Here is a 72,089-nt window from a genome sequence, read left to right as displayed (position 1 = left end):
GGTGGTGTGGGCACCGGGGAACACAGGGAATGAACACGGATCTTGGCCGTGGTCCTGAACACTGGTACCTGGGGCCGCTCCTGGGCGAGTGCAGACCTCGTGCCCAAGGGAGGCTGTCCCCGTGATGGGAGCGTGCAGCCCACACTGACCACCACAGGCCGTGGCATTGATGGGAAGGCCCCAGAGCAGGAGACGTGAGCACAAACCATCGCTCGGCCTTGGCCCACGCACTCAGCACTCCACTTCCATCACTGAGGTGGGCGGCCAAATCCATCCCTAAATCTTAATGCCAGACCCGCCACATGACTTTGGCCATCGGTCAAGTTTCTCTGTCCCTCGGCATCAGGACAGAGAAAGCCCCTCTGTACCACAATGAGCTATCCGTCTGCATGAACCGATGGATTCCCATGAGGCTGTGTACTTCAGGTCTGTGTAAGTCAAGCTAACGTGAGTTGAGCCATCAGGAATCCCTTAGCTTTGGGAATTGGGGTGAAATCAGATTTCTGAGTCTGCAAGGTTTCAGGGGACAGTTCCACTATGGGGGTGAATCGGATTCGGAAACCCCCCCTTCAGGCCCCAGACGGCCGTCCAGTATTACAACCGTTAATAAGCATCACAATAGCTGAAAGGCGTAGTATCCAAAATTAACTGAATAACTGGTCTGAATTGTTTTTAAGGAACATGTCAGTACGAGGATGTGCCCTTCCGAGCCCGGCCTGTGTCTCTTCCCATCATGTGGTCCCAGGTGCACGCACGCGGTTGACGATAGCAGGGTCTCCTTCTTGGAGAAAGCTGGAGAGTCTTCTGCCGTGTGCAGGCACCAGGACTCTTTGAACCTTGCACCCGGCAGTCGGTGCACACCTGTGTGACGACTCCTCTTCACGGCTGTGAAAACCCGCTGCAGTGAACGTGGCGGTGAAAATGACTGGCAGACTCTGGTTTTCATTTTTTTTTTGGATAAATACCCAGACGTGGGCTCCCTGGGTCATACAGTGATTGCATTTTTTATTTATTTTATTTTATTTTATTTTATTTTATTTTATTTTATTTTATTTTATTTTATTTATCTTCTCCACCCTCTTGCCATCACGTGCTATTTTTTTAGATAAATATATTGTACCTATTAATAGGGGTGAGGTGGGATCTCATTGTGGTTTTGGTGTGTATTTCCCTGGTGATGAAGGGTCATGAGCTCTGTATGTCTTTCTTCTCTGCAAACCCCACGTGATTGTGCTCATAGGCAGTTTCTAAGATAGCCAAACTTGGGGTTGCCTGGGTGGCTCCGTCGGTGAAGCATCTGACTCTTGATTTCGGCTCAGGTTGTGATCTCATGGTCGTGAGATCAAGCCCCGCGTGGGACTCATGCACTCAGTCTGGCCTCTGCTTGAGATGCTCTCTCTCCCTCTAAAGAATGACTAAAAGAAAACACAATAAAAGAGTCAAATTTGTAGAATCCCAGTGGAGTGGTGTTTGCGAGGAGCTGGGTGGAGGAGGAAACGCGGAGATGCTCATTCGTGAGAATGGAGTTTCCATTCCACGAGAAGAGTAACTTGCAGATGTCTGAGGAGCAACGGGGTGCCCTCGCGATTTCTAAAGAGGGTAGATCTCCCATTACGTGTCCTCCCCACCCTGCACCATGCCACTGAATGACTTTTGAAATGAATCCATGAAAATCCCAATGTCATGAAAAGCAAAGAGAAATGCAAGGTTCCGGCAGAATGAAGGAGAACAAAGGGACCGGCCGATGGGACGCGCCATCCCGGAGGGGGTGCTAGCCATGGGGGCGGAAATGTCAGAAACAACATTATCGGGACCACCGGGACCACGAGTAACATTTCAAGGAGGCCTGTGGCATTCTGTCCACGTTGAATTTCGCAGTTTGGAAATTCTGATTGATGATGTCATTGGGAAACCTTGGTCTTAGTAGAACACCTGCTGACGTGTTAGCCGGAAAAAGAGGTGATGGGTGCCATTTACCTTCGAAGACTTGAAAGGAAAAAAAATGCTTTGACAGCTTTTTCTCAACTTCCCCCCCCTTTTCCTTCCCGTTTTATTGAGATACGATCGGCAGGCGACTGTGAGTTTGCAATGCACAACATGATAAGCTGGTACGTTTGTAGGGGGCAAAATGGGGACCACAGGGAGGTTGCCCAACACATTCATCACCTCCCATAATTACCTGTGTCTCGTTTTTATTTTATTTTTTTTTTAAAGATTTTATTTATTTATTTGACAGAGATAGAGACAGCCCACGAGAGAGGGAACACAAGCAGGGGGAATGGGAGAGGAAGAAGCAGGCTCCCAGCGGAGGAGCCTGATGTGGGGCTCGATTCCATAACGCCGGGATCACGCCCTGAGCCGAAGGCAGGCGCTTAACCGCTGTGCCACCCAGGCGCCCCTGTGTCTCGTTTTTAAATTTTGTGCTGAGAAGGTTTCAGATCTAGCATCATCTTGGCAACTTTGAGGCTCACAACCTCAAAGGCAGCTTTGCCGACGACAGTCCCCATGCCCGGACTCGTTCCTTCTGTCGCTGGAAGCGTGTGGCCCTGACCCACGTCTCTGCATTTCTGCATCTCCAGCGTCAAGAGACCACATGGCCACTGTCTGCTTGTGTGAGTTTGACCGTTTTAGATCCCAAGCAAAAGTGAGCTCGTGCAGAATTGGACTTATCTCACGGAATATTATACCCTCTAGTTCTATCCACGGTGTTGCAAATGGCAAGGTTTCCTCCTTTTTGATGGCTGAGTAATATTCCATCGTCTATATGGACCACATCTTATCCATTCATCTGTCAATGGACATCTGGGCTTCTTCCATAGTTTGGCTATTGTGGACAATGCTGCTATGAACATTGGGGTGCATGTGCCCCTTCTTTTCATTACATCTGTATCTTTGGGTTAAATACCCAGTAATGCAATTGCTGGGTCATAGCTTATCTTTATTTTCAACTTTTTGAGGAACCTCCATACTGTTCTCCAGAGCGGCTGCACCAGTTTGCATTCCCACCAACAGTGTAAGAGGGTTCCCCTTTCTCCACATCCTCCCCAACACCTGTTGTTTCCTGACTTGTTAATTTTAAGCATTCTAACAGCAAGGTGGTATCTCATGATGGTCTTGATTTCTGTTTCCCTGATGCCCAGTGATGTGGAGCATTTTTCCACATGTCTGTTGGCCATTTGTACGTCGTCTTTGGAAAAAATGTCTATTCACATCTTCTGCCCATTTCTCAGTTGACTTATTCATATTTTTAGTATTCAGTTGTATAAGTTCTTTATATACTTTGGCTACTAACCCCAGATCAGATATACGGTTTGCAACTATTTTCTGCTTTCTGTAAACAAACCTGTTTTTTTTTTATTATCCCTCCTTAAGCGTGCTTTTTTGACATTTTTCCTAATCCCCCCCACTGTGTATAGTATATGTTTATATAATATATACAGAATTGTGGCATATACTTAAAAAGGGTGAAATATTTTTGCTTCTCAGTGATTCCCCCCTTTGGGGGCTGAAAGGCATTATACACACACTTACACACATTAATATGACAAAATACACACTTGTTGGTTAATCTGAGTAATGTGTGTGACCTCTTATATTATTCTTGCAACGTTTCTGAAAGTTAGACATTATCTCAAAATAAAAGGTATTTTTTTAAGCTCACCACCTGCTTCATTTTTCAGAACTTGTCTCTGACTGTCGACTGGGGATTCCCCCAAAGTTGACTTTTTCAATAATCCCAAATCACTTCCAATGATATGGGGCTGGGCTGGGAGATGGTCCACAATGATCCTTTAATTTTTTTTAGGTTTTATTTATTTAAGTAATGTGTATGTGCAACATGGGCCTCGGCCTCGTGACCCCAAGATCAGGAGTCGGATGCTCTCCAGACTGAGCCAACGAGGCATCCCCACTATGACATTTTAAAATGAGAAGGGTGTCCTGCAGAATAGCGTCATCCCTGATCTAAGCCCAAGGGTCTGTGCATGGGGACCCTCCACTCTTGCTGGTTCCCCAGGGGCATCAGAAATCAGAAACACCCTTCCTACCTCGACATCCATGAGAGACCCCAGGAACTTGCCCTGACCTGAAACCAGGTCTTCCCAGAGTTGCATCCGGGCTGTCGGTCTTCAGAGAAGAAGGTGGGAAGGGTGCGTTTACCCTCATGGGGGTTTTCCCTGTGGTTGTTTGCACTCAGCTCCCTAACCCGCTGAACCCGCCTGCATCTGCCCACCCCGGGGGGGCTGACACAGCTCCATCCAGGGGAAGACCCTTGGGGCTGAAAACGGGGACCTTTGCCTACTGATTGCTTCAGTACCGCCAAGGATTCAAGGGTTCACATTCTCCTTGGGGGACACAAAAGCCTGCCACGCTGGACCATGAAGGAATGTGGGGACGTGTCCCTGGCCCCAGAATGTGCGTCTTTGGCGTATTGATTATTTCAAGCTATGGGCACTTGAAAACCAGCAGGTGCAGGACAGACTTTCTCTTTGAAGTTGCCTGCCTCCTGTTCCCCCAAAAGGGAGCCGATTGTCACCAATGCCCTCAAGGGACATCATCACCCACAAAGATAGACTCTGGTCATAGCAGTGGACACGGACATGGACCCCACAGCCAGACAGACTCTGTCACACACCATCACACTTCCCATCCGTTCTTCCAAGGAGACAAGTCATCATCCCTAAAACCTCCTGTTCTCCCCCAGAATGCCCACATGCCTTCCCCTTCCCCTGCGAAGAGGCTGTTGAAATTCTCAAATCTCTCTGCTTTTTTAGCAATCCCATTTTCCCCTGTGTTGTCATCGTGACCACACATACATCTGTTCACTTTCCATCCTATAAATCTGCCCCTATCTGTTGATTGCACAGACCCACTTGTGGAATCAAGTAGGACTGAAAAAAAGTCTTTCCTGCCGTATAACCATAGACGGACCCATCCAGTGAATCTCAAGAAACCTAAAAGGTCTACAACCCAATAAAGGATCTTCTCTGAAAGCAGTCAAATGATACCAGAAATCACTAAGAAACAGGAAACCAGAAATTCCAATATGTGTGGACATCTGAAAACACACATTTAAATTCGGAAGATAAAGAAATCACAATAGAAAACACAATTTTTTAAACTGTGTCTTAATTAAAGGACAAGAACGGTTACCTTTCAAAAGCTGTGGGTTTCGGGAAAGAACAAAGACAAAAAAGGCCACTAAAGTTTGATTCTTCCAGGAAGCTGGCAAAATTGACAAACTCTGCTGAAGTCCCTGGAGACAAAAAACAAACAAAAAATAGAAGGAAGAAGTTGGCCATATCAGAAACGTACACGGGGCAAGAACTAGAAAGTTGGGAGCAGTAGACTAGAAGCAGGAAAATAATAGTGACGAGCCGATCAGTAATCACTTATCTAGAAAATCCCGAAATAATCTGAAGATCCATTGACGACCGAGGGAGTGTATCAGGCAAGATCCGAGTATAGAATCGATATACAAAATATCGATTATTCTAGGCACTTGCAAAAAAAAGAAAAAAGAAACAAGAAACAAGGAAAAATAAAATGTTACAGAAGAGATCCCATTTAGGATAGGGTAAAATTAAGAACCTAAGAAACAACTTCCAAGGGAAGATGGGAAGGACCTTCTAAGGGGGAAAAGTTCAAAACCCTGACCTAGCATCATGTCATAGACGCCATGTGGGCTTGGCAGGTGAATGAAGATGTTAAGTGTTTTAAAGACCCATCCGACGCCAGTCAGAAATCCTACTGAGAAATCCTACTGACTTTTCTGGGGTATTTGACAAGCCAGGAAAGCAAAGTGTAAAGGACAAACTCGGGATTAGGGAAATGCAGGGGGACACAGTCTGGACTGGGGCCCCAGAGCCCTGAGAGTCAGGGCCAGTTGCCTGCGTTGTGCACATTTTGACAGGAGGGGGCGCAGGGGTGACAAGGAAACACGTGGCCTTTGAAGAAAACGCCGCTGCCCTGCACCCCTGCGTCCCACCCCACCCTGATTTGGGGGGCGGGTCTCCCCGGGGGATTGTAAGTCTCGGGCGGGCTCGGAGGCTGGGCCACCCCATTTGCAGAAACCCGTAGGGCAGAGTGGGGACACCGCCTTGCAGAAGGGAAGGGACATTTTCTTACCCGAGAATGTAACAGATCCGAAATCTAAGGGAAATCAGATCCCGAGTCCTGCCTGGTAGGAGTTTTTCCAGGCATCACAGGGAAGTGGGGGGAAAACTCCAGTTCTTGCATGAATTTGCCCCAAACCACTCTTGATGTCTGTTGTCTTTCTAAAGTAGTTCTCGCTCTTAAGGTGAGAATCTTACCAGAGAATCCTCTGTGGGGTTTCTGTTTTTAACGTTACCCCATCATTTTGTCCCTGGCAGAAAGAAATATGTTTCCTTCTGTGCGGGATGATTCCACATAATTTTAGCACATCTGTCATAAATATATATATTTTATCGTTATCCGAGCATTTGGTTATTGGCAGAACTCTCTTTTTATCTGGGGGATGATGGGGCTTAGTTGTAGCACGTCTGTCCCATATAAATATAGTTTTATATACATTTATACATTTTGAATGTTCTCTGTGCTGTTATTGGCAGAATTCTTTTTTTATCAGGGGGAATGATTCAGTGGGGTTTTAGCGTAACTGGACCATATGTATTTTTTTAATGCTATCAGATCATTTTGTGATTCGCAGAATTATCTTTTTTGGGGTGGGGGATAATTCTGCATAGTTTCAGCACACCTGTCCCATATCTATATTTTTAACGTTATCTTGTGCCATGTATATGTTTTAATATTATCCGATCATTTTGTTATTGGCAGAATTTGTTTTTTTTTTTTAATTTGGGGAGCAAATTGGCAAAGTTTGAGCACAACTGTCCTATATATATACTTTTTTTTAAATGTTATCTGATCTTTTTGTTATTGATAGAATTAGCTTTTTTTTCATTTGGGGGACAATTTGACACTTTTAGCACTCTGTCCTATATATATTCTATATATATACATATATACATATATGTATTAATGTTATCTGATCATTTTGGTTTTGGCAAAATTGTCTTTTTTTTATTTAGGGGATGATTTGGGATAGTTTTACCATAATTGTCATATATATATATATACACACACAGATTTTTTAAGGTTATCCAATCATTTTGTTATTGGCAGAATTACCTTTTTTTTTTATTTGGGGGACAATTTGGCATAGTTTTTGCACCTGTCCCATATATGTGTGTGTGTGTGTATATATATATATATATAATATATATATATTTTTTTATGTTATCCGATCATTTTGTCATTGATAGAATTAGTTTTTTTTTTATTTGGGGGACAATTTGACAGTTTTAGCACAACTGTCCCATATATACATATATATATATATTTTTTTTAATGTTATCCGATCATTTTGGTTTTGGCAGAATTGTCTTTTTTTTTTAATTATGGGATGATTTGGCAAAGTTTTAGCATAATTGTCATATATATCATATATATATATATTTTAAGGTTATCCAATCATTTTGTTATTGGCAGTATTCTCTTTTTTTTATTTGAGGGACAGGTTGGCATAGTTTTAGCATAACTGTCCCATATATATCTTTTTAATGCTATCGAATCATTTTGTTACGGGCAGACTTACCTTTCTTTATTTGGGGCATGATTCGGCATAGTCTTGGTACACCTGTTCCCTGTGCCTTTGAGCAAAATCAGCTTATTTGGTATGGGATCCTAGGTCCCCTCTGTCCCCCCCAGGCAGGAGGTCAGGACGCCCCTCCCCCTCCTCTGGCTCCGGGGGTCACCCGACCCTGCCTTCCTGCATTCCACGGAGAGGTGTGTGCTTGGGGCTTTTCAAAAGAAACCCCAAACACGTTTCCCGGGTACCATGCAGAAGTCACACATTCCGCACCCTACGGCTGGCTTCACTTTTGTCCCCCTTCCTGTGTCTTTGTGCCCCATGGGGACCCGGAGCTGGTGTCAAGATTATTTTGAGCCAAAGGCGTTTGAGAATCGACAGAGGCAGAAAGAAGCCTTCTCTGGGGGTTTCCCTCATGCAAAACAAAGCTGCAACTCCTGGGAAGCAAATCTCCATAAATTCCTCTTGTGGCCGGCTCCTTGCCCCGGAAGGCAGAAAGCAGTAAAACCCACCCAAACCCCTTGTCCAGGGCAGTTTACGGCCCTGCAGGAGATGCCGAGACCCCTCATATCTGCTGTTTGTTCACAGAAAACCCATTGATGGTTTATTCCCCCCAGCTCTGGAGACCAGATGTCTGAAATCCAAGTGGGGCAGGACCACTGAGATCCAGGCGGGGCAGGGCTACTGAGATTCAGGTGGGGCAGGGCTTTGCTCCCTCCAGAGGCTCCAGGGGAGGATCCTTCCTCCTCTTCTAGCTTCTGGGGCTCCAGGCATCCCTGGGCTGGTGGCCACGTACCTCGCATCTCTGCCTCTGTCTTCACGTGGCTTCTCCTCTGTGTGTGTCTCCTCTTCTGTCTCTTATAAGGACACCTGTCATTGGATTTAGGGCCACCCTGATCCAGGATGAGCTCATCTCAGTTCCTTCACTTAATCTGCAAAGACCCTATTTCCAGATAATGTCCCCTTCTGAGGTTGTGGGTGGACATTAATGCGGGGGGACCCCGTGAACCCACTACCACCACTGAATTACCCACCTATGCTCATTGTCCTGAAGCAAAGCTAAGCTCGGGAGGTAACTTTGTTTAGTCGAAATGTGCAGGTCCGTGAGGCATGGGACACTTGGTTACAATCCCCAACTATAGGACCCAAAACCATTATAGGAGATGCGTTCTCAAGAACCACATAGTGCTTATGGAAGTGCCTGAAATACGAGAAAGAAAACAAAAATGACAGCATTTTGGAATAGGTGGGAAATCACACTACTCTCACGATGGAGAGGAGAACCCGTCAAAGCATGAGAAGGGGGGTAATTCTGCCAGCATCCCAAATGAGCTGGGGAGTGCATTCTGGGAAGAAACGCAGCCCTGCAGACACCTTGATTCCGGGCGTGCGAACAGCCCCTGAGTTGAACACGCCGCTTGGCAGCGTGCAGCCTGTGCCTGGAAGTGTGAGCAACAAAATGAATGCTGTGCTCTATCTTACACAGCGTAGCTAACTAATGTAATGTCTAACTCTCCATTTACATACATGAAATACACCCATGATGACAAATGGAGAATTATTATACCTTCCAGCAGCGGGGCCGGGAGAGAGAATAGGAAGGCTTCTTTATGACATATGGGATAGGGAATGTTTGCTTCAACGAGACACAGCACATGCACTCTGCAAAGGAAAGGAATCTTGGTCAGCATCATCGTCTCCCCAGATTTGGGGAATTCGGATCCCCAGCAACCCTCTAGAGAGGGTTAGCAAGTTCATAAAAATATCCTCTTAGACGTGAGCAAGTGGAGGGACTTCCGTGCAGGTCATCGGTCAACGCCATTCAGGTTTTATGTTTGAAGGAATCCAGAGAAGTCTGCCCGGCCAGAATTCCTCCTCTGCGGGCTGTCGTCACGTGGTGGTGTCTCCATAGGACACATGCAATCGTCCTAGGCTATGTTTACGACCCTTTCCCTCCAAAGGGTTTCCAACGCAAAGGCATGCACGCAAATGATGCCGACCTTAAAAAGCCCTCAAGGTTTGCTAAGACAGAGTTTCCCAAATCCCCTGTTTCCAGCGTGACCGCCGGTGACCACCCAGATGTGAACTCCAGGCGGGGAGCCAAAGGAAAATTGAAGATTCCCTCTTTACGGACGCCTTGATCTCACCAGCCGCGATGTGCCAAAGACCAAGCAGACAAAAACCAGGCGGCTCGGCAAATCCCAAAATAGGAACCCGCCGGCTCGCTTGTTATAAAATTTAACCGTTTTGCAAGAGTGCGCGCGTGACGGTCTGGGGTTTTTAGAACCTGGATACGGAAGTGCGCGTGTCGAACTGGATTTTGGTTCTAAGAACTTCGTAAAAAGTGATTTTTGACTTAAGACTTGGAGGGTCTCAAGCCATGGAGCTCAGCACCTCTTAAATTCATGTTTTCTTGGCAGGCGTACGGAGATAAAATGTGTAGCCTTTAAATATTCATCTTAGGGGATTTTTTTTAATGGAAGAAAATGTGAGAATGTAGAAAGAAAGCAGCGATGCGAACGAAACGTAGACATCTTTACGATGTATTTTTCCAAATAACCAGAGGCACCTCGCGATGCCTGGCAAATGTCTCGACTTTTTTTTTTTTTTTTTTGGTTTCCCCTATTACAATCCTAATTGCTTCTCCTGTGTAACGTACCCGCCCATCGAAAGCATCTGCCAGTCCTGGTGTCGAGGGTGATAGGAGACACCGATCCCGGCTTCCAAACGTGGCCGGGGACTTTCATTAAAACAAGGGCCAGTTTGTCCGGAGGGATTTCTGAGCGTACGTTTTTATGGCTGAGTTTTGAACGCACAGAAATGCTGAGCGAGGGCAATGCAAGCAAGGCATGTGTATTCTGAAACGGCTTTCTGTGGGTTCTGGGCTTCAGCTAATGAACGGGTTTAATGGGGATAATGGGAGTCGTATTTCTCACGGTTGGAGAAAGATTTGCGCAGATGGGAAGATGGAGAGGGGAATGAACTCAGAGGTGTTGCCCTGGGGTTGGGGTATTATCAGCGTGTGAGTCACCCCGGGGGCGACCGTAGCAAAGCAACATAAACCAGGTGGCCTGAAACCACAGAAATATATCCGGCCACCTCCAGCTCTGCAGACCAGAGTCTGAGATCCAGGCGGGGCAGGGCTGCTGAGATCCAGGCGGGGCAGGACCCCTGAGATCCAGGCGGGGCAGAGACATGCTCCATCCAGAGGCTCTGGGGAGGGTCCTTCCTCCTCTTCCAGCTTCTGGGGCTCCAGGCATCCCTGGGCTGGTGGCCACATCCCTCCCATCTCTGCTTCTTTGCTCACGTGGCTTCTCCTCTGTGTCTGTGTGTCTCCTCTTCTGTCTCTTACAAGGACACGAGTCATTGGATTCAGGGCCACCCTGATCCAGGTTGAGCTCATCTCAGATCCTTCATTAATCACATCTGCAAAGACCCCATTTTCAAATAAGGTCCCATTCTCGGGGATGCATGGACGTGAATTTGGGGGGCCAGCATTCTACCCAGTACACGCTCACATTAAGAACCCCATAAAGACCCGCTCAGCAGTTAAGTGGTGAACTTCCTCCAAAATGTGACTGCGACCGTTGATTCTTGTGTCTTTCTGATACTCTGACGTGTGTGCCTCGAATGTCTCATCACGAGGGTTTTTAACAAGTATTTTTGGGGTCACTGGCTGGATGGCATACTAGTGAAGGGTATGTGGTCTCCGCATAGAAAAAGAGATGCAGAAGCTCCTTCACGGTTTCCTGGTGTGAGTGTAGGGGTTTACGTCTTTGAGGTTGGCAGTGGCCACTGGTGAGCCGGCGTCATTGTCCGGGGCAGCCGACATCGGGGACCGTTGCTGGTTTCCTGGCTGTGAGTGGGTAGAGCCCGCAATCCCACGTTTCTCCCGTCTTTCCGTGCAGTGCAGTGGACAGAAATGGGGGCAGAAGGAGTCAGAAGCAGCCTCCCTTGGGAGACAGAAGCCCAGTGGACAATGGACAGTGTTTCCTCATCTCCCAGGAGGGTCGCAGAGCCCAGCCGAGGCACGGGGCCAGGAGGTCACCCACGCCCTGTGCATGATGTGGCAAGCAACTCTGCACCTGGACGAGCCCTGTGGCTGCAAGCAGGACAGAAGCGAGGCCACGGGGGGCAGGTGTTCCCATAGAAGAACGGCCACCGCAAGAAACAGATGCAACCACAGCCACGTCCTTGGAGGCCAGTGTAGACAGGCACAGAGGAGCCAGATTCCTGCCCACCATCCTGGGATGCCCGAAAACCCCAGCCAGCCAGCTTTGCCACCTCCTCCAGGAAGTCCCACAGGATGTACCCAAAGCAGCCTTAAACAACCCACGCGTCGTCGGGATGGGATGTAATCGTCCTGTAATCTTGTAGTTCTGTCCTCAAGCCAAACAGGTGGAATCCAGATGATGCCGGTGTTCAGATCTCCTGATCCATTCCTCCATCCGCGGAGACTTACGCGGCTTCCATGTCTGCTGCGAATCGGGGTGCCGTGAGCATGGGGGTGCAGGGGTCTTTCTGAATTAGGGATTGTGTGTCCTTTGCATAGATGCCCAGCAGAGGCCTCGTCGGACGGCACGGTGTCTTTTCTTATTATTTCACAAACAACATCGCCTCGTACGTTCCCTCCGTTCTTGTCACCAAAGTGTGGATTTTACGCCCCGGGGCTGCTGGAGCCCCGACATCCAAAGCGAACGGACCTCCTTCCGTCCACATCCAAAGCCGTTAACAGCAGGGGCGAAAACACGAAGGGGGGGAAGCGTCATCATTAGAACAAAGCAGCGCACTGGGGGGCCAACACCAAACGCTAAAAACACATGCAACACCGAAAACCCGCCAGCCCGAGGATACACCGCACGCTATTTCCAAGCCCCCAGCTGGTGACGCAGGATCGCAGGACAATTCCAGAGCCAACGTGGCTCCTGGGTCGCCAGCTTCTCGACCCATCGAACCCACGTGTACGCAACTCTCTGGAAAACCCAACGCTTACCCTGGTGGCGGGACTAGGTTCCGGAGGACGCCGGTCAGCTCCCGGATTTTACGCGTCGCGTGAAGCAGGGAGAGAGGCTGGGCCCACCTGCGACACAGCCCAGAGACACCTGCAGAATCAGGCGCCCTGGGTGGGACGCACACAAGCCTTCCGGGGGCTTCCATGCCCTCCGGAGCGTGAGAGCCCCCCCGCTTTATGCCGTGTGGGCTTTTTGAGGCTTTGCAAGTCTATGTTCTGCTGGGGGGATCAGTGTTGATAATTCTCAAGTCCATAGGGAAATGCAGAGCTTTCTGTGTCTTGCAAATTTGGGCAAACGAGCTGGGACTGGGGATGATTTTGCTTGCATGCCGAGCACCGCAGAGACTCTGTTGCAGGAAAATGTTGCACGTTGCACGGTGCGCCCATTCTGGAGTGTGCATGTTACAGAATAATTGCACACAGGTTACAAAATGCAGAATATCTTTGACACTGGGTACAAGCAATTGGTGCTCCCGTCCATCCCGGGTGGACACGTGGACATCTCGCATTTCATCCCTGTGGTCGTTCCAGGAGAGGCTGTGGGTTTTCGCACCCGAGAAGAAGGCTCAGAGAGGGTCAGACACTGCCGGAGGTCACACAGCACAGCCCGGGGGGGGGGGGGCAGACTGCAAACCACAGGGCTGCTCACATTCCTTAAAGCTCTGGCCATTCTCCAGGCAGGTGGACAGAGGGGCAGCCCTGGCTGGAGAGCAGAGTCTCTCCTTCCGCCTTCAACTTGCCCGTGGGAGGGTCCCCTCTTCCTTTTCAAGTGGCCCCAGGGGGGAACACAGGGTGCACAGCTTTGCAGCCGGGGTGGGGGGCCATCGTCAAGTTTCCACTGTCCTCGATGCCATGGATTACAATAAGCACCGTGTGGGGGCGGGATAGCTCGGGGAGGGGTGGGCCCCCGGAGTGGGGAACGGGATGCAGACAAAGGGGACAGATAGCATCTGTGACTCATGACAGTTCTTTAGAACATCCGCCCGTTTGTGCTACCGGTTCTCAGGCCGCACACGAGACCCCAGGTCAGGCCCGCCCCACACACCTCGAACCACACGCGGAGAGAGCTGCGGGGGTGCATAAGCATGTATGATGCGTGCAAACCTGAGGGCTTGGGGTGCAGGTGGGGGGTCCCTCTTCCCAACGCTTGTCTTTGGGACCCAGCGACGGTGTATAAATCTGGGTTTGGGGAGGCGTTTCAGGGGTTGCAGGGGTTCCCGCTGAAGGGAGAGTCCACGGTTTGTCCCCGGGACGCCCAGTGGCAGAGCTCACCTGGGGAGTTAGTTGGGTGGCGTGTGGGTGAAGCTGGACACTACAGTGAAGGTCCCAACGCCCGAAGCCTGGTTCTCTCCACGACGCTGGGCTCCACAGCCCCCATGGACAACTTGTGGTGGAAAAGAGGCAAGTTCCCCCCAAACCAGAGCCCACTAAAGGGCAGTACACAGGGTCTCCTGGGGCGATGTGCACCTGCAAGGCACACCTGACGATAGACAGATGTCGCTGGGAAAAGTCCAGGCCCAGAGGGAGGTCAGCACTACGAGAATTAATATTCAAGCCTCAGTGCCAGTCCTGACTGGGGCCTGGTGAGTGCCCCCCAAACACGGATGCCCACAAACCAGGGCTTGGGCAGCAGAAACGGATGCCCTCCCAGCTCTGGGGGCTGCCCGGGAGGACCCTTCCTCAGCTCCCCAGGCCTCTGTGGCAGCCACTGTCTGAGCCACCTGTCTGGGGTGGTTTGTTACTGTGGCCACAGGGAACCCATGCAAGGCATTCCCAAAGACGGAGATAGCACTCTACAGATTGTCTCCCCCACCAGACTCCAGCAGCCTCCCTGAAGCTCTTTCTCAGTGAGGCCTGACGTTTGGGCTTCTAGGTTCATCCCTGCATTACCTGGTTTTACCAAGAACCCTCCTCCATCAATTTAACGAGACTCTCAATATCCGGTCACCTGGATACCTGGCCACCTGGATACCTGACAACCTGAATGGAGATCTGCTCACCTTGATATCTGGCCACCTGGAGATCTACTCACCTGGATGGATATCTGCTCACCTGGATATCTGTTCACCTGGATACCTGGCCACCTGGAGATCTGGTCACCTGGATGGAGATCTGCTCACCTGGATGGATATCTGCTCACCTGGAGATCCAATAGGTTTCCTCATCCCCTACCACCCTCTCCATCTGGTCACTTCAATATCTGCTCACCTGCAGATCTGCTCACCTCAATATCTGGTCACCTGTATGTCTGGTTGGGTTCCTCATCTTCCAGCATCCTTAATATCTGGTCACCTGGATACCAGATCACCTGCATACTTTGTCCACTGGATGTCTGATGGGGTTCCTCACCTTCCACCACCCTCAATACCTGGTTACCTGCATACCTGGTCTCCTGGATATCTGCTCACCTGGATATCTAGTCCTGTCAATATCTGGCCACCTGGATATCTGGATGGGTTCCTCACTGCCCTCCACCCCCAGGTAACACCTGATTATCCTGGTCTGCTTTTGGATGGAATCCTGAGATCAGTTTAGCCAGAATCCCCCCACCCCCCAATCCCTCATGCTCCTCCTGATAACTGTCCATCCATGCATGCACCTGCTCCTTGGCTTTGAACCCCACTTGCCCACGCTGTATTCAGAGGTGAGCTGGGTCTCTACCAAGGTTTCCTATCCTCTGTTGCAACGTCCGTGAACAAAATCTTCTTTTACCCCTTTAATTACTATCCCATTCTCTCTCTCTCTCTCTCTCTCTTTTTTCTTTTTTTAACACGTGTCACTGAAACCACACAGCTTACTGTATGGGGGCGCTTAGCACCATGTACGCCTGTGAACAGGGCAGAACTGAGTCCGGGAACTGGAGCAGGGCTTTGCTATAACATGGAGGGGCTGGTGGGGAGCAGGGCTGAGCTGGAGTCTTTGTCTGGAGCCTGGAGGTTCTCGATATCGACCAAGCCATGAGTGCTTGACCACACATCTTTGCGAGCCTGTGTGTGTATGTGTGCATGCAGACCCAGCACTCATGTGCAGAAAGCCCGTATTCTCTTCTACACTCGTGTTCCTTTGAAGGGGGGGGGGGCCCTCCCAACCCAGAAGCCAGGCTTGTCTTCCATGGCAGACGCCACCCCCCACACCCTCTGCCCAGCATTGCACGGTGCAGAATTACTTGCATAAAGCTCATTTTCCCTAATAGAGTAAGTACTGTGAGGGCTGGAGTCACACTTGCTTGGAAGTGGTGTTTGCACCCAGCTCTACCCGCCCGCGGTCCCGGGACCACTGCACGCCAGACTGACACTTGAATGTAGATGGCTGAGAGCCCCCGAATTCCAGGCCAATGTGTGCTAGGGCATTGCCAGCCTGTGAAACACAGGGGGGGTTTCCAGGCAGGCGTACAACCTGCTTTCCTGTGTGATAAAACCAGTTCTCAGCATCACTGGAAAATGCACGGTTCCCCTCCTCTGGTCTGTGTTTCCGCGTACTCCCTTTGCACCTGACCAGGTACTAAATCCATGTGAATAGGTGCTACACGTGGCATCCCGGGGAAGCTATCCCCCGGAGGATGAGCAGAATGTTTTTAATGAATAAGCAAGTAACGCACCTCCTTGTCCAAGACCGTCCTGCTGGTGACAGAGACACACCTCTTGGGTTTCTTGCTTTGGCTGCGCCAGATCTTGGGGGCATCTCTCCGGTGCAAAATGGTGGTAATTATTGGAACGGGAAACAGAGGGTGCATGTGGGTGCACAGGCTCCCTGGCACCTCACCCATGGGTCCCCCTCGTGGTGCACGGTTTGCGTTCCTCAACTTCACCTCTTGTTGTGATTAAATGGGAGCTGTTATGGGTTCAACTGCATCCTCCTAAAATCCGTATGTTGAGGCTTTAACCCAGGACCTTAGAATGAGGCTTTATTTGGAGACTGGGTCTTCAAAGAGGTAAGTAAGGTGAAATGAGGTCAGTAGGGTGGGCTGTGATCCCATAGGACTTGGGTCCTTTTAAGAACAGGGCACAAGGACACAGACACGCAGAGAGAGACAAGCACATGAGGACACAGGGAGAAGACAGGGTGTACACCCAAGGAGAGATGCGTTAAGAGGAACTGGCCTCGGCCCCACCTGGATCTCTGACAATCACCTTCTCTGCCCCACCTGGATCTCGGGCTTTGAGTCCCCAGACCGAGAGATGAATACCTATTGTTTAAGTCTCTCCCGTGTGGGGTATTTCTTATGGCCGCCCTAATGCAGGAGGGGAAGGCCTGACTGGCTGGCACCTGGCTCCAAACTGCAAACCCACCTCCGTAGAGGGCTTTCTGGGACGGGGAGAAGTGTTTTGAAGTTCTATTTCCCCAACACACACACACACACACACACACACACACACACACACACACACACGGGCTCCAAATTTATTCATTGCAGCCGGCCGCAGAGACAGGGAAGGTACACCAGTGCCAGCCCGGAGAACCATGATCTCGAGAATCTAGGAACATCCCGTACTTGAAGCCCAAGGGGATAAAGCTGGTAGTGTTCTCCTCTGTCTACACGAACACCAACAACCCACTTATGTCTTAGTAAAAGTCTTACACCCATTCTTCCTTTTGTCTCTTTATTCCCATCCACAAAATAAAACGTGATATGCACTCAAGGGAAAAATGCTTTGAGTGACCGCACACGACATTCTAACATTCGCTGTCTCTGGGGTAAATGCCACCAGTGTGGACGCCAAGAAGCACGGAGTCTCGTGAAGACAGCGCCCCCGGTGGTTGAAAAGTGGGTGTTTTTCTGTCGCAGAGCAAGAGCTGGGTGGCTGGTTGGCATCTGTAAAGGAAAGGATTCCTTTCCCACCTGGGAGCAGCGAGCTCTGTTTGCTGGGTAGTGTGCCTCCTAACGAAAGAGCAGAGAAACTGCTCGCGAATGCAAATGATGTCAGGGCAGGATGTGGGTGACATGCACGGAGAAAGATGGTTTCAGGGCACCCCGGTCATCGTTCCTTATGATTTATGGGAAAACAGCAGCAACGAGGAGATGGGAGCTGAAAGCAAGAAACACTCCAACACACTGTATCCCATCTACAGTGAATCTGCCTTCAAGCCCTTGAATACCAACGTCCGTGGCACGACAGCTAACCGAGGGTGTGCATTGGTTCGGCATGTGGGGTCTTCAGTGACCGCCCCCCCCAGACACCGGCATCCTTGGTGTTCTCTTTACCATGGTGTTGAATCCCCGAGATGCTCCCCCTCCATCCCATAACGTCCACATAGACCCCAATGTTGGCTTTGAGTTTGCGCCCCCTCATAACGTTATGTATGAGTTGTCACTCATCACAAACGTAAAACCCCCAAGAGAGACCATCTCGCCGCCGTGCATGGGCCGGAAAGGGAGCTGACTGGGGTCCCCGGAGGCCTCTTCCTCCTCTGTCTGTGGGCACAAAGGGCTGGTCGTCACGATGGGCGTCTCGGCTTCGTTCTTGACCAGGTGGACAACTAGGGCGTCTTCCGGGATGCACTCCTGCTCCGCAGCCTCCAGCTTATTCACGTGGGCCACGTTCTGCGTGTCTTTGATCCACTCCTGTGGGGATGAGACATTGCATCGTAAACCCAAGGAAATGCCTCGTGGCGGGTGCCCCCTGGCCAAGCATCCCTGGGACCCAGGCGGCCTCCCTCTGGCGGGCACGCCAATCCCAGGGGAAGAGAAAACGCTTGTGGTCGTGTCTGGCATCTTTGCACGAACCCCATGGTGCTTTTTAGACCTGCCTTTTATTATCGGCCTCGAAGCCTTTTTGCAAAACCTCCATGGCCATCTACACGTGTTAGCGCAAGGAATACGCCTTCTGCGGTGGAGCTTCTCAAGCTCGGTTGTGTTTGCAAGTCGCCTGGAGTCTTGTGGGCGGGGTTATTACTCAGTGGGTCCAAGTGGGCTCCGGAAGCTGCAATTCTAACAAGCCCCCCCCCCACCCCGGGATATTCGCGATGCCAGCGGGAGATGCACCTGGGACAGGGGACTCCACGGGACTCTGTGCCAACAGGGGGAGTGTCCTTGCTCCTGCTCGGGGTCTGCTCTCTCCTGCCCAGCCTCCCCGTCTCCTTCTTCATTTTTTCTGTCCTGAAAACTCTGTTCTTATTCTCTCCCCTCTCCTAGAAAAGGGTCAGGACCCTCCCCGCCACACACAGCACCATAAGGCACTTTGGCCAAAGATTATTTTGAGCGGAAGGCGATTAAAAAAGAAGAACCGTGGGAGGAGCTCTCTGCCTCCCCCCTTTCTGCACAAAACCCTGGGCATAAGTTTCCCTTCACTAAAGATTTCCGTTTGTGAAGGTGTCCTTACAACTGCAGAGACAGCCCTGGCCGCCCCAGAGGGCTTCGGTCTGCGTAACAAACCTCACTCCACAAGCTTTACGGATCATTGTAGCCACCTTCCCACATCGCACCTGCCACCCGGAGGCCCAACCCTCCCTTTTCCTCTGCCCTGTCACTTCTCCAGGCTTTGTCACGCTTTGTTAAAATGGCACAAGTGCCCCTGGATCTAACCACCTCTTTGGGATTTTCACTTTTTTTTGCAAACCCTCCTCCACCCTCGTGTGCGTATGAAATACACTTTTTCTTCTGTTAATCTGTCTTTTTCATCGTTTCGATTTGCAGGCCCTGAACATGGAAACTAAGAGAGTAGGAGAAAAATTTTTCCCCTGTTTTTTTTTTTTTTTTTTCTTTTCTCCCCTACGTCTAAGTAGTTTTGAAATTAAACTTGCTCCTGTGGAAGGTGGAATGGTACACACCCTTCCCAAAATAAAGATATGTCCATCCTAACCCCCAGAACCTACAAATGTATACTTATTTGGAAATAGGAACTTTGCAGATGTGACTAATGAAGGATCCGAGATGAGCTCACCCTGGATCAGGGTGGCCCTAAATCTAATGACAGGGGTCCTTGTAAGAGACAGAAGAGGAGACACACAGACACAGAGGAGAAGCCACGTGAGGACGGAGGCAGAGATGGGAGGGACGTGGCCACCAGCCCAGGGATGCCTGGAGCCCCAGAAGCTGGAAGAGGAGGAAGGACTATCCCCTGGAGCCTCTGGAGGGAGTACGGCTCTGCCCCGCCTGGATCTCAGGGGTCCTGCCCCGCCTGGATCTCAGAGACCCTGCCCCGCCTGGATCTCAGAGACCCTGCCCGTCTGGATCTCAGCAGCCCTGCCCCGCCTGGATCTGAGACTGGTCTCTAGAGGTGGGAGGTGATTAATTTCTGTTGTTTCAAGGCTCTGATTAGTGGCAGCACCAGGAAACTTCTGATGCATTGTCCCGTAAAATCCACGCCACCATCTGCTGAGCTCCTGGGAGTGGGGGCTAGTCCCCTCTCCCTAATTCCCAGCAACTCACAGTCAGCCCTCCGAAAGCATTTATCAAGTGAATGAAATAAGGAGTATCAGCCGTTTAAAAGCGGAAGTTTCGGGTCTGTTTTCAGCTGTGCAGGGGGAACACATTAAGAACACAACTTCCTGGTGAGATGAAAAGGCGATTGGGCTGGAAAATCCCATGAGGGCACAGCTCTCTGGGGCCGACTTAAAGAGAAGCCGCGCTTTGCAACCATCTCTGCACCTTGTCTCTCCCCCCAGGAGAAAACAAAGAAAGCTGTGGTTCTCGGTTCAGAAGAGGCTCACGGGCACGTAAGGAGGAAGCCGGAATAAATGTCGGTTTGAAACACGGTGCGCGGGGAGATATTAGAGTGACAAAGAAATACTGTTGAACGTACACGGGAGGACGGCATTTACCTGGAAGTTACCCTGGTGGGATTCAAAGAGCCCAGGGAAGGTGAATTTGGGATCGGGCACGGTGGGCATGAGGAGCTTCTTAACTCTGAAATGGACATGGAGAGTCTGGTCAGGTGGGCTGGCAACGCCGAGCAGGGCTGTGGACTTTCAAGGGGCTGAGGATGGGGACACAGTCCCCCCTCGGGGATGTAGCACCTGGACAGAACTGTGCCTTCAATGTCAAGGCATGAGCCCCCCCCCCCAACTGCCCAGGCACCGTGTTCCCAGCAGCCACCTGACACCTCCCACTGAGAAAGTATGGGGTTACAGGGACAGAAAACCTTTATGCACAATACGGATGCGTGTCACATACGGACTGTTACTTCTCTTTCTTTAATGCAGTGGCCCCACAAAATTCCTAGGTTGAAGTCCTAACCCTCCCTGAGACTTGTGTTTGGAGAATGGGTTTTTCCAGTGGTAATAAGGAAGGTTACGTGAGTCTTCAGGGAGCGGTCTGATGATGATTAGAATACGCTGCCCCAAAATATGCCCCTTGGACCATTGATTATTTGAGGCTGATGGCTATTAAGATAGAGGACACGAAGAAGGAGCTCTCTGTTCTTCCCCACCTGCCTAAAAACAAGGCATCTGTTTCCCATTTTGCAATGGAAATTTCCATTTGTAAAGGCGCCCCCCTCCCCGCTCGATTACCAGGAAGAGGAGAACAAATTTTATCACTGAGATCTTTCCACACAGACAACCTTTCTCTACTGTTAGTTTTGTCTATACATTTCCTAGTCACCTTCTCAGAATTTACCCCCCTGGAGCTTCAGAACCCCTTTTCCTCTGCCTACCCACTTCTCCATGGTCATTACCCTTTGTTAAAGTGGTATATAAGCTCCGAGACTAACTACCTCTTTGGGTTTTCCCTTCCTGTCTGTGACTCCTCCCTGCACATAAAATTATAACATCAATAAAGAAACATGTGCCTTTTCTCCTGTTAGTCTGTCTTCAGTCACTTTAATTCATAGACCCCCGGGTACTGAACTTAAGAGGTTCTTTTTTTTTTTTTTTTTAAGATTTTTATTTATTTATTTGACAGAGAGAGAGAGACAGCCAGCGAGAGTGAGAACACAAGCAGGGGGAGTGGGAGAAGCAGGCTACCAGCGTAGGAGCCCGACATGGGGCCCGATCCCAGAACTCCAGGATCAGGCCCTGAGCCGAAGGCAGACGTCTAACGACTGAGCCACCCAGGCGCCCCTGAACTTAAGAGGTTCTAATCTACTAAACTCCTAATCCGATAGGACTGTTGTCTTTATAAAAAGAGAGAGCGATTACAGGGATGCATGTGCTCACAGACAGAGGGGACACAGGCAGAAGACAGCGTCTACACACCAAGGACAGAGGCCTCCGGGGAAATCAACCCTGCCCACGCCTGGATCTCAGCCTCCCAGGCTCCATTACTGGGAGAGGATAAATGCCTGTGGTTTGAGCCTCCCCATCTTTGCTCCTTTGTTACGGCCGCCCTAGGACACCAATTCCAATATAGCTGACTTTCCAACCCTCATTGCTCATAGGGCTTCCCTTGAAGACAAGGGCAAGTGTTAGTGTTTTCCAAGAATCGTGCCCCTCAGTTTCCCTTGGGGGTGGTTTCAGCTCTGTAAAACACCACGCCTGTGACCGGTAGACTCTCTTATCTGATTGCCTCATCTCCTCCCTAGCAGAGCAGCGTTTGGCTGGCATCTATTCGAGCTGGTGAAAGAGAGGAGGTGAAACTGGAAAGGTCATGGGCAACGTGCGAGAATTAAGTGAGGCACCTCTATGCTGTATCACACTCCAAGGGGACCCTTTGGAGTTGTCCAGCTCACCCTAGCGCAAACCCAGCCTCAGTGCTCCAGGATGGAGCTCCATCGTTCCTGCTGTCGCTACGGAAACCTCATGCTAAGAAGCAAAGATGGTACCCACTACCCTGGGCATCGGTACTCTCACATGTCATTGACAGCCAGACGCCTGGGCACAACGCAAGTCGGTTCACGTAAATATGGAAATCGCGGTGGTTACGTTGTTGTAAGGAAGGTTAGCAAAGAAAACTATTTAATAGAATATTTTGGAGATGCTGTCTGTGGTCTCAGACAATACTGTGTTGATATATCTGTCACGGGATTTAAAAAACAGACAAGCTTCTACGTACAACTCACTTCACCCAACGAATCAGTTTGATAAGCCTCAATAATATTTGAAAGGTGTTTTAAGCACCTGTCACTCTAACACGGTACACGGACACAGCTCAGCGGGGTCTGTGTTTGAAGCAAGCTAACCCCCTGGTAGGAGTTCACCCTCATAAATGCTACTGTCTCTATGAGAGTATTTCTCAATGAAAGCCCCAGGTATCCTTGCATTTTTGGCATTATTTCCCTCAATTTTCTTGTAAGACACTGTTGGCAAAGTGTGTATTGTGGGGGACGTGATGCTCCCCTCTATAGACCTATCAGGTGATTCTCTTTCTCTTTACTTTGTGGACATATGGAAAGCAAAGCTCTCTCTCCCGTGTGAATGACAAGACTGGCGAGAGTCATCCTTACCTCCATACTTTCCATAAAGACAGAAGAAGAAGGAACACGGTCAGCAAGGCAACCGTGCCAGAAATTAAAATGAACTTCGGGAAAAGCTTTTTCTCCTGGCACGAATCTAAAGCAAAAAAGAATGAGTCCTGTCAGTTTTCAAGATGACAGTCAATCAGTCTCCAGCTCCCCATTTGTCTTCCTTTATCAATGGTAATGTCAGAGCAAATTTTGATTTTGGTGGGAAGTAACCTGGAAAGAGAGATGGTGTCTCTGGACAGGCACACATCACTGCAGGAGGTGGGTAGGTAGACTCAACACACTGCTCTCAGGTACTTGTGTTGCCAAGGGTGTTTGAGGACACTGAGGCTTGTTTTTGGCTATCATCTGTCTGTCTGTGTGTCTATCTATCTATCTATCTATCTATCTATCTATCTATCTATCCATCTATGCAACCATCCATCCATCCATCCATCCATCCATCATCTATCTATCCAACTATCTGTCCATCCATCCATATCTATCTATTCATCCATCCATTCAACCATCCATTATTCTATCTGTCCATCTATATCTATCAGTCTGTCTATCTATCCGTCCATCATATCTATCTATCTATCTATCTATCTATCTATCTATCTATCTATCTATCACCTAGCCATCTATCCACTCACCCACCCATCCATCATATTTATCTATGTATCTATCCATCCATCCACTCATCCATCCATTTATATTTATCTGTTTATCTATCAACTATCATTTATTTACCTATCTATCATTATCTGTGTATCTATGTCATCTATCATCTATTTGTATATCTATAATCTATGCCTGTATCACTGTAACAACATTCATAAATAGTCCTTATTATCATTGCTGCTGTTAATAAAAATGAAAATGAAAATTAGCCCAACAAGGTAGGCAGCCTGGAGAGAGAAACAATTGCTTTCAAATTGATCTCTGAAGGAGGAGGTGAGGTCATTCATTTTTAGGTGCCCCTAATCCTCTCTCCCCCAAAAGGCAGGGTGCTGGCCCATGTGCAGGCGTGGTGCTGCTGTGTGGCAAGCATTACCTCTCAGCTGTCCCCTCTGCTGGTGTGTCACCTCTGACCAGTCACTTGGGTATGTGTCAGGGCCGTAGCTGGACTCCATTGTCTTCACTCTGGCCCGAAAGAAATAACATTTCTCAGCATCCAAGCCATCTGTCGTAATATTGCAGGTTTCTCCCTCCTTGGACTGAAGAAAAAAGCAAACACAGTGATCAGTGACGTGACCTAAACTCTTTATCTTTGTACTAGGGAGTCACATAAGATTCCTACTTTTCAGCATTCACACTCTTGTTGCACTTCCTCTGTCTGCCTAGCACAAAAAAACAGCAAAAACACGCAGCAACAATCTCTACACGCCCCTCCGAGAAGAAACAATCCTTTGTAACAGATACTACCACAGATGCTTTTAAGAATTACTTAGTGAAAACTTACTCCTTAAAAAAAAAAAAAAAAGTAATTTTTTTTTTGTATGAATACAAAAGTAATTCAAGCTTACTTTGGAAAGTTTAGAAAACATACACACATACAAACACACAACAAAAAAACATAAAAACTTTCTTTATTTGAGCTCCATGATATCATCACTGTTAACAACTTGGTATTCTTTCTTTCCTTCCAGGAGTATTCCTAGAATGCAATGGTTTACTGTACACATTGCTTTTATCACTAAATATCTTTTATATCTAAAAATATCTTTTATCACTAAAGCACTAACATGTGACTCCTAAATATTTTATCGTACAAATGTACCATCATTTATTTTATTATCTTCCTATTGTATGGCATATAGGCCTCCAATGCTCTGTGTTTATTTTAGATGATGATTCAATAGATGTCTCTGTGTATAAAACCTCATACACATTTTGAATTCTTTCCTTAGGATCAATTTCTAAAAAGGGACCGAATAGATCAGAACTAGGACAATTGATAAATTCTTAAAGTTTGTTAATGCTCAACCTCCTTGACCAATAACACCTTTTATTATTAGCATGCTCCCCTTAGGTGAACTCCGGTACCCACCTATTGCTTTAATTTGTATTACTTTGATGAGTTTCATCAAATTTCATTTCAGTGATGCATTGTACTAGACCCAGCAATAGGTCAGCTTTTTCTCTTTTCTGAAAGGTCCCCCATCCCCGCTTCGGTTACATACAAGAGGCTTACAATGCTATTCTCATTTTTATCCCTATTGCTGCATTTTATTGCGCTATTCCCAGATTTGGGGGCATGTCACATAGGTAACGCATACACTTATGGTTTGCCTCCTCCTACACAATGTACATCTTGGGATTCCCATCTGATGACAGATCTCCTTGCTATCTCCACAGATGGACCTGGTCCAGACGCTAGTGAACATAATAATAATAAGAGTAATAAGAGTGAGTAGTAGGTGGGAGCCTAGTGGTAAGAGTAGTAAGAGTACCCATAGTAAGAGGGAACGTACTCAATGCCTTTCATGTGTTATCACTTCCATCCCCAGGTTGCCCTAGTTACGTGCCATTATTATGTCCTCTATGCTTGGGATATAGTAGACACTTAATTAGTACATCTTGAATGAATGTTAAAGGAAGTCCCTCCTAACACCTGTACACATGGCAGATATCGACTGTCCTGGGCCGAGATGTTGAGTTATACGCACCCGGCTTTAGCTTCCCCTACTCTTTGGATGGTGCCGTGCGATATGGTGCTTCTGATTGACCTCATTATCCAAGTGTGCAGAGCTCGATGGACACAGGTGTACTTGCAGAATTGTGGGAACACTGAATCCTGGGATTGGCAGGGAGCTCATAGTCCAGGTAGCTTAAGCACTTTTGCCGTGCTAGACTCTACTCTTTAGGAGAGCCCCTTCAAGCCAACTTCAGACTTTCCTTGGGCACCTCCAGGAATGGGCACCTCACTGTACATGATTTGGGTGATGCCATCTGCTCTCTGCAGATTTTGCCCATTGGTTCTGCTTTTGCAAGGAAGTTAATCCCTTGTTCATACGGTGGTCATTTGATTATTGGAAGACAACTGTGAGCCCCTGGGTCATTGATATTCACACAATTTTAACTCATTCCATAGATTGCCCATATACTCAGAACCAGAAAGGGTTCTCATGTGTTCAAAAGGCATACAAAGAGGGGTGTATGGTACAGGGTGTGATGATGGTGGATTTTATTTGTCAACTTGGCCAGATTTGGTGTCCAGTTTTTTAATCATGTGCCAGCCTAGGTGTTACTGTAAAGTTATTTTATAGAAATGATTAATGGTTTTAGTCAGCCAACTTTAGCTCAGTCTATAATGTGGGTGAGCCTTACTCCATCCATTAAAGGCCTTGACAGGACAGAATGGAGTTTCCCAGAGAAGTCTCAAGACCATAATGGAAACCTGTCTGGGTTTCCAGCCTGCTGCCCTCCTGAGACTTGCCTGTCCCTATAATCCCATAAGCAATTCCTTAAAATAAATGTCAACATCTGTCTCTGTGTCTCTCCATGTTTCTCTCAGTTACCACCTGGGGATTCTCGCTTACACTTGCCCTGAGAAGAAGATGCCATCCCGCTCACCTGCCACTCAGTGTCAAACATACTCTTGTACTGGATTTCATAGAGGAGACGCTTGTAGGGCAGATCAGAGCAGGTCACCGTGATGGCTTCCTGATGCCACTGGAAGTTCAAGTCTTTCGGGGAGCTGGGTTTCACTAAGACGGAGAGACAACAAAATGATCACCACCTCTACAAAGACAAAGATTCCACGTGTCTAAAATTATACTGGTCAGCTTGCTTAGACTCATATTCTTCTGCCTGCAGGAATGCTTCCATCAATACTTTATTAGATTGGGGGTGGGGGGATATTGGTCCTTATTACACCTACAGCAAGGGTTTTAACCAGAGCTCCAAGGACCTGCATGTGTGTCGTGAAAGGAACTCTTCAAGGTTGTGTGAAAAATTTCTATGTATCTGTTATGGGATGAGTACTGTCCCCCTAAAGAAAGATATATGTTGAAGTCCTAGCCCCCATATCTCAGAGTATTACTGCATCTGGGATCATTACAGGTATAATTATTAAGAAAAGATGGGTTTTACTGGAGTAGGGTGGATTCTGATCTTATATCATTGGTGTCCTCATAAAAGGAAACACAGGCACATAAACGGAGAAGGACATGTGAAGATAGAAGTATAGACGGCGCTGACGCTTCTCCAAGCTAAGGAACACCAAGAGTTGCTAGCAGCCACCAGAAGCCAAGAGAGAGGCACGGAACAGATCATCCCCCAGACCTCCAGAAGGAACCAGCCCTGCCCACACCTTGATTTCAGATGCCTGGGGTCTTCTTAACTGTGGGAGGGCAAATTTCTCTTGTTTTAAGCCGCGCATTTTGTAGTAATTCATTGCAGTAGCCCCAGCAAACTAAAAGGAAGACAGAACATGGGAAATGTCACATGGGACTCCCTTCTAGAAAGTGAACACTTTTGTGAGTTAAATGGTGTCCACCAACAAGTATGTTCAAGTCCTCATCTCTCGTCCCGTGAATGTGGCTTTATTAGGGAAAAAGGTCTTTGTAGATATAATCAAGATAGGATGAGATCATTGTGGATTAGGGTGGCCCTAAATCCAAGAACAAGTGTCCTTAGACAGAAGAGAAGAGACACAGACACAGGGGAGAAGCCACGTGAAAATGGATGCAGAGACAGGAGGGACACAGCCATGAGACCAGGGATGCCTGGAACCCCAGAAGCTGGAAGAGGCAGGAAGGACCCTCCCTGGAGCCTCTGGAGGGAGCACGGGGCTGCCCCGCCTGGATCTCAGGGGTCCTGCCCTGCCTGGATCTCAGCAGCCCTGCCCCGCCTGGATCTCAGGGGTCCTGCCCCGCCTGGATCTCAGACTCTGGTCTCCAGAGCTGGGAGATGATTAATTTATGTTGTTTCAAACCATCTGGTTTGTGCTCATTTTATTTGAACGGTATTTTTTTAACCCTGGATAGACAGCCAACCTTGAACACTCCTAAGAAAAACCAATGGGGTGGTTTGGAGTGTAAGAGGGTGCTTTTCTCTCTCTCTCTGTTGGAGGGCAGAGTGCCATGCCACATCTTTGCCCAGTGTGTTCAAGATGGATTTTCTAGAAGGCCAGTCTCTTCTAAGTTGGAGTAGGAAAGGAGCACTTGGCGATGAGTTCATTTTGGTACTTACAGTAAGCGCTGATCCACTGGCACTTGGTGAGAAGGAGATGTGTTCCATTTCTGATGGAAAAGCACAGAATTTCATCCTTTTTTGCCTCCAGGAAGCATCCAGCAGTGTGACTTTGCTGAAGAATATAGTTGGAGCATTGGCTACTGGTCTCATCACTGCTTAATCTGTGGTTCAAAAAGAGAACCACTCAGCCATAGTCTTTGAAAAGAACATCTTCACACATCTACTAGCCACTCCTTTGCTCCACATGTCTGCCATGGACTCAGACTGGGGACCCCTTTCACTCGCTTCAAGCACCCTTTCTTACAAGTACAGCAAGAACTGTCCAAACAGAAAAGTATCCCCTCTCTCTAAAGGTTAAGCTCCTTGAATGTCCCCTGTAATGGGTTGAATGGTGGCTTTCCAAAAGGCATGTTCCTGTATTAATCCCTGGAGTGTGTGAATGGGACCTTATTTGGAAATACAGTCTGGACAGATACGATTAAAAGAAAGATACCGAGATAACAGCATCTTGCGTTACAGTGGGTCCTAAATCCAATGACACTGTCCGTATAAGACACACAATGCAAGACACAGACACAGAGGAGAAGCCACGTGAGGACAGAGGCAGAGATGGGAGGGATGTGGCCACCAGTCCAGGGACGCCGGGAGCCCAGAAGCTGGAAGAAGGAGGAAGGACCCTCCCCTGGAGCCTCTGGAGGGAGCACAGCTCTGCCCCGCCTGGATCTCAGTGGTCCTGCCCCCCCTGGATCTCAACAGCCCTGCCCCGCCTGGATCTCAGACTTCTGGTGTCCAGAGCTGGGGGAGGATGTATTTCTGTTGTTCCAAGCTGCTCAGTATTTGTTGCAGGAACCCCAGAAAACGAATACAAGTACAGTTTGACTTGCAGAATAACCAGGCCCCGGATTTGAGGAGGCACTTTGATAAGGATATACCAAGATTGGAGATCTCCCTGAAGCTTCCTACAATATTAAGAAAAAACATGGTGCCCATTTAAGACCCATTTAGGCTCCGTCCTTAAGTCCTCAAATCCAAGCGGTGACTTGATGCTGAAGTGACTTACCTGTGTGACCGCCTAGAAAATGCAGCACTTTTTTTTAGGCTTATTTTCCCAGCCAGTTCACCTGGAAATGTCCCCCTTGGGTACACTTTCCCATTTGTCTCATATGTTATCAAACTGCAAAGACTCAATCACACATCACACATCTCCCATTCACAGAATTGAGACTAAATTAATGGGGAATCCTTTCCTCCCACATTTATACTCATGTCTTCGAGTGTGTAAGACCAAAAAAAAAGGCCATCATAAGGAGACCCATTTTTGGAAGGTGGCTGCTGGTAACGTGGCGTGAAAAGTCTCAGAAGGTTAACCTTTGCCATGGCTGCATAACATGTTTCGAGGGAACAGGGCTCTGGTTCGAGGTATCGGTTGAGACGTTGCAAATGGTTCTGGATGAAAAAATACCTTCTGGATGTCCTGGTAAGAATCTAGGTGGTTTTGAGTGTGACTCAGTCATCACTTGGTTAGGAGTTTTGGGGATCTGTGGTTGCGGTTGTGGTGAGGGCCCAGGCCTAAACAGAATACACACAGTCACACTTGCATGTTCTGATTCTTCACAGCTTCACTATCTGGCCCTCCCAACTGCCAGTGTCTCAGAGCCCAGCGCATGGTGTTCCCGTCTTCGGGGCACTTACTTGTAGAGGAAAGTCAAGTTTGTCCCAGGGTATTTGCTTGCATTCCACGTAACCTGCACAACTTCAAAATTAAAGTTGATGATCTGAGGGTGCAATGCTGCCTCTGGGTAAAAAGAGAGAAACAGAGGACCTTTTGAGGCAATGCTGAAAACGGTTGGAAATTTGTCAAAGGACATCAGCACTTCTGTCATAAGAATAATTGAATGCTTTAAAGGGACAGAGGAAATCAAGATGTTCAGAAAACAAGCCAGGCGTTGATTACGTCAGTAAGACCTGGAGGATATATAACGTTTGCTCAGGACAGAAGCATAAGTCAGCAGCAAGATTACAGCTGCTTTTCTTCTTATGTTTGCAAGAGATAATGACCATTAATTGGTATGACGAGCAGCTATTGAGTATCGACTGTACGTCTGATGACATCAACTTTTGTGGACACATGGGGGGAGCATTAGACACTGTCCCCCATCCACCAAGCTCACTGTCTCACTCAGAACACCACATATGACAACTTGAAAAAAGCTCACAGACAAATGAGTCCTCTGGTCTTTGCTTTTCAAGTGACCGGGGCTTGGGTACTTTTGATTTTCACAGATGTCTGGGTTAGTCATTGTGAAAGTAGTTGATGAGTGTATTGTAGGATTGAGCAACTATGCTGTGATGCTGTGGGTAACAAGAGGCAAGTTTCCAACTGTCAAGAAGGGAGTAACAATTTTGGGAATATGGAAGGCTAGAATGAACCCAGTGGTGTTGGGTTAGAAGTGGAGGTATCAGGATAGGTAGATAGATGATTGATAGATGATAGATAGATAGATGATAGATAGATAGATAGATAGATAGATAGAGAGATAGAGAGATAGATAGATAAGAGATAGATAGATAGATAAGAGATAGATAGATAGATAGATAGATAGATAGATAGATAGATAGATAATAGACATAGATGGATAGGTAGGTAGGTAGATAGATGATGGATGGATGGATGGATGGATGGATGGATGGATGGATCACTGGACATATTTCTAGCACTCAGCAGGCTGTGGGTGAAAGGAAGGTGAACAGATACACGTCCACAAATGCTGAGAAGGAGAGTCTGGAAGTCCCCAGGTCAGGAACTCACACTCCACATTCAGTGCTGGGTTCAGCCCCCCAACCCATTAAACAGGAGGTAAATACAGGTCCTGGCCTTAGCTCTGTTTGCTCAGCTCTCCTGTGGGGTCTCTGGGCTGGATGGTTTGGCCTGCTGAACATTCATGGGGTTACATCCCACTTCATGGTCTGGAATTAACCACGCTCTCTCATCATGGCCTCTCAGCAATCCAAATCCAATCTTGTATTGCCCTTACATATTTCTCAAGACCTCCAACCAATATTTTCATGCAATTGGCCAATGACTATCAACACTGTGAAAATGAACAAAGGCCACCCAAATGAAAACAAGCAGAAGACATTTATCCAAAGCTTGCTGTACCCGGGAGTTGAGGACCATCGCTTGCATTTGGCTGAGACTCAAAGGCAGACAGAGGAGTGAGAGAGCACCATAGTGGGATGGGGGAATGAGGGAGTGGGAGGAGGCTCAGGTTTGTCCTGATGGGGGCTGTTGGCACAGGGGGAGCTGCGGGTGGTTCACTGGCAGCAGGGTGTCCGGCGGGATTGGTTAGATGAAAAAAACATAATTGGTTTTTTGTGGTTGGTTCAGAGTTGGAAGGTGGGATGAAAATTAGGGAAGTTGTCAGGTATTAACTGGAGGGGCAGGTTTCCTGGTCAGGTTGCCACACGTTGTGAATCAGAGTTCTGTTTTCCTAGATTTTTTGGCCATTGTCCATGTGCATATTTTGTCTCTCAGTTTCCTGCATTTTGGCAATCTGACTGCCATTCGTTGAGACCCCAACGAGTCCTCTCTGTGCTGTTCTCAGCTATGTTTAGTCTCTTCTTTTTCCAATCTGGTTGATGCCCCCATGTCACCCATCATGCCCAGCCCTGTGCTCAACACATAGAAAAACATTCAGGAAAGGTGTGCTCAATTGGCAGCAAATAGAGAAGTGGAACTCTTTGTGAATAATCCCATTATGGGACTCTGGTGGGGCGCCTGGGTGGCTCAGTCGGTTGAGCATCGAGCTCTTGGTTTCAGCTCAGGTTGTGACCTTGGGGTTATGAGATCGAGTCCCACGTCAGCCTCTGTGCTCATCCTGGAGTCTGCTTCTTCCTATCCGTCTGCTCCTCTCCTCTCTCTCTCTCTCTCTTTCTCAAATAAATATAATCTTTAAAAAAAAAAAACATAATGGGACTGAGGCTCTATCCCAACTTCTGAAAATAAAAGGTAGATGGAAGGGGCGCCTGGGTGGCACAGCGGTTAAGCGCCTGCCTTCGGCTCAGGGCGTGGTCCCGGCATTGTGGGATCGAGCCCCACATCAGGCTCCTATGCTATGAGCCTGCTTCTTCCTCTCCCATTCCCCCTACTTGTGTTCCCTCTCTTGCTGGCTATCTCTGTCAAATAAATAAATAAAATCTTTAAGAAAAAAAAAGGTAGATTGAAGGATATAAATGTTCTTTGAGTTTTTAAGGAAGACTTTCTAATGCCCAAGGTGTATGGAATACTTCTGTGCTGACCATTGTTCCTGACGGAACTGATCACAAAATAGATGATCTCAACCTCGATCCACTGGTTCCAGAAATAGAGAAAAGAGATGTCGGGAAGGACGTCCTCGCTTCTGGGAATCCCTGACCTTCAGAAGAGGAACTCTTTGGTGAGTACCTTCCAGGCTCTGAAAGGGAGGGAAGGGTACAGCTCAGTCCTCAGCAAACATTATGTTAGATCTTTGGACCTCTGTCTGTGGAAAATGTCTAATGGATAAAGCCAGACACCCCAGGGCACCAGCAGGAAAGGAGAAATGTTCTTGTGGTTCACTACCTCCCCCACATGCTGAGTCAGCTGCAGGGACAAGAGGCACCTTGGTCAGACTTGAAAAGGGGAGAGAAAAGGAAGTCACCATGTTTCTGTTGCTTCTTTGCTAACTGCTCAGAATGGATTCGGACATTCCTCTCGAGTCTAGGTGAGGGACCTGGGGGTTCTCGGTTTTGGGGTTCTCGCCACTGAGGTGTGGGCAAGACTTCTCTGAGATGAAGGAAAGCATGGAAGGTATATCCCGCTGATCCTACAAAATGTTTTCATGTAGCACAGTATTTCTCTTGAAGTGAATTCTTCAGTCGGGCGTGAAGGGAGGGCCAAGATTAGCAAGCCATTCATAAAGACTTGGGTGCGGTTTGCAAAATAGAAAGGGAACTTTTGCTTGCGCATTTGGTCCTCACCCCTGCCCTGCCCTGTACCTTGTAAGGGCAAATCGAAATTTAAAAATAAAACATCTGGGGATCTGGGTGGCTCAGTTGGTTGTGCGCCTGTCTTCCGCTGAGGTCATGATCTCAAGGTCCTAGGATGGAGCCCATAGTTGGGCTCCCAACTCATCAGGGAGCCTGCTTCTCCCTCTGCCCCTCTTCCCCCACTCATGCTCTCACTCTCTCACTCCCTCTCTCTCTCTCAAATAAATCAGTAAAAAATATTTTAAAAAATAAAATACTTACTTCTTCCTATTAAAAATAAAAAGGGTGCCTGGCTGGCTCAGTCTATGGCATGGGACTCTTGACCTTGGGGTGGTGAGTCTGACCGCACACTGGGTCTTGAGATTACTTTAAAAAATTAATAAAAAACCTTTTAAAAAAATAAAATAAGGGTTGCCTGTGTGGAGCAGTCGGTTAAGCGTCTGACTCTTGGTTTTGGCTAGGGCGTGATCTCAGGGTCATGAGATCGAGCCCCACGTCAACTCCACACTGAGCACAGAGTCTGCTTGACATTCTCTCTGCCTCCCTCTCTGCCCCTACAGGTCATGCTTTCTCTCTCTAAAATAAATAAATCTTTAAGAAAATAAATAAAATCATAATAAAATAAAATAAAATAAAATAAAATAAAATAAAATAAAATAAAATAAAATAAAATAAAATAAAAAAGGAAGAGATGTTTCCCCTCCCTTTCTTGGAGAATTTACTTGAGGAAACTTCTAAGATCTTCCTCCATCTCTTTGACATGCGTGCCAATCCTTTTAAAAGTTAATAATCTTTTTCCCCAGATTTAGGACCCAGGAATATCTTTCTCGGGACCCCGAAGCCAACTCTCTGAAATGCAAATACCAAGGAATGTGATGTTCCAGGTCCCAACCTCTGTGTGAGGGTAAGTCTGGCTCCAAGTTATAAAAAAACGTCTTGTCGTAAAGATAGGAGTTGATTTTTCCATTGGATAAAACCAATTAGCTGACACCGACCGTCACCCCAATTACCCGGTGAAATTAGGGAGAACTCCGTGCGACAAACGGCACTGAGGGGTCTCCCACTGGAGGACTGGTTATTGTGAATCCCCAGAATATGCCTGTGGTGGGTGGTGTCCACGAGCTCTAAAAATAAGGTTTCTGTGTTTGCAGATCTCTTGTCTTTGCAGATCTCTTTGGTGCATTATGTGTGATGAGTATTGCATTCTGGTTAAATGCTGATTTAATAATACAGTGGTTTTTCTCGCTCTTCCACCTTTGGATGTGGCTTCTGGGTTAGCAAACGATTTTGTTTCTTGTTAAATTTCCCCAACAGGGTCAGGTGCACCCGCATCTCTCCAGGAACAGGCCTAGCTCCCAGGCTGCGGGTCTATCTGTTATTAGGAATCCTGGTGGCACTGTTTCCCCTAAGCAAAGCCATCTCACTCTTGGGATCTCAGGGTCCCCATCTTTGCATGTCAACTCTTTAACCAAAAGGAACGCAGGGACACGAGAACTGCTCTTCCCCACAGTTGTTGCTCAGAAAGCACGTGCTGATTTTACGAGATAAGATGAATTTATTTGGTCGTGTCGAGAGGCAAAGACATAAAACTGCAAATTGTACCAGAGAACCCATAATGCAGGCAGCCCTAGTAATAGAAGTGGTCTGTATGGAGAGAGAAGGAGGCAGAGAAAGATCCTTGGGACACTGATTACCAGACTTCATCAATAGTTCACTTGTATTCAAAATCCCCACTTTTGCGAAAAGCCCCACAGGCACTACATGGTGGGACCAGGGGATGGGGAGGGCATGGGAGTCAGCGTTTCATGGGGACAGAGTTTCAGTTGGGGAAGATGAGAAGGTTCTAGAAACGGGTGGTAGGGATGGTTGCCCAACCCTGTGAATGTACTTAATGTCACTGACCTACACGCTTAAGAAAGATTAAGATGGAACATTCTATAGATAGTTTATCATGATTTTTTTAAAAACAATAAGCAACTTAATTTTACAAAAAATTGTATCTACCATCACTTTTAAAAAGAATAAGCAACTTAATTTTTAAAAACAAATTGTATCTGACCACGTAATTTTACCATATTTCTTAAAGTCATTGCTCACGGTGTAGACTTGGAACCCTCAGATCACGACCTGAGCCATCAGCGAGAGTGGGATGCTCAACGGGGTGAGCCACCCTGGCGCCCCGGCTCCAGATTCTAAAAAGCCGTGTCTTTGGACAGACACGCCGTGGTCCATCCACAGGACGGCGTGTCATTCAGCCACGAGAAGAAATAAAGAACCCACTTGTCCTAGAACGCGGCTCAAGTATGAGAACACGCGGCCGAGTGGCGGACGCCACAGACAAACGGCCACGTACTGGGATGACACCATGGATAGGAAACGTGCAGAAGAGGGAAATTCACAGACACAGAAAGCAGGTTAGCGGTTGTCGGGGGCTGGGGACGGGATCGGGAGGGGGGAGGGCAGGACTCGCGGGGATCGCGTTTGCTGTGGGGATGATGGAAATGTTCTAAAACTCGTTGCATAGATCTGCGAATCTAGTAAAAAGCATTGACTGCCTTAAATGGATGAATTATTTCCCAATAGAGCTGCTTACAAAAAAAAATAATAAATAAAAGACACAAAAAACAACGACAACGAAATGTCGTGTTTCACCTTCTTGCCCTGCCCTGGCTGGTGTGGACTACTCTCCCTTGACGGAGATCTTTTCCGCCAACACTGATAAGCAGGGTCCCCCCCTCCCGCCACAAAGGTCTTGCAATGGGAACCTGTTGTCACCAGCAGCTCCCCAATGTCAAGGACCCAGCAGATGTTTCCTAAAGTTGCCTTTGATTCCGTAACCCTCCCAGACCTGCACAAAATCTGGAGGCGAGCGCATCGGCACACAGGGGGTCTTCCCCCTGCAGCTGCATGATTGAAGCACCAACAATTTCCTTCCCAGCCGCAAGACCCACATCTCCGTTAACTACACACGGAGACAGACAGAAAAGATGATTTATGACCCACACAAATTTGCTACTGGGACTTTGGCTGTCACCAGGGGACTGTGCACCCAAATAGTGTTGGGTATTTCTGGGGTTAGTACGCAAGGTCCGATCAAAGCAGCAGGTTGCGTGGGGCGGGGGGAAACCACGGAATGCCCAAGCTAGACAGCATTGTGTAAAATCCTCGGTCACTTCCCATTTCTCTGGGGGTTGCACACCTCGAGGTCAAGAACATGGAGACAAGAATAAAGGCGACAGGGACCCGCGGCATGAGTCAGGTGAGAGGGTCTGAATCATTCCTGTCTGTCCTAAATGCCAGGGCACTGAGCTCGAGAAGGGGCGAAGTAAGATCTCCAAAGACAGACAGGTGCTTGATGGGATGGGAAGCCCCATGCCCGCGCCTCCCAGGGGACTTGTCTGCTCGAAGGAAGTTGGCCGAAAATACACCATCGCCGAGCCCTGCCCCATGCCGACAGGGTCCCCGGGTAGCAGAGTGACGTCCGGTGAAGCCGTGCAATAATTCTGGAAAGAGGAGCATTACTAATTGTGTCCTTGAGACTGTCTCTCTCTCTCCCTCTTTCCTTCTCTCTTTACTATGCAGCTGACATGCTGATCCACTCAAATGCAAAGACAGCGACACGGTGGGGTGTCACCCTCCTGGCCCATCCCCACCTGGACCCGTCTGGAATCCAGCTCATGCCTGTCGGTCACATCCTTCCCGGCCACCCAACCCCGTTCGGGCTCCCCTTCTTCCTCTGGTTCTCCACTCCGGCTGGGACCCGGGTTCCCACATCTGCATTACACAGACACACCTCCCTGCTTAGAGATCTCTCCCCCCCATGACGGGGCCGCTGCTGACAACTGGCTGTGCGCACATCCACGAAGACCCTATTTCCAAATAAGTTCCCGTGGGGAGGTTCCAGGGGGTCGGACTTGAAGATCGGAGGGGTCCCGGCTGAACCCACAACAGGAGGGTGCATGACATGTAGGATATAGGGATGGCAATCGCAAGCATCTATGCTCCTGAGATACCCCATGCTTGGTGTGCAAACGCAGGTAGACGTGTGTTCACAGCGGTCCCGGATGTGTCTGGGCCTCTTTGTGTTTGTGGAGGACTTGGACTCAGGACTCCCTCTGAGGCTCGTGCAGACTCAGCAACATGGCAGGTGGGGGTGAAAGCCAGGGTCCTCCCACCTCCTTGGAGCAGAGGCAGCCTGATGCCAAGTCTGTGTCCCTCCCGTCTCGGAAGGAGGCAGCTGCACAGGGAAAACTTCTGCAGCCGCCCAACCCCCCAGACCACGGACCTGGAGATGTGCCCCACAGGAATGCATTCAGGGGCACCAGGAAGGTCAGATAACCTTCGCCTTGCACTCCCCTCCTTGCCTCCCACTCTAACCCAGTGTCTGCTGAGTGTGGGGGGAGCATAGGCCAATTAACAGCAGACACCACCATTGAAAGAAAAAGCAAGCAAACCACAGACACGGTTCACAAACTGAACAAGGCCTGGTGTTTTCTAAGAAGTTACTAGAATGCTCTACGTTGGCTCCTTGAATTTAGACACATAGAAAAAATAAAATAAAACCGAACAAGGTACTAGAAAGGCTTCGAGTGTGTTGGGCACCTCTGTGTGTGCATGGTCCATCCACGCACCTGCTCACAGGTCAGAACCCAGAACTGGTCTACACCGTGCTTTTCTGCATATATCTCCAAGTCTGGGGTGTCAGGGAGGGAGGCAGGGATGTCAGGAAATCACCAGGGTCCCCGGGAGGTACAACACAGGTGCAATCCATCATGGGTCCACCTGGATGGCTGGCACGTGGACGCTGTGCTCTCAGCCTGTGACAAGGGGCTGATGGGTGTGGCACGGAGTTTGGGAATCAATCAGGTTACAGCCAGTGTGGCCCCCGCCTGGGGAGACCCCCACATGCACTCCCCCAGACTCCTGGGGGTGTCTGCTGGAACCCCGATGCGCCATCATGAGACTCTAGCAAATGGGGTGGGGGTCTACGGAGCCTTGCAAACCCCGTAGGCAAGAAGCCAGCTCAGAAACACAAGGGTGAACGTGCAGTGACGCGAGGGGACACTTCACTGACGGGAAGTCCCTGAGCCTCCATCCCTGGCTCCCCTCCGAGCCACCCTCACGCTGGGAAATCCAATCAGACCTCCTCGTGGGGTGCGAGACCTGCCCCACCATCCCGGCTGCAGCTGAGTCTCTCCCATGTTCCCATCTGCCTTCTCTCGCGGGGCCCGTGTTAGCAAAGTATATCCCAGGACCATGCAGCCTGGCAGTCATGTTCTGGAAAGAAAAAAACCCGGGAACAGGCTCCGAGAACACACAGCAAGGTGGGAACTTGGGATCACTTCCAGGAGGCACCACCATGGGCTTCAAGGATGACCCCACAGATGACGGCTCTGAAGCCTACTGCTGGGGCGGAAGGAGGGGACCGACGCCCTCAGCTTTCCCGGAGGGGACACGAGCTCGTCATGGACAGATCCATAGTCACTTAAACAAAACGCCTTTGAGCTCTTGCACGGGACAAACGAGAGTGAAACCACCCAGGGTCTCAACGCAGCAGACGCTGGGCTCCTGTGTTCACTCATTTATTTTTCATGCATTTGAACCGAATGCATTCAAACTCGAACCATCACAAGCCCTGTGCGAACAGGCGAGCTCAGGTTTGCAGAGACTTGGAAATCTGAGCTAACTCTTTGTTACTGTTACAAAAGAGCAAATGAAAAATATTACAGTTGCAAAAGAGAAACAGAGAAACACAGAAACGTAAGAAGGAAGGAAGGAAGGAAGGAAGGAAGGAAGGAAGGAAGGAAGGAAGGAAGGAAGGTTGAAATAAAGAACATTTTATCCACACAAGTGGGCACATCTACTGACATCGCTTACCCGGTGTCGAGTCCTCGGAAACGATCACGTCGGCCAGCAGGAAGAGGGCTGCAGGCGCCCAGGGCAGACACGCCGTCCACATGGTTGCACAGACACACGACAGGGTGAGCAGAAGGGCCGTGCCGTCATGGCTCATGTACAGAGCTTACCCTGGTTTTAAAGAGTGGAACAGAAACAAGGAAATGACAACGGGAAACAGAGTCAATCTTTACTTAAAACGATGACTCTCGTTTAAAAAAAAAAAACCAACCATGACAAAAAAGCAAGCTCACTTTTGCCTACACACTGACGATGAGGAGCTGGGCTGGAAGGCATTCTGGCTGGTCAGGAACTTCGTGGACAAAGCGAGGTCCTGCAGCCACGGTGTGGATGGTCTGCGTGGTGGGTCATCCAGAGGTGAGGACACTGGACACCCCCTCCCATCTGACTCCAGCCAAGTGGGGGTGAGCCTGGCGTCCATAAGGTGCACATTGGGGGACTTTCAGAACTCAAATGAAGGGACGCCTGGGTGGCGCAGTTTAAGCGTCTGCCTTCAGCTCAGGGCGTGATCCCGGCGTTCTGGGATCGAGCCCCACATCAGGCTCCTCTGCTATGAGCCTGCTTCTTCCTCTCCCACTCCCCCTGCTTGTGTTCCCTCTCTCGCTGGCTGTCTCTATCTCTTCAAATAAATAAAAAATTTTAAAAATCTTTTAAAAAAAGAACTCAAATGAAGAATCATCGTTGGCGGGACATTAATGTGGAGGCTGGTTCGTGCGTGTTGATCGAGAGCACAAAGCTGGGGCTGACCACCTGTGGCCAGTCTCCGTCTGCCGCTTCTGCCTTCTAATGCACTCCCGGGAGTGGGTGCCCAGGGCTCTCGGAATAAAAAAAAAAAACAGAGGAGCGCATGGCTGGCTCGGTCCGGGAAGCATGAGACTTGGTCTCGGGGTCATGAGTTCAAGCCCCACGTTGGGGGGCTACAGATTACTTTAAAATTTTTTTCTTACTTTTTTTAATTAAAATTTAAAATTTTTCAAATTAAAAAAAATTTTAATAATACTAACAGTGCTTACTGTAGGCCATAGGTACAACGTACTTTCACAAACACTCACAGAATCTGTGAGCCAAAGGACATAGGCAAAAAAAAAAAACAGGAATAACTTCATTTTGGAGTGAAAACTCTGTTTCTGGGGAGCTTAGCATGAGCTGAGTGGCTTCCAACCACTTACTAAGTACAGGCTGACTCAGGTCTTCCTGGCCCCTGACCAGCAATCCTTATACCCTGACCAGAAGTCCAAACGGGTCTCCGTGGGCAAACATCATGGTGATGGCAGGCTGAAATTCCTGCTGGAAGTTCTAGCGGGGAATCGGATTTCTTGCCCTCCCAGCTGCTAGAAGCTGCCTACATTCCTTGGCTCCTAGACCCACATCCCTCCAACATCTGCATCCAAGGTCACAGCTCTTCCCTGACGCTGACCCTTCTACCTCCCTCACAGAAATGAGGGCCCTGTGCCCACCCAGATAATCCAGATGGATCTTCCCTATCTCCAGATTCTTCATCACATCTGCAAAAACATTTTTGCCTTGTAAGGTAGCATATTCATAGATTCCCAGGGTTTGGATGTGGACATTTTTGGGGGTCATTGTTCTGTTTACCACACGGGGATTAGGATGTGGATACCCTAGTGTGATAGCTGATAGATAGATGATAGATAGATAGATAGATAGATAGATAGATAGATAGATAGATACTAGATAATGGATGGATGGATGGATGGATGGATGGATGGATGGATGGATGGATAGGTAGCTAGCTAGAGGCTGGCTGGATAGATAGAGAGATGATATATGGTTGATTGATAGGTACATAGATAGATAAGAAGGATAAACGGATGGATGGATGGATGGATGGATGGATGGATGGATGGATGGATGGTTGAATGGATGGATAGGTGGGTGGATGGATGAGTGAATGAATGGAAGAATGGATGGATAGACGGATGGATGGATGGATGGATGGATGGATGGATGGATGGATGGATGAATGGATGGATAGGTAGATACATAGGTAGGTAGGTAGATAGATGAGTAGATGGATAGATAGATGGATAGATAGATAGATAGATAGATAGATAGATAGATAGATAGATAGATAATCTGCAATGTAGGGTGTGGAGTAGCATCCCTGGTCTACACCCACCAGATGCTAATAGCACCCTCACCATGTCATGACACCAAAATGTCTCCAGACAAGTGTCCCCTTGGAAGGCGAGTGTCATCCCCTTAACTCCCCTTCACCCACCCAACCTCCTCCTTGCCCTAGGGAAGCTGGTCTTTCTAGCTCTTTTCCAAGGGGGTCTTGCCCTCTGGAAACTTCATTTCAGGATGTTTACAGATAAAAGGGAGAAAAACAGGCAGAGAGCTCAAAAAGAAATGGCAGGACAGGCCAATTTGAGAAGATGGCCAAGTGTCACTCTGGCTCTTCTGTGACTTAGGAAGGGTGATTTGGTGAGATCAGAACTTTATGGAGAGAGAAACATGTGTAGTTCCCAAAAATGGGTTATCACAGCTAATGGGATCTATGACATGAAAGAGTGTTTGTCCTTTGGAGGCACCAAGGAAACACGAGGAGAAATATGGAATACGTGATGTTCTCCAGAACTTCCTCATAAACCGTGAGACAGTCCCCGCCATATCTTACTGTGACACACTGAAAATCACAACTCCAAGAAGGCTGATGGGTGGAAAAAGCGTTATCAGCAGAGTCGGGCCGTCTTGATGAACTGCCACTGAAATCTCTGACATTCTGCAGCCCTGCCCTTTCACTTGGGAAGAAAAAAATTAAGGGAATTCAGGAGAAAATGGGCAGCAAGCATTGTACTCTTTTTTGGACGTGGAAGCACATTCCATATGAATTGTGAAGGCTATAATCATCTCTGTCATGGAGATGACTCATAACCATGGCTTCTACCACCTTCGCTCATCATCTCCACTCAAAACCGCAAACCGATATTGTGTTGTTCGTATTTCACAATGCCAGACATGTGCGATGAGTCAGCAACCAAGGAAAAAAACACAACGGATGGGGTTGTAAGCCATTGGTTTGAATGTAGCTAAAAATGTCACTGTGTCTCTATGAAGAATGCTTCTCTTCTTTCTTTCATGTATTTGTTTTTACTCATCCGGCCTGGAGGTGTTATTTTGCTCGTCTATTTTGGTTATCCACAGGGAATAAATCATGCTAAAACGTAGTAGCCTGAATGAACACCAAGGTGTTGTTATGTCTCCTGATTCTGAGGGTTGACAGGACTCAACTGCTCTACTTAGTGTTGGCCGGAGCTCTAGGCAACTGCAAGACTTGACAGGATAGAGTCTTCTAGATGACCCTTCATACCCCTGGCAGCTGAGTTGACTATCAGCGAGCTTGAATGAGACTTTCACCAACTGGAAGACTTGATAGGATGGAATGTTCTAGATGGCCCATTCATACCCCTGGCAGCTGAGTTGACTATCAGCGAGCTTGAATGAGACTTTCACCAACTGGAAGACTTGATAGGATGGAATGTTCTAGATGGCCCATTCATACCCCTGGCAGCTGAGTTGACTATCAGCCAAGAGCTTGAGTGGGACTTTCACCAACTGGAAGACTTGATAGGATGGAATGTTCTAGATGGCCCATTCATACCCCTGGCAGCTGAGTTGACTATCAGCCAAGAGCTTGAGTGGGACCTTCACCAACTGGAAGACTTGATAGGATGGAATGTTCTAGATGGCCCATTTATACCCCTGGCAGCTGAGTTGACTATCAACCAAGAGCTTGAGTGGGACTTTCACCAACTCGAAGACTTGATAGGATGGGATGTTCTGGATGACACACCTGTCACTTGCACCATCTTCCATTGGCCAAAGAAGGTGAGGGGCCAGCCCAGATTCCAGAGGAGAGAAACAGGACTCCACCTCTCTTCGAGAGTTGCTGTAAAGAATTCACACTCGTTTTGATCATTCCATGATCGTGATCTGTTTTTAATAAGCTTTAGTGTCATTTCCAAAAAAGACACTTAATTCTTATATCGACTCAAGATAAGAAGTGTTCATGGCAATGACAATTTGCTCTAGAAATGGTTAAGCCTCCACTAGCTTTTCATGTCAAGCTCCTTCTGTATTTAACAGTGTCAGAATGTACACGGTGAGATGATCTCTTATCTTGACTCTGGCTGGCTTTATTTCGAAATCTGCCCAACATGCTAGATGTAATCGTGAAAAGGCCTAGGAGCAGCTGAAAGTCGTGAGCAACGCGGTTAGCTATCAGATTCATCTCTGAGCAAAACCCTGTCCAAGTTTACTTAACATTACATAAGAGCAGCATTTCCCCCACCCCAGCAGAGGGGACTTCAGTAGGAGGGAAACAAATAGGACAGCAGGGTTTTTATACTACAGGACGATGTGAAAAGCCCTTTCATTATTGCTTTTGTTTTGGGAGGGATTGGAAGATGGGCAAGGGCCCAGAACCTTCTAGAGTGGAGGGGGAGTTGGCTTCAGAGAGTACATGCATGGACGTGGGGTTGCACATGTCTTGACCTGGGAGAAAGGAGCCTTGTCCATGTGTGCTTTTGTTACAGTTATGTCTGTTCCCTTCTCTTCTGAGAGGACTGGCCAGCAAAGACCATCAGCACGGAGCACGGACTGCCTACAATGCTGACATCACAAGACAAAGAAAATAAGACTCCTTAACTGCATGGCTTTTTCTGGGCCACATAATTATAATACCGTGCCTCCGCTGAATAACATTACCTAAATAAACAACAGAGTCCTCTCAATGAGAGTTGAACAAGAGCCATTGTTCTTGTCCTCCATTCCAGTATCCTGCCTTCCCCTGCTCCACCCAACTCACCCCCAACTCCACCCAGCCTTACTTCTCACAGAAGTTACCAGGACAGGGTCAGGTTGCCAACCAATATCCTGGGCAATTGTGGGAGAACTAGGAAAGGGAGACCATTCCTAGATGAAGGAAATTCAGTTGGACTAAAGAAAACTTTTTCATTTGTGATGTGATGAAGTCTCAAAAACAAAACCACAAGTTAGACACTAGATACGTAGAGGCCTAAATAAACAAAGGATGTGATGATGTTTAACATGGTAGGGCTCTGTCAGTCTGGGTCTACACCTCCCAGAAACATGGTGTCCACCCTGAATCCATCACACAGAAAATGCATGACCCTAAAAATTGATAGAGGGAATAAATGGATGCATGAACGAATATAGGGGTGGATGAATGGATGGGTGGATGAGTAGACAGATGAATGGATGGGTGAAAGGATGAGTGGATGGATGGATGGATGGATGGATGGATGGATGGATGGATGGACAAATGGATGGATGGATGGATGGACGGATGGATGGATGGATGGATGATGGATAAGTGAATGAATAAATAAATTGATGGATGCATGTTTGGGTGGGTGGATGAAATCATGAAAGAATCATCCACTCCTGGTTTTGGAAGATGCCCGAAAGATGTTGAAATGGGTTGACTTGCCCCCTCAAAAAAGATGTTGAAGTTCTAACCCCAAATACCTATGACTATGACCTTAATTGGAAGTAGGGTCTTTTCAGATAATTGAGTTAGATGAGACTATTTGAGTGGGTTCTAATCCAATATGACTTACTGATAATGCTTTTTCCACCCATCAGCCTTCTTGGAGTTGTGATTTTCAGTGTGTGTCACAGTAAGATATGGCGGGGACTGTCTCATTATTTATGAGGAAGTTCTGGAACTTGGAATGGGAACTTGGAAATGCAGACAGACATGCACAGAAGGAAGACCATGAGGAGACAGAGGAAGAAGACAGCCATCAGCAAGCTAAGGAACAACCGAGGATCCCAGGCCTAGAAGGGAGCACAGGGAAGGGATTTGCCCTCACAGCCCTCAGAAAGAACTCACCCTGCCAACACTTTGATGTTGGGCTTCTGGCCTCAAGAACTGTGATGCAAGGACACCTGAGTGTCTCAGTCGATTCAGCATCTGCCTTTAGCTCAGGTCACGATCCAAGAGTCCTGGGATCGAGTCCTGTATAGGTCTCCTTGCTCGGGGGGAGCCTGCTTCTCCCTCTGCCTGCTACTCCCCCTGTTTGTGCTCTCTTTCTCTTTCTGTCTCTCTGACAAACAAATGAATAAAATCTTTAAAAAAAAAAAAAAAACTGTGATGCAGTAAATTTCTGTTCTTGTGAGCCACCCATGCACAGACCTTGTTATGGCATCCCCGGGAAACTCACACGGCATCTTCCTAAGACTTCAACAGGCCGACAAGCTTGTTATGGGCAGAACAGCTCATCCCATTTCTGAATGGCCACAATGGACAGAAAATGCACCTGCCTCCCCCCTGTTCTCAGAAGACTGGAGATGGAAATACAATGCTGTTTTCCAGGTTAAATGAGCCTCATTCTTTCATGAGCTCCCAGATCCACCAGCAGCCTGGTCTCCCTGTTGTCAATGTGCCCTCAGATTCAAGATGGCGGCCCGCCTTCTCTAGACTTCATTCATAAGGCTGAACAGTCATGCAACAAAAGGAGTCATCAGGGCCAGACTTGGTATCAAGAGTCCTTGACAGTACTTGTTTGGTCCATGCTCTTCCCACGGCACCAAATACTCCTGTGTTGATAGAACCATGCCAAAGATGGGGCAGGGCCAGGGTCTAACATCCCAGGCATTGCTGACCCCACACTCCATCTTTGTAGAGCCTTTTGTGTATCTCCAAAGGCATGGGTTGTTTATGGTGGGACAAAGGATGAATGAGACAATCTGAGGGGCCCCCAGTCTGGGTTCTTGGGAAGAGACCCCCAGTTTGTCAAGTATGGAGTTCTCTCCAAAACGGTAACGTTATCATAGAAAAGAAACTCTAACACATGATACCATGTGGATGAACCTTGAAAACATGCTCAGGTATAGAAGCCACATGCAAAAAGCCACATCGTGTATGATCCCATTGATAGGCAATGCCCAGAACAGGAAAATCCATAGAGACAGAAAGTGGACGAATGGGGTGGAAGTCGGTAACCAGTGGGTGTACCAGTGGGGAGGGATGGGGAGTGACAGTTGATGGGGAAAGGGTCTCTTCTTGGGAGGATGAACACGTTTAGGGACAGGTAGTGGTTGGACTAAAGTCCACTGGATCATATGCCTTAAAACGGTGGATGTTTGGGGGCACCTGGCTGGCTCAGTCGATAGAGCGTGTGCCTCTTGATCTCAGGGTCATGAGTTCGAGCCCCATGTTCGGTGTGGAACTTATTTATAATAAAAAATATTATTAAAATAAAAAAATTAAATTAAATTAAAATTTAAAAATAAATTTAAAAAAATAATAAAGTAAAATGTCACTTTGTTTTTTTGCAATGAGAATTTCATGTCCATCATTTTTAAAAAAAGGTAATGTCGTACTCAAGTATCACATGCCTACAGAAAAGTGCCCATATCCTAAGGGAACAGCTTGATGGACCTTTGCAGATGGAGAATGCCAAGGTGGGCAGAACCCAGGTCAAGAACCACACTCTGGCCAGCACCCCAGTGCCCATCCTACTTCCCTATTTCATCGCAACACCCAATTGGTTGGGCACTGACCCCACGATCTTTTTCAAAAGGTCAAGTCCCAGACAACCCTGTGAAACCCCTCAACAGACATAGTTTCAGAATCCTAATAAGGAAATACTTTGGTCAGTGTTGTTCCTTGTTCCCTAGTCACAGGCTCTCATGGTCTCCAGAGAGAATCTACTCCCTGTGGTGTAACTGACAGGAGAAACTCCTACGGGTGATACGTAGACACTGTGGTCGCAAGTCCAGAAGATTCATGAGGACAAGAGGAAGGCGTGGGGAGGGACGCTGCAGAAGTGGCTTTTCACAAAAATTATTTTTAGGGTGGTTTTAGGTTTATGGCAAAATCGAGTGGAAAGTACAGGGAGTTTACATACATTCATACACATATTTCCCCCATTGTTAAGATCTTACATTCATTCGTGTGCTACATTTCTTATAGTGGATAAGCTTATTGATATATTATCATTGATATTTTATCATTATATATGAACATTGATATATTATCATTGATATGTTAACTTTTATCAATGAACTTTTAATGTGATGTGATTAATACATTGACACATTATTATTAACTAAGTAATAATTGTATGAGGATTCTCTCTTGGCAGTGCCCATTCTATGGGTTTCGACAAATGTGCAGGAATAGAGAACCATCATTATAGTATCATATAGGATGCCTTCACTGCCCTCAAAACCCTCGGTATGCTTCACCCATTCATCCCTCCCTGCACCAAACCCCTGGTGACCACTGATCTTTTTACTGTCTCCATAGTTTTGCCTTTTCCAGAATGTCCTAGAATTGGAAACACAACAGGATGGAGGCTTTTCAGGTTGGGTTCTTTCCCTTAGTGATGTGTATTTAAGGTTCCTCTGTGTCTTTTCATGGCTTGAAAGCTCATTTCTCTTTAGTGCGGAATAATATTCCATTGTCTGGATGGACCACAGTTTGTTGGACCACCATCCATCCACCTGCTGAAGGATGCCTTGGTTGCTTCCAAGTTTTGGCAATTATAAACAAAGCTGCTATAAACACCTGTAGATGGAATATAGATAGATGGATAGATACATGATAGATAGATACAGAGATGGATGGATAGATAGATAGATAGATAGATAGATAGATAGATAGAATGGATGGATGAATATATGGGTGGATAGTTGGTTGGATGGATGCACGGATGGATGGATAGATGGGTACATAGGCAGATAGATGATAGAGATAGGTAGATAGAGAGATGATAGATAGATGATAGATAGATAGATAGATAGATAGATAGATAGATAGATAGATGATAGATAGACAGACTCTCATGCTAGGCCAGGACTTCTCAACCTCAGCCCGGCCAACATCTGGGGCTGGATGCCTCTCTAATGTGGGGCATCCTGTGCACTGCAGGGTGCTAAGCAGCGTCCCTGGTCTCCACCCATCACACACCAATAATCCCCCACAGTTGTGACAACCAAAAATGTCCCCAGACATTGCCAAGTGTCCCCTCATGTGAGGGGCAGATGCTGGCCTACCTGGGCACAGGGCGGGACAGACAGAGTGGGGTCAGGGGCCAGTGGTCACAAGAGCATATTGATCATAGTTATGGTTGACATGTACTAACAGTAAAGTTTAGGTGGATCACCTTCCTGATGGTGGGTGGGCCTCATCTAATCAGGTGAAGGTCTCAATTGCAAAAATGGAGGTTTCCAGATACAGAATGCTGCCCCAAGGCTGCAAAACAGAAATCCTGTCTGAGTTTCCAGCCTGCCAGGTTACCATAGAGACTTCAGACTTGCTGGACCCACAACTGCGTGAATGTATATAAATATGTATGTATATACACACAGTTGATTCTCTGAACTCCTGCTTTCCTCTTGGTGTCTGAGTGACATGGATCAAACCACTTTGTCTGTATCTGCCTCAGTTTCCTCTCACGTCACAGCAGAGGTGACAGTGGTGCTGACATCCCAGGACTGTTAGTACTTAGCTCCAAGCACATGGAGATGTCTTATTGAGTCCTCGCTGTTGTTTTGCTTGTCCTTCCTCCTTCTAGAGAACTTCAGAGGCCATGGCGGCTCAAGCCATCTTGGGTGGAGCTTCCAGACAATACATAAAATCCTCATCTCCTTAAATCGGAGGTGCTCGCTTGTGAATGAATTTTCAATCACGTGATTGGCCGCAGAATCGTTCTGGAGGACGACGAGAGACACCGATGGCTTCTTTCCTTGGGGGAGTTTTCGGTGGTTCACGTCTATTCGTTGGGGAATGAATACCGTCCAGCATGCAGAAACGATTGGTTCAACAAACCCAATGATGTCACAAAATCCAAGGATGCTCGCCCACGCCGGGGTGACAAGCAGCTTGGGGAAAGTACTGACCGGCTAAGGGCAACGTGCCCTCATGCCCTTGTGGGATGGAGAGATTGATGCCCCAAATTAGCCAACTGAAGGGGTTGTCCAGCCTGATCTACTCATGCAGGAGAAACGGTCCCATCAGCAAAATTCATAGAGGACGCGGTGGGCGTGACCCATGCAACGCCACCTGGGTCAGGATCTGCACACCCCTCTGAGCATGCGGACAGGAGTGGGTTGATCTCCGATGACGTTTAAAATAGCCCATTGAGTCAAAGTCATGTTCTCTTTCATGAGAAGTTCCAGTAATTGCACGTCTAGGTATAGACCTCCCCAAAATTGAAACTGGGGACTCCAAGAGATATTTGCCTCCTGTGTTCACGCCAGCACTACCCACAAAACAACATAAACATTCATCCACGGATTCGTGGATAAACAGAACGTGGTCCATGCACACAGTGGACTATGATGCAGCCTTGAAGAGGAAGATGTTCTGCACCTGCTAGGATGTGGATGGACCTTGAGGACATGGTGCTCAGTGACATAAGCCAGACACAGAAAGACAAGTCCTGTGTGATTCCACGTATATGGGGTCCCTAGAGGAGTCCCAGACATAGAGACAGAGAGTAGATGGTGGGACCCGGGGCTGGGGCTGGGGAGTCAGTGTTCCATGGGGATAGAGCTTCAGTTTGGGAAGATGGAAAGTTCTGTAGACAGATGGTGGGTACGTCACACAGCCCTGTGAATGTGCTTATTGCCACTAAGCTGTGCATGTAAAAATGGTGAAAATGGTAAATTTTATGTTGTATATTTGATCACAACTAAAGAAGAATGAATTTTAACATACATTTTCTTCCCCCGAAATGGGAAGAGGGTTTTCTTTCGGGCGGAGAACCAAACATTGGAGGGAGAGCCACCACCAATGGGAAGACCCCCTACACCTTCTCAAAGTCGCTCCCAAGCAGACAGGTGCATTCGCCAAGAAGCGTAGTCATTGTACCCTCTTGGTATGGCCTTGGCAGTGACTTCACAGGGTCCTACTTTTAGTAAAATTGACCAACCTAAGACATTCCACCCCATTTCGCCATGTGTTTTCACTGCCACGTGCCCTCTGCCCAACTTCTCCCCGTGTGTTTGGTGTGGCCAAGGGCCCTTTGGGATGAGCTTTCAGGGGAGCTGGGCTGCGGATATGTTGGGTGGGGTCTTTGTGGGATGTGTCATGCCCACGTCTAGCTCAGTGGTCACTGGTCACATGGACGGCGTGAGTGTCTTGGAGGGATGTCCCCACTAGTCCCGGTCCTGAGTCTGGTGCACGACGGGAAGGCCACAGAACAGGGGGACATGCCATGGTGAACGTGTCTTGGGGCACAGGTCCTGGAAGCATGTGTGTAGACGGAGACAAGGCAACCAGAGGTCAGTGTATGGGAAGGCATAACGGGGCCGCGCCGGGCAGCAAATCCCCCAAAGCCTCAAACCCCTTTCCTGGACGCTGGGCTATTTTGTGACATCTGTCCGTTCTCCGAATTTCCCAATCTTGCTCCCCACCCCACCCCCGCATCCCAAGTAGATAGTTGCTTTTATATTTTTTACCCAAGAAAACTCCCCCCGGCCACCACCACCAGCCCACCCCCGTCCACCCCAAGGCTGGGTTATTAGAACCAGCTTCTTCACCCGGAGAACAACACTGGAGCTTAATTTATGGGCTCGGAAAAGGACTTTGTGAAGTTTTTGCTCTCCTGGCTTGGAATTCCTGGGCGGCCATGCCTTCTCGTCCCAAGCTGGGCCTCCCTGGACTTGGTCCCGAGCGTGTTTGCAAGCCTCGGGCCGCGGCAAGCCTCTTGCAAGTCCTCCAAGCCGCCAGCCCAAGTGCACTCACGCTCTCGGAGCAGAGCCCGAATCACAAAGCTCCCGTTACTCGGAGAGATTAACTATCTAGGAAGGTTGCAAAAATTACCCGAGGGCGAAGTTATTCCTAGATTCCTTAAATCCGACTTCTGCAGGATTCCTCTTGCCTCAGGGCTGTGCACTTGACTCCCTGAGCCTGGGGTCTTCCAAGGGGGCAAGTAGAAACAGGACCTTGGTGCTTGGAGATCCTGCAGGTGGAGATGCCGTGAAGCGGACCCTGGAGGCGACGATCTGATCCTTCTTGATCCCTCTCACCCCAAATGCCTGGACCCCAGAGCAATATTGTCGTAGCTTCACTTAGGGGGTCTGCCCGTGCGCTTCTCAGGTTCAGTGAAATGTAAGGACTCCAGGTGGAAAGTAATTTTAGGGTTTTGCAGGCTGTTGAGCTGGGTTCATCCGACCATGAGCGAACGTGTCTGGCAAAGGGAAACACGGGTTTTCTTGGATTCTGCCTGTTCTTGTTATGATTTTTAATGTCTCGGGAAAGTACTGTTGGACATTCTCCAAGGTTTGGTAAAACCGCTCCATGGGATTTCACCGCGCCCCTGGGGTAGGATCGCAAAATCCGGCAGAGCAGCCCCGTGGCTACAACACGATCCCGTAATGTGCCAGCCGGGGTCAATACCCGTGTCTAGGACTCAGCTCCGTGCTGTGCTTTCCCATGAAGTGTGCATGAGGGATGGAGGCTTGGGGTGAGCCTGGGGTTTCTGGGGTGAGGGGTGGAGATGTGAGATGAGTCTGGGGTCTCGGGTGAGTAGTGGAAATTTGGGATGCGTCTGGGGTCTCTGAGCTGAGTGATGGAAATGCACAGTTGGAATTTTCTGCGGTGAGAGATGAAAATTTGGGGTGAACCCGGGGGTCTTTGGGGTGAGTGGTGGAATTCAGGGTGGGTCTGGGGTCTCTGGGGTGAGTGATGGAAATTCAGGGTGAGTTAGGGGTTTCTGGGTTGTATGGGGAAGGAGATTTGGGATGAGTCTGGGGTCTCTGGGGTCTCCAGGGTGTCAGGGGTGACTGAGAAAAATTCAGGGTGAGTCTGGGTGTCTCTGGGGGGAGTGATGGAAATTTGGGGTGAGCCTGGGGGTCTCTGGGGGAGTAATGGAAATTCACGGTGGATCTGGGGTGGAAATTCGGGGTCAGTCTGGGGCCTCTGGAGGGAGAGCCGGAAATTCAGGGTGGGTCTGTGGTCTCTGGGGGGAGGGATGGAAATTCGGGGTGGGTCTGGGGTCTCTGGGGGGAGGGATGGAAATTCAGGGTGGGTCTGGGGTCTCTGGAGGGAGAGCTGGAAATTCGGGCTGGGTCTGGGGTCTCTGGAGGGAGGGACAAAAATTCAGGGTGGGCCTGGGGTCTCTGGGGTGAGCTGAGGCTAATGAGTCATGGAAATGCAGGGGAGCCGGTCCCCCTCCCTGAGATCAGCATCTCAGCCACAAGGACGATCTGGGGTCGTGATTTTTAGGAAAGTGCAGACGTGTTGGCCGTGGGCCGGCAGCCGCTCTGCGGGTAGAGACATTTGTATTGATAAGGAAATGTGCAAGTGTGAGGGGCCTCCCTCCGGGGAGCAGGAAGTGGGGGAGGGGTACAAACCCCAGAACCTCTCCTCCAGGAGGGCTACCGGGACTCACCTCGGAGGGAGGACCTCGCCCCACAGCCCCGAGCGCCCCCATCACTCCCACCATCCGCTTTTGTCCTCAGGGGTCTCTCCCAAGGGCACACGTCATTAAACTAATGTTTGATTTTTTTTCCTGCTAATCTGTGTTCTAGTTGATTCTTTAGCTAGAAAAACCTTGGATAAAAGAACATTTTTCCTCCCCAGCAGAAATTTGGGGTGAATGGGGGCTTCAGGAGTGAGCGATGGAAATTTGGGGGTGATTCTGGGGGTCTCAGGGGACATTTGGGGTGACTTGGGGGGACTCAGGGTGAGTGATGGACATTTGGGGTGAATCTCTGGGTCTCTGGTGTGAGTTAAGAAGTTTGGGGTGATTCTGGGGGTCTCAGGGTGAGTGATGGAAATTTTAGGGGAACGGGGGTTTGGGTGAGTGGTGAACATCTGGGGTGAACCTGTGGGTCCCTGGGGTGAATTACGGAAGTTTGGGGTGATTCTCGGGGGTCTCAGCTGAATGGTGCAAATTCGGGATGAGTGGAGTTCTTGGGGTACGTGATGGAAATTCGGGGTGAGGAGGGTGGATGACGGGAATTTGGGGTGAGCCTGGAAGCCCTCCAGGTTGGGGAAACTCGCAAGCACCTTTGTAGAGACCCCGGGGCTGGGGGGAGGGCAGCCACGTGCAAGAATTCTGGGAAAGAAAACGTTCTCAGTACAAAGGATAACCAGACAAAAAATGGCCGTTTTCAGGGCTCCTTCCGCTGTGACAAGTTTGAAAAACAATAAAAGGGTGGAAAGCATCCCACGCCGCAGGAAAGGGGGGCGATCGCCCCCGCCGATGTGGCCTCAGGGGCCCCCCAGTGAAACCCTGGCTGAAACTGCCCCCAGACAGGGCTGGGGTACGTGCAGACGTTAGGGCGTGGACCCCAGCCCGGGGGGTCTTGCCTGCGGTGGGACCCAGGCTGTTTTCTCCAACGGCCTTTCCCGTGCACCCCGCGCATCTCTACCGGTGAAGATTTTTCTAGGAGCAGAAGCACAACAAAGGTGTGGGGCTGGGGGGTGATTTCCGCTGGGAGATAACCCGGGAGATAAGGATGCTAATCTCAAATTTAAAAAGGAAAAAAAACTTGCAGAACCAGCTTTGCAAGGACCAGGGGTGGGGAAGGGGGAGAAAAACAACTGGACGTGCATTTCTGGGTTTCTGCCACCGGCTCCGAGAGCATCCGGCTGGGAGGGGACCGGGAGCAGGTGCGGGGTCGGGAAGGACGGTGCCCCGCTCGTGATGCCTGGACTCCAAGTTTGCGTGCAACTTGCCTCCGTGTCCTCGGGTCCTGACAACACCCCAGCCTCTTGAGGCGGGGGGGCTGAGGCTAAAGGTCGGACCCCGAGGACAAAAGGGCCACACCGTTTCTCTCCCTGGGTTTGCACCCCAGGACATCCCCCGGGCGTCGCGAGGGTCCCGAGACACCTTCCCCCGGGCATCGCGAGGTCCTGGGACACCTTCCCGGGTCCGGCGTGACACCCGGCGTCCCATTGGTAGCTCGGGCTCGGGGAGGCACCAGCAATCCCAGATCTCCAAATCCCAGAATGCTGGTTCCGTTCCCGACGGGGCACCTGTGCCATGCTTTCCAAGGACGGGTCCCTGAGTCACAGGACGTCACAGTTGTTGCGGGCGGGATGCCCCGTCCACGGCGACCGTGTCCGCAGAGCCCAGCTCGCCTGGACTGCCCGGGTTTTCAGAGAGAGAGAGAGACAGAGAGCTGCTGACCCCTAGTGACCAAAAGTTCCAAACTGAGGCAAGCCCCAGAAGACGAGGTGGAAGGCGAGCCCAGGTCACCCTGGTTAACGAGCTCGCGACACACTCAGGTCTTCCTGAGTCTTGTCGGCTACAGGGTCCGGAACTGAGGACAGCAGGTGCTCCTGTCCCGCCTGGATCTCAGACTCTGGTCTCCAGACTTGGGGCAGAATCAATTCCCACGGTTTAAGCCCCCAATTTGGGGTCATTTGTTATTACTTAAAAAGTACTAAAATCCCCAAACTGGTGAGTTCAACTTCTCAGTTCCTGACCGCCCCCTTGTCCGTGAACACAAAGTACGGCCATCAGGTGGCAGCACAGTTCCCTGGGAAAAAAAAAAAAAAGAAAAAAAGAAAAAAAAACCCAAAAACCGTTGGTCCTGATTTTGCCTCCAATCCAGCTATTCCGGTCAAAAAAGAAACGGACAAACAAATTTTTTTCACCCACGGGCACGTCAAACAAAAGAGTCTCAGGAAGATTTTTCTAACAGAGCGAAAAAAACTCCGGGGTGGGTTCTCATCTCCCGGAACCCAAACCCCAAACACATTTGGGGAGGGCTGGGGGGGGGTGTCCAGTGTCTCCCCCACAAAGTTAGGGATCCAGCATTCAGTCATCTCAGCCTTTTCAAATTCGTTCGTTTCCTCCATTGACCTCTTCTCGGGGCAAAGCAGAGCCGAAATATGAAAGAGGCTGTCAACAGTGAGACACTGATGTTCCGTAAGGTCCAGAACACCGGCTCCCCCAACGAGGGGACACTTTCCCATTTGGGAGGGCAGCAAAAAGAAAGTTTGGAGGGGAAAAATGAGGGAGGGCACCCTGGGGTCTGAGCTGCACACCTTTGAGTTAAGGGGTGCAGAGAGAACCTCGGGGGGGTTGGGGGGTTTTCTGTGGAATTCTGAAGACAGCCAGACAGATACAGTTTGTACCTGAATTTCTGTGTTCTTATAAGGACCCCGGTCCAAATGCATGAAGGGACACCCTCATCACGTCCTCATCCCTCATTACTTCTGCAAAAACCCTATTTCCAAATAGGGTCACCGTCCCAGGTACCGGGGCTTAGGGTTTGCATATGAATTTGGTGGGGTTATTATTAAACCCATACCAGGGGACGTTGGCCAGAGCAGCTGGGACGCCATATCCGGCCACCGAAGGATCCTAGAGGTTCTCCCACCTGCTGAGTCTGTCCTCACTGGCAGAAAAACCCCTGCCACCCTGAGCACGGAGCCCAGGAAACTCCACCGAGCAGGACCCGCCTCCCTGTCTTTGTCTTCGATGGGAACTTTTGGTCACTAGGGGTCAGTAGCTGCGTCTGAAAATCTGGGGCAGGTCAGCTGGGCTCAAAACAGAAATTGAAAGCTTAAATCAGAGGGGGTGGGGGGAAGGAAGAGTGAGTGTGGGAGGCCTGTCCCTACATCCGGGAGACCCCCGTGGTGAGGAGGGGTCAGGAATCCTGCAAGTGAGGGGCAGGGGAGCTGACCAGAGGCGGGTAGAAGCCCAGGGAGGGGACGGAGGAGCATAGGAGAACACCCCAGGGGTGGCCCAGAGCACCTGTTCATGTCCCAGCTGTTCCCCAGGAGGGTCACCCAGAGATCTAGGACCGAGTAGACAGGACAGGCTGAGCTGGGTCCCCGGGGCCGTCCCTCCTGGAGGGTCACATGGGGGGTCCAGGGACGTCAGGACAGGCTGCAATGTGCTTTTCCATCTTGCAGGATATAGACAGTTGGAAAAAACTCTGAAAAAGTGTCAATGTCACCTGGGTGAGGGTCTAACTTCCAGCTGGAAGGAACGGTATCACCTTCTCCATCCCATGGATGGGAAGTGAGAGAATTGGGTTCTGTTTCAGATTTCTGATGGCGCGGCTGGCCCGTCCTCATCCCTGGGCTGGGCAGGGAATGGGTCCCCTGCCTCCCACCTTTCATCGTTCCAAACCGCCGACATCATTTTAACCCAATTTCCCCATGTTTGTGGGCTCATTTCCTTGCTCTTCTCACTTGTGCTAAGATTTCTCAGTTCCTTCTCTAAAACATGGCAGAAGACGAGAAGGAAGGGTCTTGCCTTTTCCAGAACAGATCCTACGTACATCCATCGACCTTAAGGGATTTTCTGATTTTTTTATTATTTACCATTCTTACGGGACAACAATCGTGAAACCCGCTGATGTCCCCAGAACGCAGAGAAGGAACGTGCCATGGGTTTCCCCGCTGTCTGCTCGCCATGAGCCTGGTGTTAGAAACATGCCAGAGATGTCCCCTCTCTCCCCGCAGAACCTCGATCGCACCTGGAAGGTGAAACGATAGGAGAAGAAATTAACGGGCAGGATGTGTCCCTGGGGAGGCATGCGAGTCGAAGAGACAAGCATGGTCTCCACAATCTACTTGGTTTTGTGGATGCCGGGTGCGTTGGTGATGAGGAGTAAGGCGTTCACCTCTTGCCCGGGATGCTGCTCCGTCTGTCTCCCCCTGGATATGCTGATGGGAGACAGGGCTTCCTCCCCGGACTGGGACATCCGTCCAACTTGCACAACGTGTCAGGTTTCGTAAGCAGACAGAATCCATTCCTTTCCCTTTACACCTGCTCCCAAGACCAGCCTTCGAAAAGCACACGGCCCCATTCCATGTCCAGTGCCTTGAAGATCAGCATACGTGTGTCCTGGGGCAGCAGTAATAAATCACACGTGGGGAAGCTGAAGACAAGGAGAACTCATCTCCTCCCAGCTCTGGAGACTGGAGTCTGAGATCCAGGCGGGGCAGGGCTGTTGAGATCCAGGCAGGGCAGAGCCGTGCTCCCTCCAGAGGCTCCAAGGGAGGGTCCTTCCTGCCTCTTCCAGCTCTGGGCTCCAGGCGTCCCTGAGCTCGTGGCCATGTCCCTCCCATCTCTGCCTCTGTCCTCACGTGGCTTCTCCTCTGTGTGTGTCTCCTCTTCTGTCTCTTACAAGCACACCTGTCATTGGATTTAGGGCCTCCCTGATCCAGGATGAGCTCATCTCAGATCCTTTACTTAATGCCATCTGCAAAGACCTATTTCCAAATAAGACCCCATTCGGAGGTTCTCAGGTGGACATGAATTTGGGGGATGCTCTGCAACCCCCTCCAGGGAACCTGTTGTGTCTTGAACCAGGGCACCCCAAGGACTACCTTCCATGGGCTCAGTACCTGATACCGACACAGCCCACGAGCTGGGTGCCTAAATCCATGGCTACGCAGAACATATGTGTTAAAACCCCTCGACGCAGGTCACGTTTCAATCTGGTAGTTTTCAGTAGACAGACAAGGAGAGGGCATCTCCCCAGATTCTCTGTTTCCAGATGCTCCTGGAGCCTACGATCTTCCTTTTGCGTGTGGTATACAGCAGATCCTGGAGACCTCCCAACGCAGTGAAACCGCATGGGACTGGCCTCACCTGCATGTCAGAGAGCCAGGTGGTTTGTTATTAAAGATTCCTTCATGTGGACTAAAGGCGTGGCCTGGAAGGGGACGCCATGGACGCCAAGGACCCCCACCGTGCACCCTTTACCGTGTTCTGTCTGCTCCCTCCCTGCCCTCTCTCCAGAAGCATGGAACATCGCCTTGGGCCATTTGCTGGGCTCTCCAGAAGCACAGAGCATCACCTTGGGCCATTTGCTGGGCTCTGTGGATACAAAGGCAATGGAGACCCAGCTTGCCAGGAGCCCCCAGGCTAGTGGGAAAAGGCATGCCTAAGGAAAGAATGGGGTTCTCTGGGTGGTAAATGCACCAGGAGCCAAGTGGCTCTCCTTGGGCTCAGAAAACACTTTGCAGGACCGCCCCTCCCAGATCAGCAGACTGAGACGCTGGAGAGGGAAGGGGGACTAGGTGGAGAGACCCCCAGAGCAGGGGTGCAGGAGACGAACTTGCTGGAAGCATCCAAGTCAGTGCAGGAGCTCAGGTGGGGGCATTTCCAGCCTGGGAGGGGCAGGATGGGGGGACGGGCAGGGGTGTTAGGGCAGCTGACCATTGTAGGGTCCCCACAGCACAGGAAGAGGACCTCGCAGTCTCCAAGGCTGACCGGCTAGAAACCACAGAAGCAAGGAAGGGCTTCACGCACTGGGCTGCCGACAGCCTGGGGAACGTTCCTGCCAGACCCCTCTGTGTGCACAGTGTGTGTCTGAGACATGGCTCAGCCAGAGGAGAGGCGCTGAGAAATCAACGTGCCATCTGTCCTAGTACTTATCCTCCACCGCCACCCACGGGGGGACTTCAGAAGAAGCCGCGGGAGCAACGGATGACGACTTAGACGTATGAGTGTCTTCTTCTGAGTAACAAGGGTGTCAAAATCGCATCCCGGGCAGGAAGTGAGGCACCATCCCTCAAGATAAACTCTTGTGAAACATTCGAGCCTTGCCCTCGTTAGAGTTACAAATGTCATGCCCCAAAAAAGTAAAAAAGAGTAACAAAAATCACACAAAAAAATACATGTGGAAGCATTTTATCCAAGCAGGGTCACTGGGCTCCATGGTTCATTGGTGCCTAAAACTGCCATCTGTGTACGTGGGAGGGTCTAAATCAGAGACTTTATGTGCAGTGATTCCTTAAAGGACTAAACGGCCCAAAGTCACTAAGATCTGAGCCTAGTTATACTTAAGTTTGGGGTTTTAAGTATAAAATACAATATATATACTATGTATTACATAAAATATACACATAGATGTAATATACACGATATAGTATATAAAAGTACATGTGATTGATTAAATATGTAAATACAGAATTGATTATATATTGCTTAAAAGTATGTACTTATATAATATATACATAATATATAATACATAATACCTGTGATATATAAAATATATGTTATATACAATAAATATTTAAGTGTATTTTCTATTACAGACACATATATTCATATACACATATTCATATATGTGTATGTAATATATAAAACGTAATATGTATTACATATATGTATGTATTTGTATTATATATTATGATAGATATTATATATATTTTGTTACATATTATATATTATGTTATATATTATAATACAAGTATATACATACATGTAATATTTAAAATGTAATATACAAAAGTATATATGACATTTTAAATTAGTATATGACTATATAATACTTCATATATTGCATACAAGTTTATACAATGTATCAATTGTGCATAATATGTAATACATAATGTGTTATATATAAATATAGACTTTTATATAATAGTCACTATGTAATTTGTATTATATTTGTTTTCTATTATGTTTTCATATATATGAATATATAAGTGTATGTCATATATAAAATGTAATATATATTACATAAAAGTACATTTTATATATAATAAAAATATGTAGTATGTTAAATATTATATAACTGTTACATGAAAGTATGTATTTTATAACATAAATATATGTAATATACACAAAATGTAATATATGTATTGCATTAAATACATATTAAACATAATATAAATAAAAATACAGGTAATATATAAAGTGTATTATATCTATTACATAAAAGTATACGTTACATAATATAAATACATATAATACATGAAGGACTATACGTTATATAATATAAATGTATATAAATATGTGTAATATATAAAGTATGATGCATCTATTACATAAAGATATGCATTATATAATATATGTGCAATATATAAAATAAAATACATGCATTATATAAAAGTACCTATTATATAATATGAATATATAATATAGAAAATATACAGCACACACTGCAATAGTGTCCATGTTGTATATATTGCATGAGTATATATGTAATATTCATAACATAATATAAATGTAATGTCTGTAAGACATAAAAGTCTATTTGGCAGTATGTGTTTGTATTCATCAAATATCACAGTGTGGCTCTGATATTTACCTGAAACCCCTACTCACCAGGACATGAATCCCACCATGGGGACCCCACCAGCGTGATCTCATCTACACAAAATCTTCTCCCAAGGACCCCCTGCCTAGTGACCCCCTTGGGGGTCAGGCCCCCACAGGTAACTCTGGGGGACACATTCCTGTCCACCCTGGAAGTACTGAGCAAAGTAGCGTATCTTCTTTTGTAAGGAAGGGGCCAATGAGGTGCAGACTCTGCTCTGCACATTTTTGAAGACTGAAACTCTGTCCCTGCATCCAGCTTCCAGGGGTGGGGGGAGCCTCAGCTTGAGATGAGGGATGAGGAATTCGTCAGGCACAGAGGCAGCAGCTGGAAATCCAGCCAGGCACTCTTGTTCCCCTGCAGATAATCCTGAACCCAGTGCTCCGTGACCGGAGAAGATGGGGCTGCTGCATGCCTCTCCGGGAAGTGCTGAGGCCCACTTGCTGGCTTGCTCACTCGCTGTCAGTCAGGAAGTTGAGAAATCCTGCCTGAGGCTATTTGGAAACTTGTATCTAGCTGCATCTATTTCTGGGAAAAGACAGGTTACAAGTAGCCAGAGCTATACACTCCACAGGAAGCTTGCTGAGGACCTGCTTCTGAGTAGCTGCCCACCTCACCTCTGCCCTGCTCTGGAAGAGTGACGAGGACTGTCCCTCCCTTCTTATCTGGAAGGACACATTGGGAGGGAGGGTGCGAGTGACCACGGGGGAGGGAAAGGGAGCCTGTGGGGACAGAACGGGCAAATGAGTATCCCCAAGCACCCACAGCAGGTCTCAGCCTCGGCAACATGGACATCGGGGGCTGGTTGACTCTCTGAGCGTCCTGGACAGTGCAGGGTGTTAGCAGGGTCCCTGGTCTCTGGTCTCCACCACCAGTTGTCAGTGACACTCCATTTCCAGTCCAGACAATCAAAAATGTCCCAGATATTGTCCAATGTCCCTAAGGGGCAAAATCATCCCCAGTTTTGAAGCACTGCCATAGACAGACAAATAGAGAGACGATAGCATGGTGGATGGATGGATGGATGGATGGATGGATGGATGGATGGATGGACGGACAGACAGATAGATAATATGATGGATGGATGGATGGATGCATGGATGGATGGATGGATGGATGGATGGATGGATGGATGGATGATAGATAACATGATGTTTGGATGAATGGATAGATATAGGGATAGATGGATGGATAGGTGGATATGATGGATGGATGGATGGATGGATGGATGGATGGATGGATGGATGGACAGACAGATAGATAATATGATAGATGGATGGATGGATAAATGGATGGATGGATGACTAGATGGATGGATAGATAGATAGATAGATAGATAGATAGATAGATAGATAGATATAATGATGGATGGATGGATGGATGGATGGATGGATGGATGGATGGATGGATGATAGATAACATGATGTTTGGATGAATGGATAGATATAGGGATAGATGGATGGATAGGTGGATATGATGGATGGATGGATGGATGGATGGATGGATGGATGGATGGATGGATGGACAGACAAATAGATAATATGATAGATGGATGGATGGATGGATGGATGGATAAATGGATGGATGGATGACTAGATGGATGGATGGATAGATAGATAGATAGATAGATAGATAGATAGATAGATAGATAGATAGATATAATGGATGGATGGATGGATGGATGGATGGATGGATGGATGGATGGATGAATAGATAGAAGGAAGGGATGGGCATGCACATTCCCACAAGAAACACCCCATGGCTGCGTTTGTTCCAGGGAAAGCACAACAAGTCATTGCTCTGCAGAGACTTTCCATGGCGTGCCTCTGTGCCTCCCCACCAGACATTATGGGGAGGGAGACAGAGGATGGCACAGGATCTGAGGGTGGAGCTTGACACACCCTTGCTCAACCTTCACTGCGTTTTGCAGGCTGCACGCCCAGCGATGGGCTCTGCTTCCCTATTTACCAATTGATGTCAGGGGCACTGCTATTACCCCATATTTCAACCAATACCGTCACAACGTGGCCACCTCACTTTTTAATATTTGCATGAATATCCTTGCTTTTGGGGATGTTAACCAAACACGAGTAAGGAGAGCTGCTCTTTCAAAAGAATTCAAGGAGCGCTGAAGCGTGTTCCTATTTGTCTTATGGGCACTGGCGTTTCCTAAATGTTCCCGCTGGCTTTCTTCAAAGGCCTTTTATCTGGTGTATGTATGGAGGCCCTGCCCGCCCCTGTCAGGACTTCCTCAAAAAGAAACGTGCATCCTGCTTTCTTTCCCACGGGACACGCACAGAAACACATACACTTTTTCTCATTAGGAAAAAAGGAAAGTTAATGTTTCATTCTTTTTAACTTACATGTAAGTTTTCGAATATGCAAAATGATATGAAAAATAGCTCAAATGTCATGCAAACGCCCCTACTTGGATTTCTCAACTGTTGGTAAATTGTCCTTTTGCAACCATTAATTCATACATGCATTCATTCACTCATTCATTCGTTCTTCGTGTTTCTTCATTCATTCCGCAAGTAGGTACTGGGTATCACATGCCACCCACACTGTAGCTGGTGAGGCTACATCTCAGGTTCCGCGGCGTGGGCAGCCCGATAATCAGGAATGGAACGAAGTTTTCGACATTGAATTCTGTGCAAGATGTTGTTGTATACGCGCTGTGGGGGGAAATGAGCAGGTGAAGGGCATCAGGACAGGGATGGGGTGGTGGATTCAGCAGGGCTGTGAATGTTGGCCTCGCAAAAAAGACCCAAAGGAGCTGAGTGAGGTCACTTGCGGGCATGGAGAACAGTCAATGCAAACCCAACACCTCTGTGCGGGGTGTAAACAGTCAACAAACCACAAGTAGGGGGGATCATCCTCATCCTCGTAAATGGCGTCTGTAGCTCACGTCCTACCTGGTAATGGAAGACTAAATGCTTTCTCCGTAAGATCAGGAACAAGACAGGGATGTCTGTTCTTGGCACAGACATCCAACATTGTGCTGGACGTTCTAGTACGGGCAATTAGGCAAAAGTAAAAAAAAATATGTTAAGCATACAGATCAGAAGGAAGTAAAACTAAACCTATTTGCAGATGACTTATATATAGAAAATCTCCAGGAATGCACTAAGCAAACAATTAGAACTGATAAATGGATTCAACCTGGTTGCAAGACACAAGATCCACGCACAAGCACACGCTCGCAACCCCAAAATGAAATTACTTTTCAAAAAGTTCATTTATAAGAGGATCAAAAAGAACCCAGTGTGCAAGGACCGTTTAATGAAGGGTGTGCAAGATGTGTACGCTGGGAAATACCAGACGTTGCTGAAGACCAAAGCACATAAAAAGAGACTGTGTGTTCGATTGCATGCCTCAACTCTGTTCACAGGTCAGCACCTCCCAAATCTTTTTTTTCTTTTTTTAAGATTTTATTTATTTATTTGACAGAGATAGAGACAGCCAGCGAGAGAGGGAACGCAAGCAGAGGGAGTGGGAGAGGAAGAAGCAGGCTCATAGAGGAAGAGCCTGATGTGGGGCTCGATCCCATAACACCGGGATCACGCCCTGAGCTGAAGGCAGACGCTTAACCGCTGTGCCACCCAGGAGCCCCTGCACCTCCCAAATCTTGAGTTTAGTTTTCACATTCAGCTCAATGCCTATCAAAATCCCAGCTGCCTTGTTTTTTGCAGAAATTCACAAGCCTACAATTCATATGGAAATGCAAGGGATCCTTGAGGGCATCCAACACAATCTTGAAAAAGAAGAACAATGGACTCATGCTTCCTGATTTCAAAACTTTCCCAAAGGCCACAGTCACCCAGAGAACGCTGCCGTTGGATAGGTCATGGTAGACGTATCAGTGGAAAAGAACTGTGAGTCCAGAAATAGACTCTGATGGCCGGTTGATTTCCAACGAGGGTGCCAAGGCCATTCGCTGGGGAGAGAAAAGTCTTTTCATCGAAACGAAGAAGCAAAAGAAAAAAGAAAGAGAGCAAATCAAACCAAGAAACAGACTCTTGGGGGCACCTGGGTGGCACAGCGGGTAAGCGTCTGCCTTCGGCTCAGGGCGTGATCCCGGCGTTATGGGATCGAGCCCCACATCAGGCTCTTCCGCTGTGAGCCTGCTTCTTCCTCTCCCACTCCCCCTGCTTGTGTTCCCTCTCTCGCTGGCTGCCTCTATCTCTGTCGAATGAATAAATAAAATCTTTAAAAAAATAATAAAAAAAAAAAAAAGAAAAGAAACAGACTCTTAACTACAGAGAACAAACCGATAGTTATCAAAGGGGAGGTGGGTGGGGGGGATGCATGAAACAGGCAATGGGGATTCAGGAGTGCACCTGTCGTGATGGGCATTGAGTAATGTGTAGAATGGCTGAATCACTACATTGTACACTGGAAACTAATATAACGCTGTATGTTGACTAATTGGAACTTCAATAAAAACTTAATGGAAAAAAAATGCTCAACATCGTTAGACTTTAGGAAAACGTAAATTGAAACCACAGTAAGATACCACTTCATGATGATGGCTATAATTTCTTTTTTATTTTATTTTTTTTTAAGATTTTATTTATTTATTCCACAGAGAGAGAGACAGCCAGCACAAGAGGGAACACAAGCAGGGGGAGTGGGAGAGGATGAAGCAGGCTCATAGCGGAGGAGCCTGATGTGGGACTCGATCCCAGAACGCCGGGATCACACCCTGAGCCGAAGGCAGACGCTTAACCGCTGTGCCGCCCAGGCGCTCCTAATTTCTTTTTTAAAACAGGAAAAGAGCAAGCAGGGATGGTTGCATAATTCTGCGACTAGACTAAAAAACCTATGAATTGTACATTTTAATGGGGTGAATGTCATGGCACGTGAATTACACCTCAGTAGGGTTTTTTTTTTTCATTTTTTAATTTAAATGAAGTAAATTAACATATAATGTATCACTGGTTTCTGAGATAGAGGTCTGTGATTCATCAGTCTTATATAACACTCAGTGCTCATTACATCATGTGCCCTCCTTAATGTCTATCATCGAGATACCCCATCCCCCCACCTCCCTCCCATCCAGCAACCCTTGGTTTGTTTCCCTCCATAGGGTATTATTTAAGAAGTAGTTGGTGGGGATGGTGATGAGAAGTTGCAGTGCTGTTAATGTTTTGCTTCTTGATCTGGGCACTGACCACGAAGTGTGGTTAAAAACTCATGGAGCTGGACACATACTATTTGTTCATTTTTCTGCATATGGGATTCTATGCAAATAAAAATGTAGGTGAAAATGTTTGAAAAATGTTTTTATCCATAGTGACATATAGATTGCACGTTTTAAAAAACTTTTGTATATGGTACATCAAACCTATGTTCCCCTTTGCAATTTTTTTCACCAGAGATTATACGTTTAGAAAATAGTATGGGCAGAATAGTAGATGTGGTTTTTCATTGGCCAGGTGAATGCAGTTCTTTCATGTTAGTGGCCCTGTCATGCCTCTCAGTGTGTCTACACCACAGCATCTTAGTTATTTCAAAATTGTTGGTATTAAGACCACTGGGAGCTCTTGGACATGTCTCCCAGTGTTCACAAGTGAGTCTCGGAAAGAAATGTGCAGAAGTGGGTGCTGGGGCGCCTGGGTGGCACAGCGGTTAAGCATTAAGCGTCTGCCTTCAGCTCAGGGCATGATCCCGGCGTTCTGGGATCGAGCCCCACATCAGGCTCCTCCGCTATGAGCCTGCTTCTTCCTCTCCCACTCCCCCTGCTTGTGTTCGCTCTCTCGCTGGCTGTCTCTCTCTGTCGAATAAATAAAATCTTTAAAAAAAAAAAAAAAAGAAGTGGGTGCTGAATTGAATGGGATGGGCATCATTTCGGCATTGCCAAATCCCTCTCCACAGGGGGACTAACCTCCTTACTCTCAGCAGTGTGAGTCTTAGGCCCTCTCCACATCCTTGTTCATATGATCAGACTTTGAGTTGTCATCCATCTGATAGATGGCTAAAGGCATCTCCTGCTTATTTAAATTTCTGTTTCTCGGGGCGCCTAGGTAGTGCAGTCGTTAAGCGTCTGCCTTCGGCTCAGGGCGTGATCCCGGCGTTCCGGGATCGAGCCCCACATCGGGCTCCTCTGCTGGGAGCCTGCTTCTTCCTCTCTCACTCCCCCTGCTGTGTTCCCTCTCTCACTGGCTGTCTGTCAAATAAATAAATAAAATCTTAAAAAAAAAAATTTCTGTTTCTCCATTGAGGGTCACACCGTTTTTGTTTTTCACCCATTTGGGTGAGTCTTCTAAAATGTGCTTTTTTTCACTGAATCGCTAAATCCTACACCTGAAACTAATATAACACTGTATGTTAACTATAAGGGAATTTAAATTTTAAAAACATTAATAAATAAGTAAGTAAGTAAGTAAATAAATAAATAAATAAACACAAAAAATAAAACGTGCCTATTTGTAGTCGCATATGTTTTTCTTTTGTGGTGTTGGTCTTCTTCGTATCAGCTTACATTATTCTTCCATGTACGCATGTCTGGCCACCCTTTGTTGTATGCTATGCGAGAACGTTTTCCTACTAATTCACTTTTTCTTTTTCTTTTTTTTATTTTTAAAGATTTTATTTATTTATTCGACAGAGATAGAGACAGCCAGCAAGAGAGGGAACACAAGCAGGGGGAGTGGGAGAGGAAGAAGCAGGCTCATAGCAGAGGAGCCTGATGTGGGACTCGATCCCGTAACACCGGGATCACGCCCTGAGCCGAAGGCAGACGCTTAACAACTGTGCTACCCAGGAGCCCCTAATTCACTTTTTCTTTTCAATGGTTGAAAGTGCCTTTGCTTAAACAAATATCTTATACTAACGGGGAGTCAAAAATTTTTAAAAACATAAAGTGGAGTCAAATATATTCATCCTTACATTGAGGCTTCTTTTTCTGCATCGTGATAGAGAAATAATTCTCGACAACAGGAAGACACATTCCTTCACTTGTTTTCTGGACCCTATACTCTTCCATGCGAATTTTAGAATCAACTTGCCAAGATGGAAGAAAACCCCTGTTGGGATGTTGAGATTATATTGCATACGTGCATTTATTGGGAAGAAACTATCAACTTCTCATATTATGTGTTCCTATCCAGTGACACAGGATAACATTACATAGATTTGCATCTTTTTTCATGCTCTCCAGTATGGTCTCATGACTTTCTGCATGAAATCCATGCATTTTTCTTCAATGCTTTCCTAGATAATTTATAGCTTTTGGTGCAATTAGAAATAAATGGTTTTCCTTTTTAATTCCTCCTGCTTTGTCAGGTTGTAGCTGAAGCAGAGTGTCATCATTTTTTAAGAGTCATTATTAATTTTTACATATCACTCTTGTAGCAGACAGGTTGGCCGATTTACCTTATAGTTTGTTTGGGATTTTTTTTTTTTAAGTAGGCTCCATGCCCAATATGGGGCTTGACCTCACAACCCTGAGATCACCAGTTGTGTGCTCTACAGACTGAGCCAACCAGGCACCCCTGTCTGGGATTTTTCTGCAGAAACAATCAATCATACCACCCGAGGAGCACAGGAGTTTTCTACCTTCTTTTTGCTATTTATCTAATTTTTTTTGTGCTGGCCAAAACCCAGACACAATGCTGAATAGCACTGGTGACAGCAATCACCCTTGACGTGTCCCTGACCAACGTCAGAGTGTTCACACACCCGCCTTCACTATGGGTTTTCAACAGATGTTTTAAAATCCTGCTTTCTAGGTCATATTTCTGTTATTTATTTCTCCTTTTTAATCTGTTGGCTTTCTATGGGGGAAAAAATGTGTTCTGTGGAACTCTGAAAAAACCTCAAATATGAAGACTACTTTAATAATGAAGCTGCCGTCCTCCTAAGAAATTAGAATTTTGTCATTGCGTGGTCAAATGGTGGCTGGTTGGATTATCTCCAATGAGTGGTCCTATAGTTGCCTTGTAAATTGGTTGCTGAACAATCAAGTTCCCAGCACCACTTTGCTTATTCCCTCTTGAAAATGGGAGAAACCAGTACAGAACCAAATTCCTGAAGCCCAGATTCTCATCGTGCATGACCCAGGCACAGCTGAGGACCCCTTGGATTCCCGTAGGACAGTCTTGGTTCTGCAAGATACTGGGTGGCTGGTTGGAGATGTTGTCTGCTGGCTGGAGAATCAGGGCAGGTTTTCTATCTATGGGTGGAAGAGTATGAGCTTTTGAAGCTGAGGACGAGGAGAGGAGCTACTCACTGTATAGGCCTACAAAGCAAAGAAGCTTAGCAGACAAAGCCATTAAGACCCTGGCTTCAGTATAGCGAGCATTTCCTATAGTCCGTTCATCGATGCTAGACCTTGTGGAATAAGAGCGTTCAAAGGTAATTTGGGGGACAACATTGATAAAATACTGTTCCCTTGGACCACCTGCGAGTTGCAGGAATAGCTTAAGGTGCACAACTCTCTTGTATGGGCAAGGCTGGGTCCCAGATCCCCCATATTTTCCCACCCAGATGTTTCCTATTTGTGGTTGACCCAAAGTAACAACATGAAGTTCTTCACGTGCAAAAGGAGACCTTTTATTTTAGAAAGTATTCTCTCCGTTTCTTTCCTCACTCTGCTTCAGCAGACATTGACAATAAGTCTATTTTGTTATAAAAAGTGGTAGAAGTAATTTCTAGACACCTGTCTTAAGTCAGTGGCTTCTTTTATCACCATGACCCCTTGTTAAGTGTCCTGATGGCTCACTCTGTGACCCTCTCTCTCTGGGGTCTTGCACATCCCAATGTCACCTCTGGCATCAAAGCTAGGCTTCTCCTAAGATGGGCTGTGGCTTTCGGGGCGTCTTTCTCACTTCTGTCACTGAGCTTCTGGTCCCTTCCCACCCACCTGCTGACGCCTATTCCTGCCTCTAAGAAAAGGAACAGAAGGGGACTCAGGGACCACAGCTGCCGTCAGCTCAGAGGAACTATATTTCAGGAGAATGGAAAGCCCCCTGCATGCAAATGTCCCACATTGTAAAGGAGGAAGCTGGGCATTCCTGCCCAACATCAGGAGACAAAGGCGGGGAAAGCTCACACCACTCAAACCATTGCTCCCTTCCAACCATCTTTTAAGTCAAGAAAATATGTCATCCTCTCCACGTCCACAGGCCAGGGCAGACACCTCCAGGGTTGGGAAGCAGGCTGCAGATGCTGGGATTCTGGAGACCAGAGTCTAAGGTCCAGGTAGGGTTGCTGAGATCCAGACAGGGCAAGGCTGTGCTCCCTCCAGAGGCTCCAGGGGAGGGTCCTTCCTGCCTCTTCCAGCTCCTGGGGACTCTAGGCATCCCTGGGCTTGTGGCCTTATTCCTCCCATTTTTGCCTCCATCTTCACATGGCTTCTTCTCTGCATCTGTGTCTCTTCCTCTGTCTCTTATAGGGACACCTGTCATTGGATTTAGGGCCACCTTGATCCAGAATGAACTTATCTTAAACTAACTACAACTGCAAAGACCCTATTTCCAAATAAGGTCCCACTCCAAGTTTCCGGTTGGTTACAAATTTTGGGGAGACACCATTCAACTCTATGCAATGTAAAACAATGATTTTGAAGTCATTGGAGTTCATGCAACATAGGACAGTGACCCCAAGAAATGGGAAGCAGGCAAGCAAGCCCTGTGACGGCCCTAGCTGAAGATTTGGGGGAGTTTCCAGGCATGGCTTAGGGAGGGGGACCCAGGTGAGGACCAGGCAGAGCCCCTGATTTAAGAACATGGGAGAGAGAACTGATGGCCTAGGAGTACAGGGGGTGAAAGACTGAGTCGAGGGAATAGAGAGGGGAAAGCTAAAGAGGAAAGAGAACCCAGAGATCCGAGGATGGGCTCCCTCAGTTTTTGGCAGAAATGACTACCATCATCACCACCACCATCACCACCATCACCATCATCACCACCACCTTCACCACCATCACCACCATCACCATCACCACCATCACCACCATCACCACGATCACCATCACCACCATCACCACCATCACCATCATCACCATCATCACCGCCACCTTCACCACCATCACCATCACCACCATCACCACCATCATCAACATAGCCACCATCTCCATCATCATCACCATCATTATCACCGATAGATGGATTGTTTAGCAAGTCTGCTTGATGAACTATCTTATTTTTCTTTCCAGAGGAAGGAGGCCTGAGTCTTCCCCCTTAATTTCATCTCCTGCATACTTCATCCCACAGATGGAAGAGGAGGCTATGAAGAGCACTAAAGAGTCCAGAAACGAGTCATTGATTGGCACACTGCAGAGACACAGACAGTCTCCGAGTCTCCACCTACACATCCAGGCATGAATGAGTGAATGATAGGCATTGACTTTCCAGCAATGTCCGCCATGGTGACCTGCCGTCGGGCCCTGGGGGACATCCAGCCCAGTACGACCACCTGGCTGGAGTGACAAAGTGGAGGAGGGTTGCAGCTGTAGAGAGCACTTTAATCTTTTCTTCTTCGGGAGTTCCTAGAAGACCGTGGTGTGCCAATCTACTTCCACATTAAATTCTCAGAATGTGACCTACAGCAAAGGCTAAACTTAACCATTAACAAGAGTTAAACCTATTGCGTCGGTTAAAAATCCAAGGCCCAAATAGAGAAAGAAGAAGAGAGAATACATAGTGCATTTTGTTATACTTGCCGAGTCCAGTGGCCAGCAGCCTAGTACGTGTGTGGTCACTGTGGACTCTGGCTTCCAGTCCCCCTGCTTGGTCTCTATGCTCTCCCCAGGCAGTCCTACAGGATCCTTGTAAGCCTCTACAAGCCATACAAGGTCCTTCACTCTCCTTCGCCTTCTCCACATGCCGGTGGGAATTCCGAGCAGATCTAAAAAGGCCAAGGCAAAAGCCAGAAGCAAAGATGGAACAAAGAGGTCCCAAGAAACATCATGCTGTCACTCCTTCAGACCCATCAGTAGTTGTTAAGTTTTTTCTGTGTGTGTCATGCTCAGCCAGACATGGTTGCCTTCATGACGGTGAAGAGGAATCATGTCGGGGCCCTTGAGACCCTCCTCGGGTTCAGTGATTCAGTAGAAGGACTCACAGAACTTTGCAAAGCTCTTATTCTCATGGTTCTGGTTTAATACAACAAAAGGATACAGATGAAAATCAAGGAGACCTAAAGGTGCACAGGGCAGAGTCCAAGAGAGATGAGGTGTAAGCTTCCAGGTGTCCTCTCCCCATGGACTTGTAGATGGTGCTTATGTCTTCCAACGACCATGAGTGACAACATGCATGAGGTATTATCAACCAGGAATGTTCACCAAGCCTTGGTGTCCAGGCATTCTCATGGGGTGAGTCACATAGCATGGAGTGTCCACATGGCTGACCTGAGTTATTCCATTACCAGCCCCTCCAGAGGGCAAGCTATGGCATGACCCAATGCCCCATTCTAAATCACATTGTAGCATAAACCACATGCCATAGCTCTAGGCAAACAAAGACACTCTTATCAGGCAGGCTCATAGGTGAACTTCCAGGAGCTGGTCAAGGGCTAGACCTTAGTTTGGAAGGGGCAGGTGTGGACAATCCAGGCCTTCTGAGTTAACTCTTTACCATGGAGGTGTGTTGTGAGATTTTTCAAGTTTCAGAGACTCAAATGGTGTAAGAATCCAGAACATCCCTCCCACCAGGAAAGACACCCCATGGAATGTGCCCCACTGAGTTCTTCAAACCTCTCCCTTGATTCTGATCTCTGCATCCAGCTCCCTGCCTGATGCCTCCACATCCTGGCTCCCCCGAGAAGCCTGTTGAATATGGCAAGACTGAACGTGGCATCTCCTTCCCCGGCTCCATGTCCTTTGCCAGCTGCTCCTATTTCTCTAACTCAGACAAGGCACCACCGTTTCTGTACCTTCTTGGTCCTCAAGCTGCGGTGAGTGTGGGTGCCTGCAGTTCCCTCCAGCCCTTCTCTCCTGGCCATTGTGCCTTCGTCATGTTCCTCACAGTGGTCTCCTGTT

The 72,089-nt window shown here is 48.0% G+C and overlaps 1 protein-coding gene across 1 annotated transcript; it reads right to left on the bottom strand.

The window, feature by feature from the left end:
* Positions 1-17,928: 17,928 nt before the first annotated feature.
* Positions 17,929-39,128, bottom strand: CRLF2 (cytokine receptor like factor 2). Its single transcript, XM_045813665.2, has 8 exons — positions 39,047-39,128; positions 29,855-29,957; positions 28,160-28,323; positions 26,540-26,673; positions 24,018-24,180; positions 22,964-23,069; positions 20,403-20,487; positions 17,929-18,204 (listed from the first exon to the last, which is right to left on the bottom strand). Exons 1-8 carry the CDS (start codon positions 39,126-39,128, stop codon positions 17,929-17,931), a joined length of 1,113 nt encoding a protein of 370 aa, XP_045669621.2.
* Between the last annotated feature and the right edge of the window lie 32,961 nt (positions 39,129-72,089).

This window comes from Ursus americanus, chromosome X (assembly GCF_024610735.1).
Source record: "Ursus americanus isolate L20-20 chromosome X, mUrsAme1.1.p, whole genome shotgun sequence".
NCBI lineage: Eukaryota > Metazoa > Chordata > Mammalia > Carnivora > Ursidae > Ursus > Ursus americanus.
The sequence above is the reverse complement of the archived record's forward strand: the minus strand, read 5'-3'. Positions and strand labels throughout refer to the sequence as shown.

Bases quoted from the DNA above. Each gene is read 5' to 3' on its own strand.
- CRLF2 (XM_045813665.2), bottom strand. From the start codon at position 39,128: ATGTGGACGGCGTGTCTGCCCTGGGCGCCTGCAGCCCTCTTCCTGCTG. The intron at 28,324-29,854 runs GTAAGTGCCCCG...TTTGAACCACAG, and splicing joins AACTTGACTTTCCTCTACAA to ATTAAGCAGTGATGAGACCA. The intron at 24,181-26,539 runs GTGAGCGGGATG...TTTTTTCTTCAG, and splicing joins TGTTTGACACTGAGTGGCAG to TCCAAGGAGGGAGAAACCTG.